The following is a 72,089-nucleotide window of genomic DNA, read 5'->3' on the forward strand; positions in this document are numbered from 1 at the left end:
TGGTTGTTAAAAGTGAGCTTGGACTGAAACATCTTCTAAGAACAGTAGCCCTTTTATATTTATTAAATAACCTATGTTATATACTTTATTTCACATATATATTGGATACAGCATTATTATCTATATATAAGGTGCTGTATCCATTTTACATATATATATATATATACATATATATATAATACACATATAAATTCTTACCATAATGGAACAAATTTATGTATCTGTCGTCTCACACAGTTTCCCATTTTCCTCTCTCCCTGTGGCATGAACAGCTGTAATCTACTGATTTGGGGGAAAGACTGAATACAATACAGTGTTATTAACTGTAGTCCTTTTTTATACATTTGAAATGATCCCATTATCTCTAGCAATTCTTCACGTCTTAAATGTCTCTTATCTTTTATAAGTATAGCTGCATAGCTATTCTGTCTTGCATTTACTTAGTGTTTTCATGATATATCTTTTCCCCATTTTTTCCTTTTATCTTTTTTGTCCTTATATTTTAGGTGAGACTGTCTGAAGCAGGACATGTTTGAATTCTCCCCAGTCAGTATTTTTTTTTAGTAGGGGTAATGAACTCATTCACATTTTATGTATTCATAATATGTTCAGATTTCTTTCTAAAATTTGAACTACCAGATTTATGTTCTTTTCTTCCTTTCTTTGAAGTCCTAAAAGGAAAAGAGATAATAAGGCAAAAAAAATTATTTCAAGGAATATTCACTAATCATATTCCAAATTTGAGTAAAAAGAGTAACCCATGATCCAGGAAACTCTGTAAATCCAAACAAGGGGGGGGGAAACAAAGAAAACACACCAAAGCATATCATACTGAAATTGGTGAAACTGAAAGCTTAAAAAATTCTTAGGAAAAAATAAACATTACAAACAGGGACAAACAAGAAAATTCACCACTTATTTAACCTTACAAAACTGGAAGCCAGAAGAAAATGTACTCTATAAAGTACTAAAAGGAAAAAAATTACTGTCACACTTGATTTCTATATCCAGTAAAATAGATTTTAAAAATTAAGGCAAAATATAGTCAATTTAGACAAATGAACCCTGAAAGAAGTTATATCCAATTGACACACTACAAAAATAGCAATGGAAGATCTTCATACTGAAGAAAGTATTATAAAACTGGAGCTGGAATATATAGCTAGGATAAAGAGCACTGAAAATAACAAATGTATATAAATTTAACTTATTTTCTTGAATTCCTCAATGTTCCCTAGTACCACCAAAAATTCCTTAGTATTACTTGTTTGTTTAAGCCAAAAATAATAATGTTCTCTGAAATTGCTAATATATTGACTTAGAATATATAACACCAATAGTACATTGTAAGGGGAGATATAACTGGAATTTCTTATATTTTGTTAATTTAGATTGTGAAAAAGCTAAGGAAGCATACTGTAATCCTTAGAGCAAGCACCAAAAGGTAATTAAAAAATAAGGATAGCTTAAAAACAGAGAAGTCACTGAAAAGGTCCTGATTAAATCAAAATAAAACAAAAATAAAGGAGCAAGAGAACAAAAGGAGGGAAAATAGAAAACAAACAGTACAGTAAACCCTAACCGCATTTCGTATTCACACAAAATGTAAATGAACTAACTAGAATAGAAGCAAGGTAGTTTATAAAAGAAATATTTTAGAAATAAATGCACTGACAGTTTAAAATGAAAAATGGCAAAAGGTATATCACTGAGCACTATGCATAAAAAAGAAGGCACAGATGTATAAATACCCGATAAAGTAGACTTAAAGGCAAGCAAGATTAGTGGAGAACAAGATATAAAAACATATGACTAACTGGGTAACTTTTGAAGAAGGAACAATAATTCTAATAATGGAAGCCAGGTGGGGTAGTGCAGGTCCACAGTCTCTCACCTAGGAGGCTGAGGCTGGATGATCATGAGTTTGATGCCATCCTGAGCCACATAGTAAGAATCTTTCCAAAAAATTCTAATGATTGACTTTTAAAATACAATACTTGAAAACTATTTTAGACTAAAGAAAGAGGAATAAACACACAAATCACAGTTTAAGACTTTTAACACACCTCTCTGAACAACTAATCAAATAAGCAAAAACAAAAGTTGCAGAATATTTCACATTATTGCCTAACTTGCTCTAATTAAGCAGTTTACTCTAATTTATGATGATGGAATATACATCTAATGGTTTCAGATTGCACAATTTTATACATATATGAAGTGATTGCCAAATAGACCAAATCTAGACCATAAGACAAATCTTAGTACACTTCAATGAATTAAATAATGTAGAGAATTCTTTCTAACTAAAACAAAATTAAAATATAAATCAGAAACAATGTGATATCTAGCAGAGACAAAAATGTTTGGAAATGGAGCCAAACAATTCTTTTTTTTTTTTTAACTTGCATTTTTTTTCTTTTTTTTACCCTTTTTTTTAATTTTTCATATGTGCATACACGGCTTGGGTCATTTCTCCCCCCTGCCCCCATCCCCTCCCTTACCACCCACTCCACCCCCTCCCTCTCCCCCCACCCCTTCAATACCCAGCAGAAACTATTTTGCCCTTATTTCTAATTTTGTTGTAGAGAGAGTATAAGCTATAATAGGAAGGAACAAGGGTTTTTGCTGGTTGAGATAAGGATAGCTATACAGGGCATTGACCCACATTGATTTTCTGTGCGTGGGTGTTACCTTCTAGGTTAATTCTTTTTGATCTCACCTTTTCTCTAGTACCTGTTCCCCTTTTCCTATTGGCCTCAGTTGCTTTAAGGTATCTGCTTTAGTTTCTCTGTGTTAAGGTCAACAAATGCTAGCTAGTTTTTTAGGTGTCTTACCTATCCTCACCCCTTCCTTGTGTGCTCTCGCTTTTATCATGTGCTCATAGTCCAATCCCCTTGTTGTGTTTCCCCTTGATCTAATGTCCAATATGAGGGAGAACATACGATTTTTGGTCTTTTGGGCCAGGCTAACCTCACTCAGAATGATGTTCTCCAATTCCATCCATTTACCAGCGAATGATAACATTTCGTTCTTCTTCATGGCTGCATAAAATTCCAATGTGTATAGATACCACATTTTCTTAATACACTCGTCAGTGGTGGGGCATCTTAGCTGTTTCCATAAATTGGCTATTGTGAATAGTGCTGCAATAAACATGGGTGTGCAGGTGCCTCTGGAGTAACCTGTGTCACAGTCTTTTGGGTATATCCCCAAGAGTAGTATTGCTGGATCAAATGGTAGATCGATGTCTAGCTTTTTAAGTAGCCTCCAAATTTTTTTCCAGAGTGGTTTTACTAGTTTACATTCCCACCAACAGTATTAAGAGGGTTCCTTTTTCCCCGCATCCTCGCCAACACCTGTTGTTGGTGGTGTTGCTGATGATGGCTATTCTAACAGGGGTGAGGTGGAATCTTAGTGTGGTTTTAATTTGCATTTCCTTTATTGCTAGAGATGGTGAGCATTTGTTCATGTGTTTTTTTGGCCATTTAAATTTCTTCTTTTGAGAAAGTTCTGTTCAGTTCACTTGCCCATTTCTTTATTGGTTCATTAGTTTTGGGAGAATTTAGTTTTTTAAGTTCCCTGTATATTCTGGTTATCAGTCCTTTGTCTGATGTATAGTTGGCAAATATTTTCTCCCACTCTGTGGGTGTTCTCTTCAGTTTAGAGACCATTTCTTTTGATGAACAGAAGATTTTTAGCTTTATGAGGTCCCATTTATCTATGCTATCTCTTAGTTGCTGTGCTGCTGGGGTTTCGTTGAGAAAGTTCTTACCTATACCTACTAACTCCAGAGTATTTCCTACTCTTTCCTGTATCAACTTTAGAGTTTGGGGTCTGATATTAAGATCCTTGATCCATTTTGAGTTAATCTTGGTATAGGGTGATATACATGGATCTAGTTTCAGTTTTTTGCAGACTGCTAACCAGTTTTCCCAGCAGTTTTTGTTGAAGAGGCTGCTATTTCTCCATTGTATATTTTTAGCTCCTTTGTCAAAGACAAGTTGGTTATAGTTTTGTGGCTTCATATCTGGGTCCTCTATTCTGTTCCACTGGTCTTCATGTCTGTTTTTGTGCCAGTACCATGCTGTTTTTATTGTAATTGCTTTGTAATATAGTTTGAATTCGAGTATTGTGATACCTCCTGCATTGTTCTTTTGACTGAGTATTGCCTTGGCTATTCGTGGCTTCCTGTGTTTCCATATAAATTTCATGGTAGATTTTTTGATCTCTTTAATGAATGTCATTGGAATTTTGATGGGAATTACATTAAACATGTAGATTACTTTTGGGAGTATCGACATTTTTACTATGTTGATTCTACCAATCCATGAGCATGGGAGATCTCTCCACTTTCTATAGTCTTCCTCAATCTCTTTCTTCAGAAGTGTATAGTTTTCCTTGTAGAGGTCTTTCACATCTTTTGTTAGGTTTACACCTAGGTATTTGATTATTTTTGAGGCTATTGTAAATGGAATTATTTTCATACATTGATTTCAGTTTGCTCTTGTTAGTGTATAGAAATGCTAATGATTTTTCTATGTTGATTTTATATCCTGCTACCTTGCTGTAGCTATTGATGATGTCTAGAAGCTTCTGAGTAGAGTTTTTTGGGTCTGTAAGGTACAGGATCATGTCATCTACAAATAGGGATATTTTGATAGTTTCTTTACCTATTTGTATTCCTTTTATTCCTTCTTCTTGCCTAATTGCTCTGGCTAGGAATTCCAGGACTATGTTAAATAGGAGTGGAGATAGTGGGAATCCTTGTCTGGTTCCTGATTTTAGAGGGAATGGTTTCAGTTTTTCTCCATTAAGTATAATGCTGGCTGTAGGTTTGTCATATATAGCTTTTATAATGTTGAGGTACTTTCCTTCTATTCCTAGTTTTCTTAGAGCTTTTATCATGAAATGGTGTTGGATCTTATCAAAGGCTTTTTCTGCATCTATTGAGACGATCAAGTGGTTTTTGTCTTTGCTTCTGTTAATGTGGTTTATTACGTTTATTGATTTTCATATGTTGAACCACCCCTGCATCCCTTGGATGAAGCCTACTTGGTCGTGGTGAATGATCTGTTTGATGTGTTGTTGAATTCGGTTTGCCATTATTTTGTTGAGGATTTTTGCGTCAATGTTCATTAAGGATATTGGCCTATAGTTCTCCTTTTTGGAGGTGTCTTTGCCTGGTTTTGGGATAAGTGTAATACTGGCTTCATAAAATGTGTTTGGCAGTTTTCCTTCCCTTTCTATTTTGTGGAACAGTTTAAGGAGGGTTGTGTCAGTTCTCCTTTAAAGGTCTGATAGAATTCAGCAGAGACTCCATCAGGTCCTGGACTTTTCTTTTTGGGGAGACTCTTGATTGCTGCTTTAATTTCATTTTGTGTTATAGATCTATTCAGGTGATTGATTTCCTCTTGGTTCAGTTTTGGATGGTCATATGTATCTAGAAATCTGTCCATTTAAGATTTTCAAATTTATTTGAATATAGGTTCTCAAAGTAGTCTCTGATGATTTCCTGGACTTCCATGGTGTTTGGTGTTATCGTTCCTTTTGCATTCCTGATTCTACTAATTTGGGTTTTTTCTCTCCTCATTTTAGTCAGGTTTGCCAGGGGTCTAACAATCTTCTTTATTTTTTCAAAGAACCAACTTTTTGTTTCATTATTTCTTTGTATGGTTTTTTGGTTTCTATTTCATTGATTTCAGCTCTTATTTTTATTATTTCTCTCCTCTATTTGTTTTGGGATTTGCTTCTTGTTTTTCTAGGAGTTTGAGATGTATCATTAGGTCATTGATTTGGGATCTTTTAGTCTTTTTAATATATGCACTCATGGCTATAAACTTTCCTCTCAGGACTGCCTTTGCTGTGTCCCATAGGTTCTGGTAGGTTGTGTTTTCATTTTCATTGACTTCCAGGAACTTTTTAATTTCCTCTTTTATTTCATCGATAATCCATTCTTCATTAAGCAATGAGTTATTTAGTTTCCAGCTGTTTGCATATTTTTTGTCTTTACTTTTGTTGTTGAGTTCTACTTTTACTGCATTGTGATCAGATAGTATGCACAGTATAATTTCTATTTTCTTCTATTTGCTGAGACTTGCTTTGTGCCCTAGTATATGATCTATTTTGGAGAAGGTTCCATGGGCTGCTGAGAAGAATGTATATTGTGTAGAAGTTGGATGAAATGTTCTGCAGACATCAAGTAGGTCCATTTGATCTAGTGCATATTTTAGATCTTGGATTTCTTTGTTGATTTTTTGTTTGGATGACCTATCTATTGATGATAATGGGGTGTTAAGGTCTCCCACAACCACTGTGTTGGTGTTTATATATGCTTTTAGGTCTTTCAGGGTATGTTTGATGAAATTGGGTGCATTGACATTGGGTGCATACAGGTTGATAATTATTATTTACTTTTGGTCTATTTCCCCTTTTATTAGTATGGAATGTCCTTCTTTATCTCGTTTGATCAATGTAGGTTTGAAGTCTACTTTGTCAGAGATAAGTATTGTTACTCCTGCCTGTTTTCAAGGGCCATTGGCTTGGTAATCTTCTTCCAGCCTTTCATCCTTAGCCTGTGCTTATTTCTGTTGGTGAGATGGGTCTCCTGTAAGCAACAAATTGTTGGATCTTCCTTTTTAATCCATTTCGTCAAGTGGTGCCTTTAGATGGGGGAATTAAGTCCATTAACATTAAGCGTTAGTACTGATAGGTATGTGGTGATTCCTGTCATTTAGTTGTGTTAGTTGTTTGAAGGTTTGATTGTGTGTACCTAAGTTGAGGTTACTCTCTACTGTCTTGCTTTTTCTTTTCCTGTGGTTTGGTGCTGCCTGTTTTTTCATGGTTAAGTTGGGTTTCACTTTCTGTGTGCAGAATCCCTTGAAGAATCTTTTGTAGTGGTGGCTTTGTGGTCACATATTGTTTTAGTTTCTGCTTATCATGGAAGACTTTTATTGCTCCATCTATTTTGAATGATAGTTTTGCTGAGTAGAGTATCCTGGGGTTGAAGTTATTTTCATTCAGTGTCTGGAAGATCTCACCCCATGCTCTTCTTGCTTTTAATGTTTCTGTTGAGAAGTCTGCTGTGATTTTGATGGGTTTACCTTTGTATGTTACTTGTTTTTTCTCTCTTATAGCCTTCAATATTTTTTCCTTAGTTTCTGAACTTGTTGTTTTATTGGTGATATGTCGTGGGGTAGTTCTATTTTGATCTGGTCTGTTTGGTGTCCTGGAGGCCTCTTGCATATGTATGGGAATATCTTTCTCTAGATTTGGGAAATTTTCTGTTATTATTTTGTTAAATATATTACGCATTCCCTTCGCTTGCACCTCTTCTTCTTCGATGCCCATGATTCTCAAGTTTGGTCTTTTGATGGAGTTGGTGAGTTCTTGCATTTTCTTTTCACAGGTCTTGAGTTGTTTAATTAATAGTTCTTCAGTTTTTCCTTTAATTACCATTTCATCTTCAAGTTCTGAGATTCTGTCTTCTGTTTGTTCTATTCTGCTGGATTGGCCTTCCATTTTGTTTTGCAGTTCTGTTTCGTTCTTTTTTCTGAGGTTTTCCATATCCTGGCTGTTTTCCTCTTTAATGTTGTCTATTTTTGTCCTGAGTTCATTTATCTGTTTATTCATCATGTTCTCTCTTTCACTTTGTTGTTTATACAGTGCTTCTATAGTTTCCTTTATTTCTTCTTTTGTTTTTTCAAATTCTCTATTTTTGTTGTCTTGGAATTTCTTGAATGTCTCCTGTACATTTTTGTTGACCCTATCCAGTATCATCTCTATAAAATTCTCATTGAGTACCTGTAGTATGTCTTCTTTTAAATTATTCTTGTGGGCTTCATTGGGTCCTTTGGCATAGTTTATCTTCATTTTGTTGTAGTCTGTATCTGAGTATCTGTTTTCTTCATTCCCCTCTGGTTCCTGTACTAATTTTTTGCTGTGGGGAAACTGGTTTCCCTGTTTTTTCTGTCTTCCCGTCATTGTCTTTGGTGTTGTTACTGTCCCTGTACTGTGTGCAATTAAGTATTTTCTAGCTTGTAATAATAACAATGGTAATATTTAGAATGGAAGGGTGAGCTGAGATGGAAAGCAAGAAGTTAAAGAATTGGGAAAAACAAATACACAGACTGGAGGGAGAAAACAGAACAAGGTATCAGACAAGAAGATTTCAAAGGTATAAACAGGGAGCTTTAGTGTACTAATCGACAGTAAGCTGAACAGCCATTAGAGAGAGAGAGAGGATTGAAAATCAAAAATAAAAAAAATACAGGTAAGAATAAAAATAAAAAATAAGTAAATGAAAGAAAAATCTGTTTATAAAAATGTATTAAAATAAAATGAAAAAATAGAAAATTTAAAAAACAAAAAAACAAAAAAACCTCCAAGTTCAAATGCAGTGAAGTCTCAGTCTCCAGTCCTGGAGATGGTGCCTCAGATGTTGTTCTGTAGTTGTCTCATCAAAGGGGAAGCATAAAGTAGAACAAAACTACACACACACGCACAAAAAAAACCCCACCAAGTGTCCCAAGTTCAAATGCAATACAGTTTCAGTAAGTTTTCAGCTTGCAGGTGTAATTTGGTTGTTCTCTCATCAAAGGTAGGGAGACAAAGAAAAAAAAAAGAGTCTGGAGACAGTTCTGAGAATGGTATCTGCAACTGTTGCTTGCCTGCCTGCTGCTGTCAGCCTGCTGTTGCTGGAGGCATTATTTATGCAGATCTCTGGTGTGAGGTTAGCACTCACCTGGCCCTGCAGGTTTTGTTTGCTCAGATTTCTCCTGTGCGTGAGCCTCTGCTACAGGCTTTCCCCTTTCCAAGCACTGGGAAAGGTGACACTGCACCTGCATTGTCAGGCCTGCGTGTTTATTTACAGTTCATGTGGGAGGTGGGTCTTCCCCCCTCTCCTGTGCAGTTCTCCTCCCAACTCCGCTTTCACAAGCTTTCCTGCTCCTGATTACTGGGCAGTGCTGCTGCTCCTGCCAGCTGCATGTTTGTTTACAGGGCACATGGGAAGTGGGTCTTCCCTCCTCTCCTGTGGAGTTTTCCTCCCTCTGCCACTCTCACAAGCTTTCCTGCTCCTGGTTGCTGGGTGCGCACCCCCACTCCAGCCAGAGGCTCTCCGGCCCACCCGGCTTGTTTATTTACAGTCCCAGGAAGGATTCCCTTCCCCCAATCTTTGGTGCTCAGTGTGCCCCACCCTCTTTCCTGCATGTCTTATTTGTTCTTATTGCTTATTACTCAGTTCCTCTCTTTTTCCCCGGGTGGAGGTCAGTCTGTCCAGGGGGCTATGCTGCTCTGGCCCAGGCTTGTCTGTGGGAGTACTGCGGTACCACAAAGCTCACCTGGTCTGCATCTTCCCAAGCCGTCTGGGTGCTGGTGACTGGCGGCCCAGGGGCCCTCCTGGTTTCTCCATTTAACGTGAAGTGGAGATTCTCTGTGCCAGCTGGAGGTGTGGAGGGGGTCAAAGTTATGCCTTTTCTCAGTGATTATGCCTGCAAAGTGTGTCTCTGGCATCTCTCCAAGATTTCACTATAGGAGGCTCGCTTTCTGCTTCCTCCCTCTAGCCGCCATCTTGGAATACCCCCCAAACAATTCTTGAGAAAAGAAAAAAATCATGAAGGAAATTAGAAAGTATTTTAACCAAATAACAATACACACAAATTAAAATTTGTTGGACACAGGTAAAGGGGAAAATATACAGTACTAAAAGAAAAAGGGATTCAGCACAATGATTTAAGCTTCCAGTAAAAAAAATTAAAAGTAATTGTAAAGATAGGAACAGACATCAATAAAATAGAAAAGATAATAAAAATAGCAAAGCCAAAAGTTACTTTCTGAAAAAGATTAATAAGATTGATTTTTAAAAAACCATGGGCAGACTAAAAAACAAAAAAAGAAAACAGAAATTACCAGTAGCAGAAATAACATATTTCAGACATAATATGGATATTGAAGAAATATAGTAATCAACTTTATGCCAATATCTACCTAGAAATAGCTAACTTCCTTAAAAACACACTTTATAAAAATTAACAGAAAAAACAAAAAAGGTGAATAGGTTTGTTATGCATTTAATTAATTAAATATAATAAACCTACTCTCTACTATTCTCTGTTTCATCATAATAAATAAAACTTTATACCATCAGAGCTTCACTGGTGAGCTATAAAAATATTTCAGACCAAAGAAATTTTAATATTATACATTGCTGAAAGAAAACAGAGGATGAGGAACGCCATTATAATTTGGTTTGTGGGGTTAGTTAAGTGATAATAAACCTCACAAAGACATTACAAGAAAAATTTACAGACCACTTTTAGACAACCATTATGAGCACAGAGATATATTTAACTGTTAGGTAATCTATTCACACAATATATAAACATAATAACAAATGATGATCCATAGTGGTTTGTTATAGGAACACAAGATTGGGTTATCATTTTAATTATTATAATAATGCCATTATTTTATAAGAAAAGGAAATTATATAACTATGTTATTTATCTGGATAAAATATAAATAAACTCAGAAACTAGAAATAAAAAGAAGGCTCATGGTGGAAATCTTAAGCATTTTTTTCTGAGATGGAGAATAAGGAAATTGTATCTGATTTCATGGGTTTCATTTCACATTCTATTCAGGGTTCAACTCAATTCAGTATGGCAAGAAAAAGAAAGTGTATAACATAGGAAAAGGAAATGAAAAGCTGCCATGATTTTAAAATAATATAATTATTTACATAGACCATCCAGTTGAAAAAATTTAAAATATGCTAGAAATAATATATGACCTGAGCAAATGGGTCAAAGAAGAAATGGAAAAGAAAATCTGAAAATACTTTAATATTAATTAACACCAAAATATATAATTTTAAAACTTATGAATTAAAAATATAATTGTGTGTAGAGGGAAACTTACAGCTGTTAATGACTATTTAAGAAAAAAGAAACACCTCAAATCAATAACTTAAAGTTCCAACTTAAGTCATTAGGAAAAGAAAGCAAAATAAACCTAATTCAAATAGAAAGAAGGCAACACTATAGACCATAGGGGAAATAATGAAACAGAGACTAGAAAAACAGTAGAGAAAATCAATGAGGTCAAAGCTGGTTCTTTAAAAAGATGACCAAATCTTTGGCTCTCTTGAATAAGAAAAAAGAGGAAATTCAAATTGCTAAAATTATAGATGAAAGAGGATACACTATGAAATTAACAATATAAAGAGAATCATAAAAGAATAACAAGGAATAGTAAATTAATAAGTTAAATGACTAGATAAAATGGGAAAATGTCTTAAAACACACAAGCTGCCAAAACTACTCTCCAAAGAATTAATGTAGACAAACCTGTAACAAGAGGATAGATTGCATTAACAGTAAACTACCCATAAAGCCCAGACTCAAATGTCTTCACCACTAAATTCTACCAGACTTTCAAAGAAAAGTTAACAAAAATTCTTCAGTATTTTATCTTCTAATAATTGAAGATAGGGAATACTTTTTACCTCTTTTTATGAGGCCAATATTTGATATCATCATGATATCAAAACCAGATTAGACATCAAAAGAAAACTATATACCAGACCTCTCATGATTGTGGATGGGATGTAAAAATCCACACATAAAAAATCTAACAAACAGAATTTATTAACATATAAAAGAAATTATATATACCTTGATCAAGTGGTATTTACTCTGGTGCTATAAGGTAGATTTAACATCTGAAAATAAATTAACACATTTCATCAATTGGATAAGAAACAAAGTTCCATTGGGAGGAACCAGCAGAAGGGTGGAAGAAGAAAGGAGAGGATGAAGGGGAGTCAGTATGATTATATGAGTGTATAAAATGTATAATCAATCCCATTAAAATTATAAAAGGGGAAGTGGAAAGGATAGGAAAGAGCGTTAGATGGAGTGATTACAATCAAAATAAAGTATCTGCATGGAACTATCACAATGAACCCCCTTCGTACAAGTAATGTGTAATAATAAGAAAGAATTGATTTTTTAGAAGGAAATATAGGTCAACTGTGACTAACATAGAAAAATTATCTATTAAAATAAAGGCACAGAAATTGGCCTTTAAGTTTGGCACACAGCAGAGAATTTTACTGGAGTGATGAAAAGAACTGAGGTCATAATGAACTTTGTAGAGGAAGAGATGAAAAGCAAAGTAAATGATATTCATGAAAAAAGTTCTTTGAATGGAATGGATGAGAAGGGTAACGTTATGAAGCATATATTGGATTAGAGTAGTTTCTCATTAAAAAGGAATTAGTGGAACTTTGATGGCTCATGGCATTCAGTCAAGAGAATTAAAGGAATTTCATCAGCTTCATAAGAAAAACATTCTTCAAAAATTTGCTGTCACGTATTTCCCACGTTGTTACATTATACTTTTTTAAAAAGTATCTTAATTAGATTCACCACCCCCTCCATCATTCTCCCTTATTTCCCCACCCTCTTCTTAAAACAATTTCTTTTTTTGTGTGGTATTGGGGTTTGGATTCAGGGCCTACACCTTGAGCCACTCCATCAACCCTTTTTAGTGATTTTTTTTTTCAAGTTAGGGTCTCTTGAACTACTTGCCCAGTCTGGCTTCAAACCATGATCCTCCTGATCTCTGCCTCCTGCGTATTTATAATTACAGGCATCAGTTACTGGTACCTGGCTTTTTAGAACAATTTCAACAGGTTTCATTGTTCTATTTTCATACATGTATCCAAAGTATGTTGAACATATTTGCCATCCTTTACCCTTTCCATTCCATTCCCCTCTCTCCTCCCACTGGTACCCACCCCCAGACAGGACTTATTTTAACTTCCTGTCCTTCATTTTAAATATATATTGATTGTTCAAAGGGGTTTCACCTTAGTGTTTCACATATGTATATATCATGCTTTAATCAAATTGACCCCCTCTATTACTTATCTTTGTCATCACCCTGTTCATCTATTATTCAAAAGCTTTCAGTGCATGTTGTTTTACTGTTTTATGTCATACACAGTTAAAATGTATTTTGATATTATTCACTATCATTCTCTTTTCCTCTCCTGCTTCTCCATAGCCCTCTCAGACAGACCCACTATTGCAAATCATATTCTCTCTTTCCACTCTCTCTATATAGCTATACCTAAAAATATATATCTATATATGCTTCCATATATGAAGCAAACAATGTGACCTTTGTCCTCTTGGGCCTGGCTTACTTAACATGATAATCTCCAGTTCCCATCCATTTACTTGCAAATAATATAATTTCATTCCTATTTATGGCCAAATAATTCTCCATTTTGTATGGATACTCATTTTCTTAATCCATTTATCAGTTGTAGGGCATTTGGGCTGTTTCCAAAGCTTGGCTACTGTATATAGTGCTGCAATAAGAATGACTGTGCAAGTAGCTCTATTGTATCCTGCCTTACATTTCTTTGGAGTATATGCCAGGAGTGGTATCACTGGGTCATATGGTAGTTCTATTAGAACAGCCAGGTACTGTTTTCCATAGTGATTGCATTAATTAACACTCCCACTAACAGTGTATGAGGGGTCCTTTTTCCCTAGCATTCTCACTAACATTTGTTGTGTTATCGATGATAGCCATTCTGACCAGAGTGAAGTAAAATCTCAGTGTTTTGATTTCCATTTCCAAGGATGGTGAGCATTTCTTCATGTATTTGCCATTTGTACTTCTTCTTTTGAAAATTGTCTAGTTCATTTACCCATTTATTCAGTGGGTTATTGATTGTTTGAGAGGTTTTATATTCTGGTTAGTAATCCCTTGCCATATGCATAGTTGGGAAAAATTTTCTCCCATTCTGCAAGCCATCTCTTTAGTCTAGTGACTGTTTCCTTTGATGTGCAGAAGGGTTTTAGTTTGATGCAGTCCTTTTTGTTAAGCTTTTCTCCTAATTGCTGGGCTATCAGAGTTCTATTCAGGAAATTATTACCTATTCCTATATGTCCCAGTGTTTTCCCTGTTCTTTCCTGTGGTAGCTTCACAATTTTAGATAGTACATGAATATCTTTTATTCATTTTGAATTGATACTTGCACAGGATGAAAGACTGGGATCTAGTTCCAATCTTCTATGGTGGACATCCAATTTTCCCAGCACTGTTTGTTGAAGAAGCTATCTTTTCTCCAATGCATGTTTTAGCCTCCTTTGTCAAAAATCAAATGGCTGTAGCTATATGGGTTTGTGTCTAGGATTTCAGTTCCATTGGTTCTCTTGACTATTTTTGTGCTAGTACCATGCTGTTTTTATCATATGGCTCTGTAGTATAGTTTGAAGTCAGGTGTTATGATATCTAGAGCATTGCTCTTCTTGCTCAGAATTGCTTTAGCTATTTGATGTCTTTCTGCTTCCATATATACTTCAGGATTGATTTTTCTGCCTCTGTGAAGAATGTCATTGAAATTTTGATGGGAACTTCACAGAACATATAGATTGCTTTCAGGAGTATAGCCATTTTCCCAATATTGATTCTGCCAATCCATGAGCTTAAGATATTCTTCTATTGTGCTATTATATTCTTAACAGTATCTCAATGTTATCTAGCATGATAGAATATTGATTGGAAGCATAAAATTATAAAACTTATGCATATACATGTATATTACCATATACATGAAAATCCATTTATTGAGCATTTATTCAAAAATAATCACCAGGATGGAAGTATTAGAGTTTGCTTAGTATGTGTGAAACCCTGAGTTTATTCTCTAACAATGCAAAAACATTTCTAATTTCCTGTTTCTTATTCTAGTAATAGTAAAGTGGAATCTTATTAAGTGATATAATGACATCCTTGCAGTACTTAAAAATGATCTTCTCTGGTGAGTATTCATACATGTTACCAAATTTCAGAAGTTTAAAAGAAGGCTACACAGTGGCAATTTTATTAGATTTGTAATTATTTTGTAGCCAATTCATGTTCTATTATATTTTTTAATTTATATATTCTTTTATTTTTATTTAGATTTACTTATTTTTTAGATTAAATATAGAAAGTTAATTTTTGTGAAAATATTCAAGAAAACCATCCTGGGACCCTATTCTGAGTGGAAACAAGGAACTTTCCAGTTTAATCCCACTAAAACCAACATTCTAATTAAAGCCATAGTCAACTAAGGTCACTATGCTCCTAGGTGAGCTGTTTACTTAGGGTAGGAGAGAGGGATGAGAGAATATAAGAAATCCAGCCTTTCAAGAAAAGGAGAATAAAGTGAGAAACAGATGGTCTCAGATTTCAAAATCAGAAACATTTTTTTCTTTTTTGGAGTTGGTTTTTTCCTGGTTGTAATATGAACTGAAAACAGGAGACACATACAGCTGACTTCAAGTAACACCTCACAGAGCAGTGGCTGGATGTCATGTCAGAAACTCCTCCTGGCTTGGAGCAGGGGGCAGGAACCTGGGCCCTTGGCTACATCCCATATGGCCCCAGGTCTGGTGCCTTCCAGTTGAGAGCTTGGTTCAGCCTTGGTTTGGGTTTTGTGTGTGGCTTTCAAGCCCGGTCCTCTCCGAGGTGTGTTGAGCGTAGAGGCCCACAGACTCCCAAATGCGGAGGGATGGATGCTATTGTTCAGAAGGCAAAAGTTCAGAAAACCCAATTTCAAGCTTCATATTTTCAGTTTGTTGCCATGCCATTTTTTACCTTTTAAGATGAAGATGACTCAGCCATTGTATTTCCAGGGACACACCCAAGAATGATTCTTCACACACATGCAGCTGGAGGTATGTGAAAATGTTCACAACAGCATAGCCATAGAGGCAAAAGATGTTATTCCACAACTCTGGAGGTGGAGGCAGGACGATCACAGCCAGACTGAGGAGAAGGCAGACCCTCTCTCAAAAAAACCCCACACACAAGGAAAGGAAGGAAGGAATACCTATGTCTCTTTTGGGAAGGGGTAGAGATTTTTCAAGAAATTCAGGCATCACTCCCCATCCCCCTTCTTTTATTCTTCTTTCTCACCCTATTAAATTTTTATATTGGAGTTACAATTTCATACACAACTTATACTACTTGAAGAAGTAAGTTGTGTAAGTAAAATTACATGAATACTACTTAAATGTAAAATTTTATTAATTTTTATTAGAAATCATAAACTTTTGGCAAAGTAGCAGGATACAAAATTAATAAACAGAAATCAGTAGCCTTCCTAAATATCAACAATGAACAGAATGAGAAAGAAATCAGGGAAACACTCCCATTTACAATATCCCCAAAATAGAATAAGGTAATTTGGAATAAATTTACCAAAGGTAAGCAAAGACCTTTCCAGTGAAAACTATAAACCACTGAAGAGAGAAATTGAGGAAGACAGCAGAAGATGGAAAGATTTTCCATGCCCATGGAGTGGTAGAATCAGCTTAGTGAAAATGGCCATACTACCAAAAGCAATCCACATGTTCATTGCAATCTCTATCAAAATCCTAATGACATTCTTCACAAAAATAGAAAAACCAATCCTAAAATACATATGGAAACGCAAAACACCTCAAATAGCCAAAGCAATTCTGAGCAAAAAGGCCAATGCTGGAGGTATCATAATACTCAACTTCCAACTATACTACAGAGCTGTAACAATAAAAATAGCATGGCAATGGTACAAAACAGACTTAAAGACCAACGAATTAGAATAGAACACCCAGACATAATCCCATGAAGCTACAGCCACCTGATCTTTGACAAAGGAGCCCAAAACACACTATGGAGAAATAGTTTCTTCAACAAATTTTTCTGGGAAAACTAGATAGCCACATGTAGAAGACTGAAATTCAATCCTTGTGTCTCACTCTGCACCAAAATCAACTCAAAATGGACCAAAGAACCTTAATATAGGCCTGAAATCTTGAAACAATTACAGGAAATAGAAGGAGATACACTGGAACATATAGGCATAGGGAAGGATTTCCTGAGTAGAACTCAAAAGGTTCAGCATCTAAGAGAAAGAATGAACAAATGGGACTGTACCAAACTAAAAAGTTTCTGCCTGGCAAAAGAAACAGCCACTAGACTCAAGAGATAGCCCACAGGATGAGAGAAAATCTTTGCCAGCTATTCATCTGATAAGGTTCTAATGCACAGAGTCTTAACCCCCAAAGAAATTCAGGCATCACTCCCCATCCCCCTCCTTTTATTCTTCTTTCCCACTCCTATTAAATTTCTATATTGGAGTTACAATTTCATACACAACTTATATTACTTGAAGAAGTAAGTTGTGTAGTAAAAAATCTCAACCCCCAAAGAATTAACATCCAAATGAAGAAAAAGGTACATGTTTAATTAAACAGGGAATTCTTAAAGGAAGAGCTGGTACAGATGGCCAGTAAATACATGAAGAAGTATTTGACTTCCCTGTCTATAAAAATGCAAATCGAAACTACGCTAAGATTTCATCTCTCCTCAGCTATAATGACCATATTCAAGGGCAATAACAACAAATGCTGGCAAGGATACTTCAAAACAGGAACCCTTATAAACTGTTGTGGGGAATGCAAATTAGTACAACCATTATGGAAAACAGTATGAAGAATCCTCAAAAAGCTAAAGATAGAACTGCCATATGATCTAGTGATACTGCTGCTGGGCATCTACCCAAAGGAATGTAAGTCAGGATATAATAGAGACATCTGTACCATTGGTGTTCATTGCAGCACTATTCACAATAGCTAAGCTATAGAAACAACCCAGATGTTGTTTCTGGATTGATGAACCAGTTGTAGATGCCCTACAACTGATGAATGGACCAAAAAATGTACGTGTGTGCACGCATGTGTGTGTGTGTGTGTGTGTGTGTGTGTGTGTGTATGGAACAATGGCAGCATGTAGTTTGAAAGTTAATAGATGCAATTGGAGGACACCATGTAACATCACGTAAGCCAGGCTCAGAAAGACAAAGGCCACATGATTTCTCTCATACTTGGAAGATATACCCAAAAGATAAACATACACAAAAACAAACATAATCATATACAAACTCATATGTAGAACTTCTTTGTAGTAATGGAACTTTTCTTTGGAACTTGGCAATGGAGGGAAAGGAAAAGAGAATGATAGACCATCAACAATAGCGTAAAACATAACATCTGTGACGTTACAAGATATAAGGTTGAAAGCTGTTGAAAAATAGGGGTGGGAGATAAAGAGGTAAGGTGGAGTAATGGAGGGGGTTGAATGGACCAAAGTAAAGTATGCTCAAAGTAGGGATATATTGAGAAACCCTTTAGAACGTTGAATTAAATGTTAATAATGAAAGACAGGACTGTAAGATAGGCACAGTGTAGGGGAAGAGGGTGAATGAAGGAGAGTAAGGTGAGTGTATTAGTTGATGGACTTTGTAAACGTACATGAAATAGAACAAAGAAACTTTTTGAGATTGCTTTAGGTGGTGTAGGGAGGAGGTTGAGGGGGATAGATGGTGTGAGTGATCCAACCAATGTACAATATAAACATATCTGGAGTTATCACAATGAATCTACCCTGTACAATGAATATATCCAAATAAAATTTTTTAACTTATTAGTTTTGATATTTGAACTCACCTATGTAACCACTACTCAAATGAAGATATCTTACATTTCCATCACACGAGAGAGTTTTAACTCCTGTCTTTCTTTACCTGTATGAGAAATCATAAATTAGTTTTCATCCATTCTAGAACTTCATATGAATGGAAGAATTCACATAAGTGAAATAATTTTATTGATTCTGGCTTTTTGTTTTATTCTGTATAATGTTATTGAAATTCACCTACATTTCTGTAATGTCAATAGTTAACACTTTGTATTGCTGAGTAACATTCAAGTGATTGAACATAACCAACTCTGTTCATTTTTTAGTCAGTGGGAAGTTGGATTGTTTGACATCTTGTCTGCATAAATGAAAGCTGATATGAACTTACTTTGTGTAGTAGGGATGTGAACTCATGACCTCATGCTTGGTAGGCAGGTGCTCTATCATTTGAGCCATGTGCTTAGTACTTCATGCTTTGTTTATTTTTGAGATAGGGTCTTCTGTTTTTGCCTGTGCCAGCCTGAACCATGATCCTCTTATTTATGTTTCTCATGTAGCTGGGATGAAAGGTATGTGTCACCACACTAGCTTTTCATTGCATGAGATGATCTCTAATGAATGTTTTGCCCAGGCTGGCCTTGAACTGAGATCTTCCTTATCTCTGCCTCCTGAGTGGTTTCCCAGTCCTATGACATGCAGCTATGCACAAGTTCTTCCAGTAGCTATTGCATGACTTGTGGGATCCAAACTGGGAAAAAAGAATCCTGTCCTCCAAATATCAATAATTTTTGGACTGATTGCTGCTTCTGCTTGCAAAGATACAGAAAAAAATGTGAAAAGCTGTTGCTTCTTTACCTTTCCCTATTTTATAGGTTCCTTCCTCTCTTGCTGCAGTGATTTCCAGGGAATTTAAAAGCCAGTGACCATTTTTCTGCTTTCATTCTTCTCTTTTACTGCTTTGGGTAAAAGAGACTTGGTGATTCTCATGCAGGCGCATTTACAGTGAAATTATAACATCACTGAGCATGACAAGAGGAAACTGCAGGCTCAGAAAAGAACAAAGAAGGAGGTAAGTGTTATCGTTTGGATCTAGAATGTCCCTAAATGCCCATGTTTAACATAGGTAATTTGTTTGAGATCTCTATTTTTATGTAAGTTAGCATTGCTATATATAGCACTTAATAATTCTTTTGTCATATCCATAGGTTTTTGGTATGTTGTGTCTCCATTTTTATTTAATTCAAGGAATTTTAAAATTTCCCTTCTCAGTTCTTTGATAATTTACTGTTACTCAACAGTGTGTTGTTTAGTCTTCTTGTTTTTGTGTGATTTCTGAAATTTGTTTTGCTGCTGATGTCTAGTTTCATTCCATTTTGATTAGAGAAAATACAGTATAATTTTTTAGTGTGTTTAAACTCTTTTTATTTTAGAAAATGTTCTAAACATTGTTGAAGTGTAGTCTGCAACTTTGGATGGAAATTCTGTAAATATCTGCTAAATCATTTGATTTATAATTTTATTTAACTCCAATACGTCTTTGTTGATATTTTTATCTGGATGATATATGTACTGGTGAGAGTAGGATACTGAAGAGACCCAATAGTGTTATATTGGGGCCTATTTCTCCTTTTATGTCTAGTAATGTCTATTTTATAAAATTAGCATATAAATTTATAGATTTTGGTATATATACATTTATGTCTTCTTGATAAATTGATTCCCTTCTTTGCTATTCTTACTCATTTTGTCTTAAAGTCTACTTTGCTTGCTTTTGGATTCCATTTGCTTGGAATACCATTCCCATTCCTTTCACTTTCATTCCATGTATGTATTTGCAAGTAAGGCGAGTTTCTTGTAGGCAGCATACTACTGGGTTTTGCTTTCTGATCCATTCATCCAGTCTGTGTTTCTTAATAAGAAAATTAAGACCATTTACATTCAGTTGTAATTGGAAGATATATACTTGTTCTTATCCATGTTTATTTTCTTCTGGATATTTAGAATATTTTTGTTCTTTTATTTCTTTCTTGTTTGTGGTTTTATGGTTTATTGTATTGATAGAGTTTGATTCTTTTTCTCTTTTGTTTATCTGCTCTTCTAATTGGAGATAGATTTATACCTAATTTCATGATAGCAGTTACGTTTCTTAAGCATCTTGTAGAGGATGGTCCGGTGGTCATGAATTTCCTCAATTTTTTCCACTCTTGGAAGATCTTAATTTCTCCTTTATTTATGAAGTACAGCCTTGTTGAATATGATGTTCTTGGTTCCCACTTATCTTCTTTCTGGACTTGAAATACAACATTCTATCTCCTCCTGGCCTTTAAAGTTTCTACTGAGAAATCTGCTATTAGTGTAATGGGCTTGCTGTTATTTGTGACTTCACATTTCTGTCTTGCAGATTTTAACATTCTTTTTCTCTTCTGTACTTTTGACAATTTAGCTATAATTCATCATGGAGAACTCTATTTGGAGTTCTAAATGCTTCCTGAACCTGGATGTTTCTGCCTTTCCCAAAATTTGGGAAATGCACTCTCATTATTTTAATTTGATCTCATTTGGGTTTTGCCAACATGGTTGTAAAAACTGAGTTACATACTCTTTCTTTCACAATGTCTTACCTTAACACACACTTGTGTCTGAGATTGGTCAAGACAACATGGCTGCTGAGGCAGCAATGCCCAGGAAGGTGCCAGAGAAGGCAGGCATGCCTTCCTGTGAACAACCCCCAATTTTTTTTAAATTCTGAGATCTTAAAGTCAACACACAGTTTTGTAAGATCTAGAAATTACCTGTTCACAAAAATAAAGCAGCTTTGCACAGTGAAAATGTGAGTTCTTTGACAAAAATTATATTCTGTAGTCTGCAATCGATCACCGGCCATCAGGATTTTATCTAAAGATCAGTTTTTCTTCATAAAGACACCTACACGCATCTCATTGGCTGTCCAGGTATGGTTTACATCCTAAATGTACAACACTGTCAAACAAGAGCTCCATGGCTGTTTCACATTCCTGAACATGCTGCCCTAGTCCTAGTGTTTTCTGCACATCCCGGCAGATCTTGCAGAGGCAATACTGGAACTCTTTGTCACAGTCATTCTTGTTTTTGCCACAAGTCTCATTGCACCTGTCGTGTCTGTTGCAGCACTTTGTCAGGGAAGGGATGCCAATGTTAAGATGAACACCAAACAATGGAGAGCCATATCCATTTGGTGGGGAGGGTTTATATCCATAGCATGGAAAAGGCTTTGATCCATCATTGCATTTGTACTGGCAGAGCCCATCCTCACTCCCCTACCCCCCAGCAGTTCCAAGGCAGAGTTCAGGTACGTGTCTATCCTATGGATGCCATTGCAATGGTCTTCAGTATGGCCCTCCAGTTGGTGGCCTGCGCTTGCTCCTGCTCTTGGCACCTGAGGGTGGCAGCCAGGAGGAGGAGGATGAGTGTGGGCTGTGGGGACATCTTCACAGCCTGACTGGGTCCCCTAGGTGCCCTAGGAGGCAGCTCTGGCCCCAGGAGTGACCGATGCCTGCTCCATGCCCAGCCTTCTTCCCAGTGATGTGCCTCATTTGCAAATCTTGACCTAAAATAATGATGCTGATGACAACAATGGGACATGTATGGTGGAAAAAAGACTGTCTGGGTTGGGCTTGGGGGAGGAGTCAGTGGTAAGTGAAAGGAGGAAAGGAGAAGGTACTGCTGGTGAAAAGGATCAAAGTATGTTATATATGAAGATAGCAGAATGAAACCCATCAAATACTGTCTGAAAGGAGGTTATAGGAATATAACAGAGAGGGTAAACTTGTTCTAAGTACACTACACATGTATGGAATTATCACAATGAAACCCCTTGTACTTCTAATGCATGCAAATTTTAAAAAGAAAAAAGTGACATCCATATTGATTGTTGAAAAAATAGAAGAAGTCCTGAAATTTAAAAATAAAAAAATCCCTCTTTGCTGAGGTGGTCAGGTGATGGGGTGAGCATGGATGTTTGCAACTTATGTCCATCAAAGCTTCCCTCTGAGATTTAAGCTGTGTGTCCCATGGACAAAATAATAGTTAGAGCTTTTTTATATCCTAATTCTTTCAGTTGACATGCCCATGGATCTTAGCATAGAAGGTGTTGTACACCTGACAAAGATTCTCTCCACTGCTTTTTAGGCTGTGTGCTTCAGGGGTGGAACAAATAGGAATGCTTCACATCCCTAGTTGCCTCTGAGGGTAGTGAGAGCCATGGAGCTACAAAGGTCTGTGTTAAGAGGACACCCAGTAGGATTCATGTTGTCTGCCATGCTCATATTGATCCCCTCAGACTCTGATTCCATGTGATTCCACACAGTTGTCTGCTCCCTCAGACTCAGAAGGCAGATTCCTTGAATGACTTATTTTAAAGGAAAGTGACTTCCACTTTCCTCATCATTACAGTCTCAAGAAGTGGCTCCCTTCTGAAGCTCTACCATGAATTGCTGTGCAGACAGAGCAGTACAAGCTCAGTTAGAATGACCCTTGTCAAGATGGCTCCTGAGTACAGCACCCTGCAAATTTGCTGGGAGACACAGAGATCTCCTTCTCTAAGGTTAGTTTGCAGTTAGGGATCTCATATCTCTGCATCTATTTAGACTTTGTATTTGCAATATGCCATCTTCACCCATACAGGGTACCCAGCTATTTGCCATGGAAGAGGTACTGGGTGTTTTGTTTCTCTTACTGTTTTATTATCTATAATCTCTGGATTTTGTAAAATGTTGCTGTTTCTCTGTCATTGATTTCCAGCTCTGTTCCACAGGCTCCTACATATACAGCTACATGCTTGTGGTTTTGGTTTTATCTCATGTAGCAGCAGATGAGTTCAGGATGCTTCTATTCTGTCATCTTCCCATCCTCCCTTATTAATATTTATTTATTCATCTCTTGTGATTTTGAGTTCCTTATATATTCTGGGTCCTAACCTCTTGTGAAATGTACACATGGCAAGTGTTTCCTCCTACCCTGTAGATTTTCTGGGAACTGCTGAGTGCTTTCTTTGCTGAACAGAAGCTTTTTAGTTTTATGTAATTCTATTTGTCTATTTTTACTTTCAGTTCCTGTGCTCATTCCAATGTCATGATGCACTTCCCCTATGTTGTTTTCAAGTAGTTTCCGGTCTTACATTTAAGTGTTGAATTTACTTTCAGTTCATTTTTGAATGTGGTGAGAGATAGTGATCTAGGTTCAGTCTTATGTATGTGAATACCCAACTTCCCTAACATCATTTGTTGAAAAGATTGTCCTTTCTCCAATGTGTTCTTAGCGTTTTTGTCAAAAATCATTTGGCTATACATGCATGGGTTTTCTTCTAGGCTCACTAGTCTGTTACATTGGTCTATGTGTCTATTTTTTTTTTGCCAATAACATCCTGTTTTGATTATATATGTTCAAAGTCAGGTAACATAATGTTTCTTGCTTTGTAATTTTTTCTGAAAATGGATTTGACTATCCAGGGATTTTTGTGGTTCATATAAATTTCAGAGTTATTTTTCCTAGTTCTAAAAGAATGCCATTGCTATTTGATAGATTTTGCATTAAATTTGTAAATCGCTTCAGATAATATAGACATTTTAACAATATTAATTCTTCCAAGCTATAAACATAGGAAGTCTTCCCAGTATTTTTTTTCTTTCTTGATCTGTACTGGGGTTTGAACTCAGGGCTTTACACTTGCTAGACAGGCTCTCAACCACTTGAGCCACACTTAACAGACTTTTTGCTCTGGTTATTTTATAGATAGGGTCCATCTCTCTTTTGGACCATGATCCTCCTAATTTATGCTTCCCACCATCACTGGAATGACAGGCATGTGCCACCATGTCAACCTTTGTTTCCCATTGAGATGGGATCTCACAAACTTCAGATCTCAATCTTCAGATCTTCAATCCTTCAGATCTCAGCCTCCTGCATACCTTGGGATGACAGACATGTGGCACTGTCCCAGCTATTGGTTGAGATGGGGTCTTGTAAACCACAATCTTCCCAATCTCAGCCTCCCAAGCAGTTAGGATTATAGGTGTGAGCCACCAAGGCCCAGCTTCTTTCCAGTTTTTGTGTCTTCTTCAATTTCTTTTATCTACCAGGGTTTTATAATTTTCATTGTAGATATTTTTGGTTAAATTTATTACTATATATTTTATTTTTGTAGCTATTGTAAGTGGGATTGTTTCATTGATTTCTATTTCAGATAATTTGCTATTGGCATATAGCAATACTACTGTTTTTTGTTTGATTGTTTCATTTTGTTTTTGTGATAATGGGGATTGAATATGGGGCCTTTTGCTTGCTAGGCAATTGCTATACCACTTGAGCCAATGTGCCCACAGTCCATTTTTTTAGTTTTTTTTCCAGATAGGGTCTTATGATTTTGCTTGACCATGATCCTCCTACTTTTACTTCTCAGGTAGCTGAAACCATCACACCCAGCCCCAACACTACTGATGTGGGTTTCATATGCTGAAATTTTGCTGGACTAATATATTAGTTCTAAAATTTTTTTGTTGGTGTCTTTGGAGTTTTCTATTTATAAGATCATGTAATTTGCAAACTGTGGCAATTAAACCTCTTTTCCAGTTGGCATGCTATTTATTTCTTTCTCTTGGCTAATTGCTTTGACCTTGGACTTTCAGTACTATGTCGAATAAAGTGCTGAAAGTGGTTGTCCTTGTTCCAAATCTCAGAGAGAAAACTTTCAGCTTTTACCCCCTCCAATGTAATGTTAACTGTTGGCTTATAATAAGAGGCACTTTATTATGTTTTCGTACATTCCCTGTATGCTTCATTGTTCAGCATTTTATTTTGAAGGGATTTTGAATTTTATCAAGTGCTTTTTGTGCATCAGTTGAGACAATCATACATTTTTGCTGTTCATTTTGTTGACATGGTGCATAGTGTTTATTGATTTGTACATATCGAGCCATCCTTACATTCCAGGGTTGAATCCCATTTGATCTTGGTGAAAAATCTTTCTAATGTGTAGAGCATTTGGTTCACTAGCATTTTGTTTAATAAGATTCTTTGTTCATCAAGGATATTGGCTTGAGGTTTCCTTTTTTCCTTTCTTCTTTCCTTCCTTTCTTTTCTGTTGCTGCTGCTGTTATTCTCTCCTTATCTGGTTTTGATGTCAAGATAATGCTGGCCTCATAAAATGTGTTTGGAATAATTTCTTTGTATTTTAATAACTTAAGTAGAATGGGTATTAATTCTTTCTTAAATGTTTGGTATAATTCAGAAATGATGCCATTTGGTCCTGGGCTTTTCTTTGATAAGAAACTTCCACTATTGATCCAACTTGATCTGTTCAGGAATTCTGCTTCTTCATGATTCAGTCATTTGTCTAGGAATTTGTCCATTTCTTCTAGATTATCAAATTTATTAGCATATAATAATATTGGTTCACTAATATCTCTAATAATCTTCCTGTTGTAATCTTTTAAAATGTAAGTTAATTTCCATGCGTTTGTATAGTTTTTGTTCTCGATTTCTATAGCTTTATTGTGATATGATCAAAAATGATACTTCACATCATTTCAATTTTTAAATATTTATTGGGACTTGCTTTGTGGCGTATAATATGATCTACCATAGAGAATGGTCCATGTGCTGATTTTAAAAGCTGTTAGGTGGAATGTTATAGATGTCTATAAGGTCCATCTGATCTTGGGTGAAATTTCACTCTTCTTTGTTTATTTTCTATCTGGATGATCTCTTCATTTCTGAAAGTAGTACTCAAATATCATTGCATTGGAATCTATCTCTCCTTTTAGGGCTAATAATACTTGCTTTATATATTTTTGGGTACATAAGTACCCAAGCACATTAAGTACATAAACATTTAGAATTTTACTTTCCTTTTGAATTGACCTGTTTTCATTAAATGATGTCTTTTCTTTTTTATTATCATATTATTGTTATACTGGGATACACTTGACATTTACAAAAATTCTTACACTATATCATTGTTGAATTCATCCTCCCTCCACCATTTTCCTTTATTCCCCCCCCATTACTGGAATACATTCAACAGGTCTCATTTTTCCATTTTTATACACAAGTATATATTTCCACCACATTCACCCTCCTACACCCTTTCCTTATATCCTCCCCTCTCCCAGTGGTACCAACTCCCAGACAGGAGGTCTGTTTTTGAAAAAAAGCATTTTTGGTTATTTAAAATAGCTGTATAGGGAGTTTTGTTGTGATATTTCCGTGTATATATGTATTATAACCCATACTGGTTCATCTCCTCTATTTTTCTCCTTTCTACCTTAGTCTCCTTCTTATGGTGATTTCAACAGGTTTAAAAATTCTGTATTCATTCTTGTATAGAAAATATATCAACTGTATTTATCTGATCTTTCTTACCTCTTTGTGGGTTTTATTTTTTGAATACTGGGGTTTGAAGCAAGGGCTTTGTGCTTGCAAAGTAGTTGCTCTACCACTTGAGTCATGCCTTGAGCCCTTTGTGCTCTGGCTATATTTTGGAGATAGGGTCTTGGTTTTTTGGCCTGGACTGTGATACTCCTGTTTTTTTACTTCCCACTATATCTGGGAGGACAAGCATGAACCACCATGCCTAACTCTTTTTCCATTGAGATGGGGTCTCACAACTTTTTTTGCCTGGGCTGTCCTGGAACCACAATGTTAGTGTCTCCCATAGCTTGGGATGACAGATGTGTGTCACTGTGCCCAGCTGTTGATTGAAATAGGATCTTATGAATTTTGTGCTGGCCTTGAACCATAATTCTATCAGTCTCAGTCTCTTAGGATTACAGGCATGAGCCACTATCTCTTTTTGTTGTTGCTTATTTAAAGTTTATTTTACCTGATATTAGTACGGTAACGTCTTATGTGTATACAATATCTTGTTCCATTCCTTTCCTTTCAGTGTTTGTATGTCCTTAGAAGTGAAGTTAGTTTCTTTTAAGTAATATATAGTTGGGTTTTGAATTTCTATCTATTCAATGTTTTTAATTGGAGAATTTACTCCATTTACATTCAAGATAATTATTAATTGGTAAGCTCTTTAAAGTTAAGTGAATTATTCTAGTAGTGTGTTTTGTCTGTTTCTTTTGTTGATTTGCCTTGGTTTTTGGTTTTTTGAGCCAAGGTCTCAGTGTGTTGCCCAGGCAGGCATCACCTCCCATGCATGGGGATTACATGCATCTGCCACCATGGCCAGTCTTCTTGTAGTGTGTTTTAACTCTTTGCTTATTTTTTTTTTGTTTTCTACTACAAGTTTTGTTATTACCATGAGGCTTACTAAAAAACATCTTTTGATTTTAACAAGCTACTTTGAAATGATAGAAACATAAAATGATTATATAGATAGTAGCTGAAACAAATGAGTAGACAAAAGGACAAGAGAAAATATCCAAGTCCTGATCTGTATGAAGATCCAAGGCCAAGTTTCCACTCTCTAGATCCCATGCATGGTTCAAGTCTAGATCTAGGTCCAGGGTCTCTCCCCAGTATCCAAGAGGGAATCCAAGTTTAGATTGTGATCAGAGAGGTCCCCCCCCCACATCTCCAGAAGATGAAGGAACTGTGTCTTATTAAGAAGACAACAGTTTCAGGTGTGGCCAAAGTAGGATAGTGCTTGCCTAGCATTTTCAAGGCCCTGGTTCAATCTCTAGAACTGCAAAAAGTTTAAAAGAATAAAAATAAAGAATTTTTTAAAGGAAAATGATGGATCAGCAACCTAACAAAGGATTTGGGGAGTGGGGACCACATACTCAGTCCACCAGTCCATGGGAGAGTAATTGGAAGAAGCAACTGACTACTTAGAAGGTTATTTTATAACATTTGTTTAACTTTTGCCTTGTTTTAATCTTTGCCTCAGGTGCAAACTTCACTTTATGTGTTGGTTTGCTACTGTTATTCAGATCTCTTCAAATATCTTGTGAACAGATTTCATTATTGGATTATATACTTGAGGGTAATTTCCATTTTATGTAGTGCTGACTTTTTTGTTTGAAATTAAACAGAGTGATAACCTAATCTGTGGCCTCCTGATTTATAAGAAAAAAATGTGGATCCATTATATGCAGCCCAAGTTGTCAACATTGTCTTCATTCTTTAAAATTAAAAGCATATGAAAGTCAGTATGTTTGTTTATATATGTTATTTACCTTCAGATCTAAATGGCAATCTGAACCAAAATTTGTACAAAAACTTTTCAGCTGAAAATACTTGATTTTGGGGGGAAGAATTATTGACCAAACACAATTCCAGTCTCTTCTCTTATGCATTCTGTGCATTAGGCACAGTTATGTAGCAGTTAAGTAACGTTGTTAGCTGTTAAAGTGGTGTGTTACAGTACAGACTGCTTGCCTATTCCCTGTTTTCTCCTGATTGTTCTTGTGAAAAGATACCTTTCTGCCTAGCAAGCATGAGGTCCTGAGTTCAAACCCCAGTACTGCAAAAAAAAAGATGCCTTTCTGTGTAGAAACAAATTGTCCAGTTTATTGAAATCCTTGACAACTACACTTCCAGTCACCCAGAACTTTTAGGTGAACAGTGAAGCACACAGTGAGGACATCTAGCTGATGATAAATACATTTCTCTAGCCTCCCCCAAATGGTAAATCTGATGATACTTGTGTATAAACTTAAAATATGGAAAATGTTAAGGAAGCAAATGATTTGTAATTTTTCAAACACTTAAAACATTGTGAATGCTTTTGCTTATGATTGATCTGTTCTATAACCATTATTTCTGGAAGCTAATTAAAATGTTCTCTTGGTTTTAGCTTTTCTCAAAAAAAAAACACTTGTAAGAAAACTCTCCACTTGTGTTCTATTTCTCTCCACATTTTGAATATTTTATATCCCATTTTATATATTCTTACGTTGCTTATTGCTTAACAAGGCAGTTATTATTGTTATTTTTATTGGCTTTTTAGTGTTCATACTAAAGATTTTAATAGTGTATGCACCACATTTCCAATACTAGAACATTCTGAATTTTTTGTGTAATTTCTTTTATCTGTAAGTTTTATACCTTCCTATGTTTTCTTTTCACTCTCTACCTTTAACTTTCTTTGGCATTTTTTATAGAACAAGTCTGGTACAGATATATTCTCTCAGCTTTTGTTTTTCTGGGAAAATATTTACCCATTCTTCATTTTTAAAGGATAGTTTTGCTGGGTACCTTATTCTTGGTTGAGATTATTTTCCCCTTTGGTACTGTTAAAATCTTATGCCTCTTTCTCTTTTTGTTTGATTTTTAAAATTGCTTCCGTTTTTTTTTGAGACAGGGTCTCATTATGTAGCCCAGGCTGGCTTTGAACTTGTGACACTCTGGTTAGCTTCCAGAGTTCTGGGGTTATAAATATATGCCACCTTGCCAGGAAATTGCTTCCATTTCTTTGTGAAGTTTTTTTGTTAGAGTACTGAAATGTTTCTATGTGTTTTCTTCAAGTTTGTTGAGTTTCTTTAAACTAGCTGCTTTAAATTATCTGTGATTTCTCCCACATTGATTTCTTTCTGGTCACTTTCAGGCACTTTATTTTGAGTACTATGTGAGGCCATGATTTCTTGAAAACTTTTGATATTTGATATATGACATCATCAGGGCATTTAAGAATTGGGTATTTCTTCCAGCCACCCTAATCTGATGTTGTTTGTCCCTATCTTTCCAGAAAGTCTAGGTAGGTTACTTATTTTCCCTGAGTCTGAAGTCACCTCCCCTATGTCAACACTAGATGGTGCCTAGTTCTAGAAATTGCAGGAGACTGCTGTAGGTGTGTGAACACTGTGTCAGTATTAGAGGGCAATCCAAGCCCAGTTTCTTCCCAAATACTATACTATTGCATTGTTCCTAAAAAACCAGAAAGGTATCTAGAGAAAGTAGTCTGTATCCACAAGCTTCTCCCTGGGACCAGGGTAGTCCCAGGTGTCTTGTTTACTGTTACTGACATATAGTCAGACACTGCAGGATTCTCCCAGCTTCAAGTAGAGTCACCATGGGATGTGAGGAATACTTAGGGTCAGATATCATACTGATGGCTACTAAAGCTACCAAGCCATTTCACATCTGAGACCACAGTTTATAAGACCAGCACAACACTGGATCAAGACCAAGGTCTACACATCTTTGGGCTGCCTATTGCCAAATTAGATTTGGGATCCAAGATTTCTGCAATCAGCCCCAGATGATGCTGCCTGTAATATAAGTTTGATAGATGGGGGCCATGTGTATTCTAGCATTAGAGCTATTCCAGAGGTTCTGTCCACAGGGAGGCCTGGAAATGGAGGACAACAGGACATACCCAGTGTTGGTTTCACCAGCCTAAGTTCCAGGACAAATTCAAATGCTTATGAACCTTCCCCTCTCCCAGTAAGTGGGGTTTTCACTACACTGTGCTGTCTAAGTTTAGGATAGTGTTCATGAAGGCAGACCCATGGCCACATGGGTTTATGCTAAGCTTTTTTTGTGTATGAGTCTCATAGCTACAAGGCCCTGCATTGTCTTAGTGGTACACCAAGGCCCACACCATATCTTTCAGTGATGCATGTATAAACATAAGAATGTCCCTCTGGGGCTCAGTAGTCTGCTTGGTGCCAGGGGTGTCTTAGAGCCCCATTTGTAAGCACTGATGATAGTTCTGCTGCTATGGTCTGGGGGATGGATTGAGATGACAGTCCTTTGACCATCAAAACTTGCCCTAAGCTGGGTCACAACTGAGTCTTATAGCTGCAATGACCTGGACAGTCTTAGGAGGAGGGAAGGTGTTGGAACTGATGTCGTCAAAACTCTGTTCTGTCCTGTAGTGTACAAGTCTCCATCTGATGTTGGAGCCACTTTGGAGGCTCCATCTGTGGGCTCAGTCTTATATGGGCCTCACAGTGTCTACTGAATTATTGGTCCCACCATGGCAGGCCTTGCTTGTACTGGGCTCTGAGACAATGTTCATAGCTAGTTTTTATGCCCTGCTCTACCCCCAGGGGATAGAGTCCTGTTATGTCACCAAATGTTGGGGAAGGGATCTGTTTGCTGCCTGACCTAACACAATTCCATAGGCTTAGTGTGCAGGTATTGGGTTGGTGGTAGGAGTCATGGGGCTTTACTCAATGCTGGGTTTCACCTTGGTGAGCTTTGTACTGGGTTATAAATCTAAGACCAGGACCTAATTCTCTCTCCACCTCCCATATAGGATGTGCCCCTCTCTCACCAGGCTAGAGTTGAGGGAGAAACTCCTTCCCCCTGTCGTCTTCAATGTGTCATTTTATTTTTTAGCAATAAAATCAGGCGCTGTGGTTTCTCACCTGATTTTCTTAGCTCTTGTGCTTGTTGTTTGTTGCATGAATAGCTATTCAACTTGGTGTTTCTGTGAGAACTTGCCAGATCTTACTCAGCTGCCATCTTGCTCCCTCCCATCTTGTGGGAGGTCTTTAGGTTACTGGGGGCATGAACTTAAAGGGGATCATGGGACCACAGCTCACACTTTAATCTCTTTTATTTCCTGGCTATGAGATGAGTAATTTGTCTCTGTCACATGTTTTGATGTGCTGCCTTTCCACAGTCCAAAATGCAATCAATCATGAACTGAATCCTTCAAAACTATGAGCCAAAATGAGTCTTTTCTCTTTATAAGTTGCTTATCTCAGATATTTTGTTATGGTAGTTGAAAGGAGACTAACAAATATAGCTTCTCCAAAAGAGTGGCAAAAGAAAATTCAAATAGCCAAAAGATGGAAAGAACACAGATATTCATCATTAGTAGGATTAATAAATTGTCTTAGATAATGGTAAAGTACACACTAAGGAAAAAATAAATTTCTGCTACCTATAACATGAATAAATCCCACATATATAATGTTGAGTAAGGAAGTCATTACATATGCACTATAAAATTTTAATTTATGTAAGTCAATAACAGGGAGAAACTAACACATGGAGATATAGGTGTTAACAATGCTTACCCTTAGTGGTTGAGTATTGAGTGGAAAGATAGAACAGGAAGCCTTCTGAGGTACAGAAAAGGGTCTACCTGGATGCCTGCATACATTGAAATTTCAGATGCAAAATATTCTCTTGATCAAACTTCTAAGTTATCTTTTTCTTTGCAGTTCTGAGTTTTGAGCTTAGGGCCTAGTGTTTGCTAGGCAGAAACTTCACCATTTGAATCACCTTCAGCCCTTGTTGCTCTGGTTAGTTTGGTGATAGGGTTTCGCTTTTTGCCTAGACGGTGTGGAGTGTGAACTTCCTCAAAAGTGAATATGGTATCACTCAAAGTTTCACTAGTTCACAAGTTAGCCTGGTTCACAGTAGTAGTGATAGAAATAAAAAACAGAGTTATAAGACATTTAGAAGCTAACACCCACATGACTTTCTGATAGATTATATATTTCAAAGAAAAAGGAGATGCCAAGAATACCACGTAGGCATTTGGCTCTTATCCACTGTCCATCTCACACCTTAAGGTATACTTACGCTTTGCTAATAAATCTCCCTTTACTATTTTTTAAAAAGCATTTTTTGAGAGTGTCTTGCTATGTAGCTCAGGCAGGCCACAAATTCATTGTGCAGCCAAGGATAGCTTCAAACTCATGAGTGCTAGGATTAGAAGCATATGCCAGTATGCCCAGTTTTGGACTTCAACATCTTTAATAAGAGGGTGTATGTTTTTCTTTCTTGACATAGCACTGAAAAAGCAAACTGTGGTGGAGAGTAAAGTCATGTTTGGTTTTGAACATATTTCATTTGAAGGTATTTTTTTAAATATCCAAAAGGAGATCTCAACAGTGCCCTTGGACATCCAGCTACAGATCTTGGAGAAGGAATAAGAATTGAGGATATAAATCTATGTCAAATGGTAGCTTAACATAGCAGTAAAGTATGTTAGCTTAAAGAGATCCTTCTTACCCAAGCCATGAACCCTTCTCTGGCACAGCCTGTATCTACTCCTAACACCTTCCTGGGGAAAACTTGGAAGGTTATCCCAGTTTTAGACCTCTAAAACTCCGGCCTATGTTGAGATGGTCCTCACAGCCTAACTTCTCACTTTGCTTCTCTCCTTACAATGATACTAATCTCTAATAAACTTCTTGCATATCAAAGTCCATCCCAGGGAATATAACCTATGACACTGAGTCTTATTTATATTCAGTGGTGATGAATATGAGAAGCCAGACTGCAAAGGGTAAGAAATGAATGGCTAAGTGACAAAACATAGTAAGCAGCAACTCTTTCAAGTAAGTCTGTGTTCACAGACAAGAAGATGACAAAACCAAGACAACATTAAGGGCGCACCACTTAATATCCTCTTTAGTATGGGAAATATTTGACTGAAAGATAAAAGCTAATTATAGATACAAAATTCCATATAATTAAAGTGAGCCTTTGACAGAGTGAACAGAAGTTAGAAATTATCTTTTTGTTAACATATCAGGACGTAAAGTTCTTCGATCAGTATTAATTCACTAAGGAGTTAGTAATTACATTTGGGTTTTTTGTGGATATGGGATTGGAACTCAGGGCTTCCTGCTTGCTAGGCAGGTGCTCCACTACTTAAGCCACACCTCCAGCCCCTGCGTTTTCACAAGACAAAAACGAACTTTCAAGTTGGCTACTTTGTATTAGTCTCCTAAATTTTAACAGTGTAATGTCTCCACAGATATCACCTATACCAAACAAAATTGGATTTCGAAACAACTCAGCCCACACATTTCCAACCCCAGCCGAACATGAATTTCCACCCCTAACCAGGGAGTGAAGCCAATTTTTAGAGAATAACTGCAGGATTCTGGCGCCTTCTAACAAGTCGGTCTCTGGAGAGTCAAATAATAGTGTTAAAATTAAGTTTACACAGGGAACAAAACTTTTTGAAATGCACTGGGCGTATGACAATAAGGGAGAGTTTTAACTGAAGCATGAGCTTGGATACGTTGGAAGGGGTTAAGTGTAGAGGCACAGTTTCAGGGAAGAGAAAATTAGCGAGTTACTTCCGAAGAATCAGCACTACAGTGTTAGCAACAGACAGGCAGCTAAAGCTTTCTGGCGCCACAAGTGTATGTCATCTACAAAAATCCCGCTAACGTCTACTGTGACACAGGCGGGAGAGAACATTTTACACCACCGGCGCGCAGAAATAAGCAGAAAATTTGCGATTGACCCCGGAAACATTTTATTTTGCGTAGACGTCCGGAGAATTTTCTTTTAGGATTTGTTCCTTGATCCGGAAGAAGAGACTGCAAACTTCACTTTCGATTGGCTCTCATCCTAAGGGCGGGGCTCTAACAAACCAATCACCTTGATAACCGGACGTGACGACACCGGAAGCCGCCGGACTGAGCTATGCTCGGGCTAGGCGCTTGGGCGGGGCGGGGTGAGCAGCATCAGTCTGAATGTTTATCCTTGCTGCTGACGTGACCCTGCAGGGGGCGGTGCCATTAAAGCCCCGCCTCCCGCGCTCGCTCGGGCTGGCGCTGGAACGACCACGTAGCTCTGAGGGGCGGAGATCCGGTCGGATTCTGTCCCTGCGTGGGACAGGGAGGGCGCCGTCCTCCCCAGGAGTCTTCCGGTTTCTGTGAGGCTGAGCCACCTCCCCTCAGATTCCTGGGGATACGCCCTCTTCCCAGCCCCCGTCACCCTGCGTTCATCACCGAGCCCCTTGGAGTCGCTGTGGGGTAACAGCCACCCAACGTCCTTTCGTTTTAGTTCTCGCTCCGTTGGGAACCTCGGTCCCCATTTGAGCTGTCCCTTCCCAACCTTCTAAAATGTCCAATAATCTCCAGAAGGTCTTCCTGAATCCCGCAGAGGAAAATTCAGGCACCACCTCGCACTGGTAAGTACGAGTTTCGGATCCTCCAAGCGCCCGAATCCTAGCCGTTTTCCCGACGCTCCGTGATTTCAAAGGAGGCGGACCCCGCACCGACGCGGGAGCGCGCGCCACTGCGGCCCGAGCCCGGGAGCGCGCCCCTCCCCTCCTCTCCCGTCCCGTCCCGACCCGTCCCGACCCGTCCCGTCCCGTCCGGACGTGCTTGGCCGCCCTAGCGCCCGCCCGACCCGGCCTGGCCCCGCAGGACGCCAGCGTCTCAAGTTTCCTAGGCCGACAGAGTAGATCTCCACGGGCGAGGAAAAGCAACATGGCCGACGCGCCGGGCGATGAAAGCTTCTGGAAGATTCGCGGGCGCAGGCAGCAAAAACACGCCACGCGGACCGTAGCAAGTGCATTCCCGGGGGTGCCGGACCTTCCGTGAAAAGAGTCACTTTTCCATAGTCAGTAGGAAGGATGTAAGGTGGAAGAAAACGCTTAAAGTTTTTAAATAGTAGCTGTGTAGGAAGAGAGGGAAAAGTAAAGAGAGAAAATCACCTGTCGGCATTTTTTGAAGCAGTTGCAATGAGTGCCATCTCATTGGATGTCTAGATAGAGAAACGAGGTTTCACGTGAAAATGCAATTTTTAAATTTTTTTCCAAGACGGCTTCCTCTGTAGCCCAGGTTGGCCTCGAACTCGGGATTCTTCTGCTTCTGTCTTTCCCCGCCCTCCCCACCCAGTGCCGGGATTGCAGGCATGCACCACTGCACCTGGCTGCAGTATTTTTCAGAAAGATGTTCTTCCTTATCAATTCAGAAAATAGATTTTTAATAACTCAGGTGATTTTTAAAACTTTCATTAAGATGAAACAGGAACCATGAAGTTTTAACTTCTTTCCGCTGTTAGTGTATTACATGTCCTGAGAAAAAGTTTAGTTAATAGGTTTGCAGAAGTACGAAGAGCAGAGCACGGAAACTAAGATACAAAATTCATGAAAGGGGGTTTGTCTTTGAAGAATATCAGGCTACCTGGTGTTAATCACAGCTTTGCTGGTTAGTCCAGAACAAACAAGGTGGTTTATTTTCATTACAATTAAATGACCTGATTGTAATGAAAAAGTGTTGGTGATTTTTTTTGTTTTTACATGAGGGTCTTGCTGTGTTACCCAGGCTGGCCTGGAACTTATGGGCACAAGTGATCCTCCTGCCTCGGCTTCCCCAGTAACTGGGACTGTCGGCACTTGCCAGTATGATTGTGATGATAGTCCTTTAAAGCACACACAGAAAGGCTGTAAAAAGCAATATAAAAGCACTGCCCAGGGAAAAAGCATTGTATCGCAAATCAGAAGAAGAGCCAGCTCTTGTGTACATATGTGTTTTTTTCTTTTTTTTTAACTTTGTAGAAGTTTGGGGAAAGAGGCAATGGTGCCTTGAATATGGATTCAAAAATAGAAATTACTACAAAAAGCAGGGCTGGCGTAGTGACTCAAGTGGTAGAGTGCCTGCCCCGTAAGGGTGAGGCCCTGAGTTCAAACCCCAGTACTGCCAAAAGAAAAAAAACAAGGTGGATGAAAAATAGAAATTACTTTTGAATGATTGTTTAATTCCTCTATATTATTTTAGAACCTTGATATTTGATGACTTTTTCACTTACCGTAACTTAAAGGCAGTTCATTTTAGGATTGCGTTATTTTTCGATGTCAGAAATAAGAGATATTTTAAAAGGTACTTATTACATACTTGACCTCCATCCATTTTACCTTTTTTCGATTTTGTACTTTTAAAAAAAATATTAAAAATTGAATTATGTTTTGATTACATTCACATTATTTTAAGTTCAGTAGCTCATTGGTTTATGCATTATTGCTTTCGTTGTATCTTTTTAAATCACTTAAGTTTTACATAACTTACTGGAGCATATGCCAGGTGTCTTTCTGAGACTGTTTGAACCTTTATGTGTCGAGTTACTTGTTTCTATTCTTGTTTCTTAAATAATAACATGCATGATGCCTAAATATAATTATGTGAGTAATATAATTAGTATCACTTATTTTGGTTGATTGGAAGTTTAATTTTCTTATTTTTCTGATATGTTTTTGATGGTACAAATCACTTATTTTCTTCATAAAGTGACTGATTTAATCCTCTGTAGATGTTTGAGTTTTTCTTGAGTTTCTTTTTTAACAAATTTCAGTAATGTGATATACCATATTTATTGTTTGAAGCATCTAATTCATTTAGGCATAAAATGGAAAATTCCAGCTTAACCTTATAAATCCAGAGGAAAGATATGGAAGCTATTATAGTACCATATAATTTATTCCGTTTGCACTGAGTGCCTACCATGGATGTGATAGATTGTGCTAAATGCAGAGACTAAAGAATAGTATTTTGCCCATTCCCATGAAAACTTTATAGTTTGGTGTTGGAGTTGAGAGGGAGCTGATGTGATAAATTCCATGTTCGCGTTATGCACAAGATGCTGCGAGAGCATAGAGGAAGGGAGTTGCAGGAAAGGTTTCAAGAGCAACTTGAGTTAGGAAGCACAATTATCCATTACCTGTTAAAGATGAATGCCAGATATGCCCAGTCGGGGAACTGGTAAAAAAGGAGTAGTATGGTTTATTACTAACAGTTGGAGTTTGCTTGATTCTGTACTATAGGCAGGATAAGTTAATAACTTAATAAAGTTGGTTTGTCCTGCTAGTAGACTTCATTTATTGGAGATTGTTCAAAAGGTTTTAAGAAAAGGACTGACATGGTTAGGTGCATATTTTGGATAACTGATGGCAGTGTGGAGGGGGTTGCGGGGTTGGCAGCATCTACATGTAAGAATTCTATTTCAGATGTCTTTTCATTTAGAGATGTAAGGTAGGAGTTAGATTCAAAGAAATAGAATGGAAAATAGGTGAATATTGTTAGCAAATTGCTGTGAAGAAAGGGGGGTAATCCAGTTTTCAGAGTTGATACTGGTAAATGAACTGAGATAAGGAACACACTAAGAAAACAATCAGAAGGATATTTGAATCTGAAATTCAGTATCAGAGCTGAAAATAGAAACCTAGGAGCCATCAGTTTGAGATATTATAACAAAAGCCTGTGATTATACATACCATAATAATAGGAATCAGGGTACCATGTGACAGGCATTGGATTTCTTTATTCTAAAATGTTCAGCTGAAACTAAAATGTTCGACTAAACTGGGTGCCTGTGGCTCACGCCTGTGATCCTAGGTACGCAGGAGACAAAGATCAGGAAGATCATGGTTCAAGACCAGTCCCGAACAAATAGTCCATGAGCCCCCCCCCCACCCCCCGCCAAATCTCGAAACAGGACTGGCAGAGTGACTTTAAGTGGTAGAGTGCCTGCCTTGCAGGCTTCAGCCTGGGTTCAAACTCTAGTACCACCAAAAAAAAAGTTCACCTAAAATAATGTCCTTAGCAGGTGGCTTGGTTTGACTAAAAGGTAATGTTTCATTGTCATTCAGTGTAATTTACTTACTTCGTTTACTTAGCAATACTAGAGATTGTCTCAAAAGGGCCTAAGCAATCTACCGCTTGAGACACATGCCAAGCCCACAGTGTACACTTTGTTGTGCAAGGTTTCTTATCTTACGATTTCTGTGAGGGTGATAAAGAGTGGGAGCGACAGATGAACATTATATATGCTAACTGAAATCTGTTATTAATCTGTCAGTTCATGCATTTGAAATTTTGGACCCAGTTTTGATGTATTTATACTAAAGTAAATGCAGAAAATGGATAGAATTGCTTAAGAAAAGCATGTAATTCTGCATAAGTTACTTGATATTTCTAACCTCCCGTTTTCTCAACTATAAAATGTTCATGGCAGTACTCATCGCACCACTAGGGTTAGAGTTAATGACAATTATTATAATGTCTGTCATGTACAGAATATATGGAATATACTGCTGTGTATATTATAACATCAGGTATTTACATGTATTATGTACATAAGATGAAAAAGAGTCTCCTATCAGTTGAAATAAAATTTGCAAAACTATATGTAAAATGTTCATAAGCCTCTAAAGTTTTTTATCATTCCATTTCCTAATATGTAAATGTTTCATATCAATATTAGAATAGAAAAAAAGTCATAAGTTATATAATTTTGTCAGTATGTTTAGTGGGTTTTTGTTTGTTTGTTTGAGACATGGGGTTTCTCTGTGTTGACCAGGCTGGTTGTGGACCACCTGGGCTCAATTGACCCTCCTACCTTAGTCTCCCCAAGTATCTCGGACTATAGGTGCACAACAGTGCACCTAGCTTAATAGTCCTTTTTGTTAAAGTTCTCATCACATTTTAAAATAGTGTACCTGATTCAGTTCCTTGCTCTTGGAGGTAATCATTGTGCTCCTAGGCAGTTCATTCTTTTCATAACTAGCCTTACTTTGTCCATTTAACAAACAAACAGATTAAAAGAGATTAAGTAGATTTTCCACTATCAGTCAACTAGAAAGTACAAGAGTCAGAATCAGAAGTCAGTCATCTTTCTAATATATTTCTCTTTTAAAATCTTAAAGTGATTATTTTTCCAATGTAGCGTCTCAATTCAGTTACCTGTTGCTTTAAAGTAGTTGGCATGTTGATGATGATTCTTTTTAAGGACCAAATCAGAGCATGGGATACAAAATCTGATTCTAATTTTAGTTCTGACATTAGCCAGTAGAATGTGATCTTTAGGAAAAAAGAATCTTTGCTGGGCACAAGTGGTTCACATTTATAATCCTAGCAACTCAGAAGGCAGAGATCAGGAAATTGCGTTTAGAAGCCAGCATGGGCAAATAGTTCACGAGACCCATCTCAAAAAACCCAACACAAAAGAGGGCTGGTGGGGTGGCTCAAGTGGTAGAGCACCTGCCTAGGAAGTGTGAGGCCCTGAGTTCAGACCCCAGTACCACAAAAGAAAAAAAAAAAAAAAGCAAAAAGAATCTTTGTAGAATTTTAGTTTATTTTTTAAATTGAAGGTTCCTTTTAAATCTGAAAAAAATACACATTGATTTGTATTTCATTCTGATTTATCACTTCTCTCCTTAGCATTCTGCTTTTCAGTTTAATTCATAGAATTCATTCTGTTTTGTTGCCAGGAAATCATGGTTGTTTGGTTGGTTTTGTTTTTATAGCTTATATAATTCAATTCAGCTAACGTTGTTTGCAGTGTTCATTTGCTCTGTAGAGGATACAGATTATGGATGGGATAATGTACCCTTAAGGAATTACGGTCTCTGGTACATGATAAGAATCTCTGCTGATAAACGGACTTGGAAAAAGATGCATTTTTCTTCCCTTTTTTTGGAGGGGAAAGGAAGGAAGAAAAAGGAAAAAAATTCTAATCAGATTTGAAAGTGCACATGCAATAGTCATAATGTTTTGTGAAGCAGAAGTATAGAGGCCATTAATGTAGTATACAAAATATCAGACATCTGTGTAATTTGTTTAAGTACCATGTCAGTTAAAACATTCTTGCTCTTACACAAATAATTATGAAGGCATGTGTTCTGTTCTGTTGAAGCTTCTAACTTATTAGGCAGAATTTACTGACATATGAAGGACATAGTTATATCAGGGCAGTTATACCAGAGGACTAAGCAATGAGAAGCATTGAGATAGTTTACTTGAAACAGTGAGTGGAAAGAACTGCATCATTTTTATATAATATTTTTGAGGGTATGCTATGCTTGGTACTTGAAGAACAATTGTAAAATCATTGATATAGTCTCAGTTTCAGTGCTATTGGGGAAAATGATTTTTAATTCATTTCTTAAAAAATACCTGGTAGATAAAAGGCAGCACAGAGGCATTACATAACTCTCAGCATTAGTGGCACTATTAGGAGTGCTTAATAGTAACCTAGAGTTGAAAAAAATTAGTATGAGTTTGTGTGATTGGTTTATATTTAATGGAGAAGTTAGAACTTGACTTTGTTTTATGTTGTTGAAAAAATTAAAACTTGGAGTAAATGTACATGGCATAAAAGGGAGTCTGTCTAGTAAGAACAGATGTTTGATGGGGAGAACTTGTAGGTAGTACTATTGTAAAGATTAAGGCAAACTTATGAGTGATTTTCATGTCAAATTGAAATGGCAGTGATGAATATTAAAATTTTGAATAAGAAGTCAACAGTATGAAGACAGAGTTAATCTGCCAAAGGTACATACCAGTCAATAGTAGTTGCAACCAGAAAAACTAGTTTAAACATCAGAGCAAAGTATAGGGATAAGATGAAGAGTGCTAGACACAAAGTGACGAGGGCTGATCTGGATGGTGTATGTTACAGTGGTGAAAAAGAAAAGATGGGTAAGATTGCTTAAAAAGAAGAAAACTTTATAGACTCAGGTAGTTTATATTTCCTAACTGATTACTTTTTGTAAGCATGTATGTAGAGAGCTAAGGGTAAATCAGAAGTGAATAAGAAAGATGGTGATGATAAGTCAGAGATGACTAGGTAACTTTATGAACTGGAAAGTAGTACTGCCACACAGTTGGAGGGTAGAATATAGTGCTAGGTTTTAATACAGATTATTTTGTTTGTTAGATTTTAGATAATGGTATTAAAATTAAAATGTGTGGTAAGACTTCACAAATACAGAACTGAGGTCAGTATTGGGGATAAGAATAAAAGGATGTAACTAGGAGTCATTATTGCAAAGGAGATAGTTGAAGCAATGAAAATTGATGCAGTCTTAAAGAATGTCTTGGAGAAAAAAAAGTCAAGAGCTACACTTAGGAGAATAATCATGGATGAATACTTAAAATGCAGAAAAATGATTAAGAATGGAGACATTATGACATGGCAAGAGAAACAAATTGTACACAGTGGAAACCACGTACCTGTCTTCCTGTGCCCTCAATACTACCTGGCAACTCTAATACTTTCTCTGTTTAGCTTCTTCTTTCACAAAGTATTTCAATTTTTTGATTTTTCTCAGATCTCTCCTTATGCTTGCTCTTACTCTTAGCAGATAGCATTATGTCCTTTTTCATTAAAAGGTATTAGATTAGAATTACAACTTTCTGACTAAGTTAGAAGCTGATCTACAAATGCAGCTAACTTTTCCTCCAGTTCTAATGGAAGGGGTAGTTCTTCAGCTTTGTTTCAATCCTTCCATCTATCTTCTTACCTCCTCTTCATTGATAATAATCCCTCTTTCTCTTTAGTTACCCATTTCTTCCAATGGAAGAGCAAAATTTAAGGAACTGAAAAGAGTTCTTGTAAATGCTCACAGGAACATTTACATATGCATGATTCATCTAATCTTGAGAAAAAGAAACTTAAGATCCCATCCTTGACCCTATTCCTCCTGCAGCCACTTGTCAGTCTTTCTGTCTTTGCAATCAACGTTCTTAAGAATTATAGCTTTGTATGTTCTCCTCAGCAACTTCTTTCCCCACCAGACTACTCTTATTAAAGCCACTAATGACTCTGTACCATTACTTCCAGTGTATGTTTGGGTTTTTCGGAGTTTTTTGTCTTGTTCGTTTTTGCAGTACTGGGGTTGGAACTCAGAGTTTTACACTTGGAAGGCAGGCACTTTGCTGCTGGAGCCATACATCCAAACCCATTTTACTTTGGTTAATTTGGAGATAGGGTCTTGTTTTTTGTCCAGGCCAGCCTGGACTGTGATCCTCCTATTTAATGCTTCCTGTCTTACCTGGGATGACAGGCACATGGCATTATGCCCAGCTTTTTTTTCTATGGAGATGGGGTCTCACAATATTTTTTACCTGCACTGACCTGGAACTGCAATCCTCCAGATCTCAGCTTCCCACATAACTGAGATGACAGGCTCACGCCCTGTGCTCAGCTGTTAGTTGGGTTGGGGTCTTGCTAACTTTTTTCCCCAGGCTGTCCTGGAATTGCAGTCTTCCTGATCTTAGCCTCCCAAGTAGCTGGGATTACAATGTGAGCCACTGATGCCCAGCTCAGTGTATGTTTCTAATCCTCATCCTACCTTGGCCTCTCTGAAGCTTTTAATATTAATTGCCCATATTTTCTTCAAACTGTCTCTTCCTTTGGCTTCCAGTCAAAAGCAATGGTTTTCTTTTACTATTCTAAGAATAATGGGAAGCCACTGAAACGTTTTAAGCGGGAAGCACCAGTTTTAGTGTGCTGAATGAACTGAAAAGGAGAGAAAATCTATGATTGGAGGGAAAAAGATAAAGTATGAAGATACCATAGTCTCAAAGATGATATTTGTGTGGACTAGAGTGGTGACAGGTGGTTTGGAAAAAATTGAATAGATAAGGGGATGATAATACCAACCAATTTTTTGATGGATTGGATATAGGGAATGAGAAAGCAGGATTTTATACTCTGGCATAGGCACCCAAGATAAGATGCCAAGGAATTTGGAGGTTTGGGTAGGCAGAGATATTCCAACCATGTTGAATTTTAGGAGGCTTTAAGATTCTGAGAGAAAACATCAAGGGAGAGCTTAGAAATACAAGCTTGCATCTGAAAGGAGATAGATATCATATTGGATTATTTCTATGTAATTGATAACTTAATTGAAATAATTTATATAAAAGAAATCATCTAGTAAAGAGTTCAGAATAGGGAGAGTTCCATTCTTCAGTTAGAATGAGTTAGCAAAGAAGACTGAACATCATGGAAAGAGAATATTTGAAGAAAAGAAGCAGGCATTTTTGTACTCCTTCAAAAATATCACATATCTTGTTTAATGATAATTGCTAGTACATGTCCACATACCCAACGATTATGGGCTGTTCCTGGGGAGCCAGGAAACATTTTCTGTAAAGGACCAGATAGTAATATTTTAGGCTCTGAGAATCATGATTTCTCTGCTACTACTCTATTGTTATAGCATGAAAGCAGCTATATAAAAACTACAAAAGAGTGTGATTGTGTAATAAGATTTTATTTGTAGGTACTGAAATTTGTATCATATTCATGTGAAAAAATTCATAATTTTGATTTTTTTACTTATTTTAAATGTAAAAACCATTCTTAACTTGTGGGTTGCACAAAAATAAAGTGGGTCAGATTTAGCCCACAGACTGTAGTTTATTGACTCTTAATATTTGGTTTTTGGGAGGTTTTTTTTCTTTTTCTTTTTTTCAGCAGTACTGGAATTTGAGCTCAGGGCTTCATGCTTGCTGGGCAGTACTCTATTGCTAGCACATCTCAAGTCCTTTTTGTTCCACGTTATTTTTAAGTCTGTTTTTCTGTTTTGTTTCTTTTTGTTTTGCCCAGGTTGGCCTGTAGCCATGCTCCTCCCTATCTCCGCTGGGATGACAGGCATGTGCTGCTGGTGCCTGACTTTTTTCTTTTGAGACAGGGTCTCATTATAGAGCCCAGTCTGTCCTCAAACCCACAATCTCCCTGCGTCAGCCCCCTGAGCACTGGGGTTACAGGCATGTGCCACCACACCTGGCTCACAGTACATTTTCATTTAATGAAGTTTTCACCCATTTCAGATGTGCTTTGAGGAAAAGAGGTGGGCAGGGAGATATTGAAGGTGGGTTTTCTTCTTCAAACCCAGAAAAGTAAGAATTCAAACTTTTCTTTGAGTTTATGCTTCTCTTTAGAGATTAACCTTTAATATACTAAAAGTCAGTATAACATTTTGATACATTAGCAAGTGTCCAGAAGACTTTTTAATTTTTTTCTGAGATTATAAGTAGGTTTTGGGGGTTGTAGAAGGTTAAAACTGAATTCCAGCACTTCCTAGAGTTCATAGAATTTTTACCATTTATTTTTATTAATACTTTAGAGTCATAAAAACACCTACAGATGGTAGAACACACCTTTACATTTTTAAGGATCAGTGTTATTTGTCTCTGAGGTTTTGGGGTTTAAACTCAGGGCCTTGCACTTGCTAGGAAAGCATGCTACCATTTTGGCCACACATCTAGCCCCTCCATCCCTTTTTTTAGTTTATTTTTCAGGTAGGGTCTCATACTTTTGCCCAGGGCTGGCCTCCGACCTTAATCCTCCTATCTCTGACTCTTTCCTAGGTGGGATTACAGTAATGCACTACCATACCCACCTTTTTTGAAATAGAGTCTCCCTAACTTTTACCCAGGCTGACCTCAAACCGTGATCTTCCCTTCTCTGCTTCCTGAGTAGCTGGGATTACAGAAATGAGCCACCATACCCAGCACCTGTCTTTATTTTTGTCTTCATTTATTTCTTAGTCATCTAAAACTGTACTGGGTCTATGGAACGTGGGCTCTGTGGTTTTGTTGTTTGAGTTTAACATGAGAGACAGTCTATAGTCATGCAAAGGAAAATTGATATATAATGACAACCTGTGATATATATCATGAGGAACATTAACTGGTATAATATTACGGATTAATTATGAAGGAAGGACAAGGATAGTTAATTTAGCCAGAGGATGTGATGGTTTTCTTGGGAAATACCTGGAGCTCTGTGAAGAGCATATTGGGGAGGGAAGAGTACCTAGGTAGAGGGGTGCCATGTGCCACAGCCCTGAGTTCCACGAGAGATCCATGTTTTACAGGAACTGACAGATGGTTTAAGGTATAAATAATTTGAGATGTCTGCATTCAAGTAATCCTTGAATAGTTGATTATACACAGATTTTTATATAAATATAAAAATATATATATATTGGCTTGTCTTAAAATCTGACAGTTTGTATTAAGAAATAGTTGATAAGCATGAGGATCAAAATTGGCTAATTTAAAAAACTGATTTACCCTCTGTTATACCTTCATTGAAAAATTTCCAGCTAAAATTGCCATAGTATTGTATGTGTAAATTGACAGTAAACTAATAAAAATAATTGCTTTACCAAGGACTATTTAACAAATAATCCTTATCAAATTTGCTGAAACAATAATCAAAGAAGAAAATGGTTCATGCATGAGTAACACAGTTAAGTCTATAGTTCAAAAATGTGGCACACAGAGGTATCATTGCATGAAATGTTTTGAGCAAAAGAATAAGTTGACAATAGAACGTGTAAGTCATTGTCAGTAGGAAGAATACAGTTGGGGGAGAGTGAGGAAAATAGAAACAGCATAAGTAGAGGTGGAATGAAATTCCTGCTCAGTAAAAGAGGACAAGAGGAAAGAATGTAAAGAAAAGAAGGGAAGTACTAGTAGTTTAAGAGGAATTTCTTCTAGTAGCTATATAGAGTAAAACCTTAGAAATGACTACTTTTAGGAATAAATGTTAATATCTCATACCCATTCCTAATCATGTAAGAAGCTACAAACCAAAACTGTATCATTGATTATCTCTTTCAAAATATATTTTACAATATTTCACTTTGAAAACTCAAAATGGCAAATAGCATACTATAATTTTATTAAAAACTTTTAAAATGTTTGAAAATACTTATTTTAAAATAAAATGTATATACCATGTAGTATGTTGTATTTATTTACTCAAAATGTTCTTTTAAGTATTTCAGGCTGCATGTACCAAGTAGTTCAGACGATTGGCTCGGATGGAAAAAATCTTCTGCAATTACTTCCAATTCCTAATTCTTCTGGAAATCTTACCCCGGTAGTTCAATCTTCAGTCATGTCTGATGCTTTGAAAGGGAATACAGGAAAACCAGTTCAAGTTACTTTTCAGACCCAGATTTCCAGCTCTTCCACAAGTGCATCAGTTCAATTGCCCATTTTTCAGCCAGCCAGTTCTTCAAACTATTTTCTTACAAGAACAGTAGATACAGCAGAAAAAGGTAGAGTTACTTCTGTGGGAATTGAAAATTTTACTTCATCAGTCTCTAAAGTTAAGAGTCATGGTGTGAAAATTGATGGACTCACCATGCAAACATTTGCTGTTCCTCCCTCAACACAAAATGATTCATCTTTTATTCTAGTCAGTAACCCGAATCTTCCACTGACTATGAAGTCTCCAGTTTTGCCTTCTGGGCATCATTTGCAGATTCCAGCGCACGCTGAAGTAAAATCTGTACCTGCATCATCTTTGCCTCCTTCAGTTCAGCAAAAGATACTTGCATCTGCAACCACAAGTACCTCAGGAGCAGTTGAGGCCTCCCAAATACCAACAGTTATTTATGTATCTCCTGTAAATACAGTGAAAAGTGTAGTTACCAAGAACTTTCAAAATATTTACCCAAAACCTGTTAAAGAAATAGCAAAGCCATTGATACTAAATACCACACAAATTCCAACGAATGTTGCTACAGAGACACAGTTAAAAAGTGGTCAGCATTCTCAAGCTGCTCCAGTGAAATGGATTTTTCAAGAAAATCTACAGCCTTGTACTCCATCTCTTGTTCCTGTTAAGTCTTCAAATAATGTGGCTTCAAAGATTTTAAAAAGTTTTGTAGATAAAGAAAGTTTCGTAGATAATACTATAAGTATGCCACAATTGAGTAACATCAGTCCTAGTGGGACACAATCCATAAGTGTGCCTATTAAAGATAATGCTTTGGTAATGTTTAATGGGAAAGTCTATCTATTGGCTAAAAAGGGGACAGATGTTCTACAATCACAAATTGACCAACAGAATTGTGTTTCTCCTGGTATTCCACTAAGAAAAGACACATCACAGGTAGTAAGTTCAACTCCAGTCACAGAAATATCCAGAGAGGTTGTAAATATTGTTTTGGCTAAAAGTAAATCTTTCCAGATGGAGACAAAATCACTTTCAAATACCCAGCTTGCTTCCATGGCCAGTCTAAAGGCAGAGAAGAATAAAAAAGTGGAGAAATCATCTCTTTCTACCACAAACTCACATAATACGAACCAATCCAGTAACAACCTAAAACAGAGTAAGACTTTATTTACAAAACCAGTCTTTCCAGATGGATTTAGTACAGGACAGAATGCCCCCAGAAAAGGAAATACCATCCAGAGCATAAATGCAACAACTGTTACTTCACAACATTGTGTTTTCAGAGACCAAGAACCAAAGGTAATTTTCCCATGTCAGGTTTTTTTTTTTATCTTGTAGAAATATTTCTTTCATAATTCTCAAAGTTATTTCTAATACCTCTTTCTCCCCCTGCCCTTACCCCATCACACACAGTTAATTAAGTCAAGACTTTCATCTGAGTATTTGAGAAGGAGTACAATTGGGAAAGTTCAAGCAATATTTTGAATCATTTGGCATGCCAAATCTTTGAAACAAACAAAAAAATAGCAGCAAAGTTTAGAAGATCTTCAAAAACTAGTAAAATTGTGTGTATACATGCATGTATGTACACACACAAACAAATACATTTAATAGCCTGCTCTTAGTGGGTGAAGAGATCAGTATCATATAGGAGAGCTGGGGGGATTTGGAGTTGTTTTGGTTTTAGGGGTTGTTTTTTTGTTGGTGGTGGTGGGGAGATAGCCAGAAATTTTTTTTAGGTATAGAGGAAAAGTAGGACAGGGCTAGTTGGTACTTTTCAGTTATTTGTGGAAATAGAATTTTGTCAACATCTTTTGAGTGGTGGGTTTTTTTTGGTGGTGGTTGTTTGGGTTTCCTTTATCTTTTTTTTTTCTAGACAAGTTTCTTTTTTCCTTTTTTTAGCTCTTATTTCTTTCTCACTTCTCATCCAGTTACCCAGCATATCTACCGGGTAGATATCTTAAGAGTTGTCCTTCTCTTAAGATAAGTGAGATTACTAAATATTTGTACCCATCTTTTTCTTGCTAACTTTGATGTCTGCTTAATACTATCAGTATTTCTTCCCTTTAGTACAGAATTCACTGAACTCCAGAGATGTAAGGAGGTAAATTTTGTTAAGTACAAGACCAATTAAAGACCTAAGACTTTTCCAGAAGAGTATAATTTCTAAATAATGTTGCATAAATAATTATTATTACTGTTTTGTTTTGTTTTGTTTTGTTTTGGAGACAAGGTCTCACTTTGTAGCCCAGACTGGCTTCCAACTCAGTCCTCCTGCCTCTGCCTCCTGAGTGCTGGGATTACAGACATTACCACACACCTGGCCTACATTATTTTTTAGGTTGTTATTTCTCTATTCTCATTACAATTGCTTGAAAATGAAGTACTTGTTACTTTCTGGTGCAACAAATTAAAGAGAATTTTTAGAGAAATGTCTTAAGTTTGTATTCAGATTCTGTTTTTCAAGTGTGGGTGGTGGTAAGGGAAAGGTATTGCTGACTTTGAAAGCACGGTGTGTTCTTTTATGGAAGGTTAGTTAATCACTTTATTGCTAGTCTGATACAAATAACCTGAGTAATTAGCAGTATGTTTGTGTTTTCTTAATTCCAGATCCAGAGAGAAATGGCATCTGCATTAGAAAAGGGCACTCAAGAAAGAAGTGACAAGAAGGAGCCTCAAAGAAGCCATAGTGAGGCATCAGATCTGAAGAGTGATGCTGAATTTAGGAAGACATTTGGTCTCACAAAAGATTTGAGAGTGTGCCTTATCCGAATTCCTGACCATTTGGGCTCTGGAAAAGGTTTTGATGCCTTTAGCAGTTTGGCAAAGAGTAGTACTTATAAAAAGACAGAGTTTGTGGTGGCAGAACAAGAAAGAAAACAGGTAATTTTTTTTTCAGGTAATTTTAAAGTAGCCTACAAAGATGTATGGTTGTATTAATTTTTATTTGGCATTAGCTTTTTTTTTTGCATTAATCTGACTGAAGATTAATACTAAATTGTAAATATTATATTTACAATTTATACCAAACCACTGTTAAAAAGAATCATGTACACACAGATAAAAATGCATCCCCAATTAATTTAAGTTGTTGTTTTAACATATAAGTGCAATTCTAAACCCAGCTTAACTGATTGGCCTCCAACTCCCATCCCTGCCTCTGTCTCCTGAGTACTGAGATTACAGGCATGCACCACACACCTGGCCTACATTATATTCAGATTCTTATTTTCTCTATTCTCATTACAGTTGCTTGAGAATGAACTACTTCTTACTCTCTGGTGCAACAAATTAAAGAGAATTTTTAGGGAAATGTCTTAGGACTGAACATGTGGCACATGCTTCCATTCTCTGAAAACAATGTTGGTAGTGATGTGCCCTTCACCTAGTATTGAATAGTTTCTGCTTTTCAAACACTTTATTTGTATTGCTTATTATGGTATACTGCTTATTATGGTAGACTTAGTTGAAGAAACAAAGTATTTTTAAGTGTTTTTTATTCACCTATTATTTTCCATTGTTATAGAAGAAGGTGCCCATAGCATTTCAAGTAGTTATCTTACTTTGAGGACTTACCCAAAGGAAATAATCTAAGTGTAATAGGAAATGCAAACGTGTAGATGCTCATTGCAATGTTAACTCATACATTTTAAGCAACCTTTGTGATAAATAATGTCACTGTAACTTTACCAACTATCATTCTTACTTATGAATATGCCATTATCATCTATTATTCTGAACTTAACCTCTCCCAATGAAAAGTTTCCATGTGTTCCTACTATGCAAAGGAAAAGAAAAAAATCAGTTGCATTTCTCAAGTGCTTCATAGATGCCATTTATGTTGGTAGTAGGTCAATATGGCTTTTAATACTTGATGTAAACATGAAATCGTGAATCAATCAGTGGATTCTCCAGGACTATGTTTAGGACATTGCACTTGTGGAATGGCTCAAGTGGTAGAGCATTTGCCTAGCAAGTGTAAAGCCCTGAGTTCAAACCCCAGTATCACCAAAGAAAAAGGACATTGCTATTCATTTTTGTACCACACAATGGCATCCATTTCTTTGTTGCTATAGTTGTCTCCAATAAATTTCATTGAGTTAAGTTTAATTACTAAATATTTGTATCTGCAGACTTTGTTAAGTTTGAGACCACATTATATATAAGGCAATAACATTCTTTTTTTATCTTATTCAACATTGCAGCAGAGTTTTGATAGGAAAAGGAAAGCAAAACCGGTTAAGAAGATGGATCACACAAAGAAGAGAAAAACTGAACGTGCTTTTAGCACAGTCATAAATGGGGGAACTGATGTCACTAGTCCCAAACAACTTAGCAGTATTTTGCCAACTTCAGACATACCACAGCATAACACTCTCACAAGTGACAACAAAACCACAGAAGAAAAAAGAACAGAGATAGAACACTGTTCCTATGAGAAGCAGGAGAAAGGCACATTGAGTTCAAGTGCACCTTTTGAACAAAGTCATTCCTTTAATAAAAATTATTCTGAAGATATTTTCCCGGTAACACCACCAGAATTAGAAGAAACCATCCGAGATGAAAAAATAAGAAGACTTAAGCAGGTCTTAAGAGAGAAAGAAGCAGCTCTTGAAGAAATGCGTAAGAAGATGCACCAAAAATAATAAAATGTCCTATACTTAAAGCCTTCAATGAAATAACTTTTTAAAACAGACTTGTATTAATACAGTAGTTCCTCTTTATCCACCAGTGATACATTCTGAGATGTCCAGATCCATAGTGGATGTCTGAAACTGGAGATAGTACTGAATCCTATATACAAGTGCCATAATACTATGACAGTCACTCCAATCACCCAGACAGCTAAGTGAATAATAGGCAGGTGGTGTATACAGTGTGGATACATTGTGTAAAGGAATGATTTATTTCCTGAGCAGGACAGCGTGAGATTTCATCACAATACTCAGAATGAGGTACATTTTAAAATTTAGGAATTCTTTTCAGAGTGTTTTTATTCAGTATTTTTAGTGCATAACTGAAGCCACAGAAAGCAAAAGTGCAGATAAAAAGGGGCTACTGTAAGTTAATTACAGATGCATTCTGAAAATGTCTTTGAGTATGAATCTTGTTTTTTCATCAGTTGACTATAAAATTTAAGGAATGCAGAAAAGGCTAATTCACAAAGGACTTGTGAATAATCTACATGGGTTAATTGTACCACTGTATTAGGTACCATTTTTGGAAGGAAAAGTATTTTTCTATTGTTTTAACTGAAATTCCCCGAAGTTTGATTATTTGTACAGTGTTTTTGTTGTTATTGTAACTTTAACCAAATCACTCAGATGTTGCTCCCCCAAATAGCTGATTATTGTAAACTACTGGAATTCTAAAATTCAAGAAAGTAAGTCAACTGTAAACTCAACTTTACCATTGAGTTTGTGTATGTACTCATAGTATCCTTACCCATAAAATGATAATACCTTCTACTAACCATTATTGACTTTATGTCATGAAAGAAAACATATTGCAACAACATTATTTAAATATTTAAACATTCCTCAAGAGTGAAGGACACTTGTTTTATAATTCTACAAAGTTAGTTTATATAATCCCAAGTAGCATTTAGAATTTAGGCTATTTGGTGATGTGTTGTTATTTAATACTTCTCAAACTAAAGTATAATTTAGTTTTTCTTAACACAGGTATACATTTTCTATCTGCTTGAGCTTTGATTTGGAAGAGTTTGAATATAGTGTAGCAATAGGGATTATGAAGGGAGAATAGGATAAGTTTATTTAAAATCATTTAACAAATCTGGAAGTAAGAAGTTAAAAAATTCCACTGTCAACTAAAGAGAAAACAGTAAATCAGAAAGTACTGACTGAACAGTGAAATAAATACATCAACTATACTTCCTTTTTTAAGTAGCAGCTTTATTGAGATACAATTCATATACCACAAAATTCACCCTTTAAATTCGTTTTTATTATATTCAGAAGTGTGCAACAATCAATATCTTAACTTTAGAGCATTTTCAGTATACCAATGTGAAATACTGTACACATTAGCAGTCAATTCATTCTCTATCTTCCTGACCTAAGTAAAACTGTTTCTGTAGAATTGTCTATTGTGAACATTGCATATACATGGAATTATACAATATATTTTCTCTTGTAATTTTTTTTCTCTTAGCCTAATGTTTTCAAGGTTTATCCATGTTGTAACATGCATTAGTACTTTGTTATTTATTGTTGAATAATATTCCATAGTATGGGTATACAGTAGTAATCCCTCAGCTTCTGTGAAGGATTGTTTCCAGAAGGCTGCCGGGGTACCAAACTCTGTGGATGTTCAAGTCTGATATAAAATGGTGTGGCGTTTGCACATACCTTATTCAGCCTCTTGTATACTGTATTTTCTAAATTGCTTACAATACCTCATACAGTGTAAACTCTATGTGCATAATTATACTGTTCTTAGGAAACGATAAGGAAAATGTCTATGTTGAATATAGACAGTTTTTTTTCCCAAAACTTTAATGTATGGTTTGTTGTGGAACCCCCAGACAGAGTGGGCCACTTGTATCACTTTACTTACTCATCTGTTACAGACATTTGGGTTGTTTTCCTTATGGACTACTACAAATGTTGCTATGAATGTTTGTGTACAAGTTTTTCTCTAAACATGCTTTCAACATGTGTATGTTGGGTGTATACCTAGGTGTGTGATGGCTGGGACACATAGAACTGTGTTTAACATTTCAAGGAATTGCCATCTATGTCAGGTTTTGCTACCCCTACTCCACCAAAATACTTTAAGGTCACCAGCGATTTTCATGTTGCTCAATCCTAAGAGGTCTGTACTCAGTCTTCTAAATTTATCCATCAGAAGAACATAATTTCATGAATCATTGCCTCCTTTAATAAATGTTTAAAACATTTTATTACAGAAGTATGTGTGTTGCAAGAAATTAGAAAACAGCAAGCTAAAATATTAAAAATTAAAACTTCACACTTCCATTATTGAGAATTTACAGACCTTAATTTGTATCTGATCTTTCTCATATATGTTTTTATCAGAGTACAGTCTTCATTTGTACCATTTTTATATACTGCTTGTAAAGTTAACAGTTTTCAGCTTTTAGTAACATTAATCTCTTCTAGGATTTATGCCATGTTCACTACTTTGACCCAGGACTATCATTTACAGCTATTTTTTCCAAAGCAATCTCAAATCTAGGAATTTTCCTATTATTCAGCTGTTCAGCTGTTATATCCCGTAGAGTTATTTCAGCTAAGTAAGCTTTTTTAAATGACATTTTTTGTTACAAAGACCAGACAGCTGTCCTGACTGCTTTTCCTTTGATATGCTGGCTATATTTTTCATTCTGGAAGGTCATACTTCTGCCTTATTATGTGACTCATTCTCGGTCTACTTGCTTATTCTTTTTCTTCTCACTCTTAATATTTCAAGTACCCTTGGTCTCAGTCCTTTGGTTTCCTTCTCTTTCTGCTTTCTTGATAACTATATCTAGTCATGGCTTTCAATGCTTTATGTTGACAACTTTCAGATTTTTGTCTTTATTCCCAAAGACCTTGGATTCCAGACTTTAATGGTGTTCTTCTTGTTTTGGGTGGTGGTACTGGAGTTTGAACTCAGGGTCTCATGCTTGGTAGGCATCTTCCACTTGAGCCAAGTCCCCAACCCATAATGACTGCCTGTTTAAATCTCTGTTGGAATTCTAAATGACCATCTCAAACTTAAGTTCAGTATAAATCATGTTCATCCACATTTTGGCTGATGATGTCATTCTGCCAGTTGCTTTGGAATAACACAGATAAGTCCTACTTGACTTGCTTCTGTCACCCTATCCCATTACAAATTGAGTTTGTTCTGTTTTCAAAATAGTCCCAATATGACTCCTTTTCATCTCCAGTGCTATCATTAGTCCTGAATTGCATTATTAGAAGCTTCACAGAAGGTCTCTCTTCCACCTTCCTGCCCATACAATCTAGTCTCAGTACAACAGCCAGTGATCCTTTTTAAACAAAAAGTAAGGCATCTCGGATTATGTTGCAGCAACTCCTTCAGTTTACTTAGAATAAAAGCCACTATGCTAATGGTTAGAGATCCAGGGAAAGCAAATTGAACTAAGTCTCTTACATTTTTTTTTGTATGTGTACATGGTCTACATAGGTCATTTTTTTTCCTCAAAAAATGGCAAATGAACAGGTCTAAAGAAAAATAGGAATTAAATAAAAGAGTCAGAGATGGGGTGGAAGAACTTTCCCAGTAGGGAAATATCAAATCAAAATGTTCTAAGGCAAGAAACAATGGCATGTGTGAAAACCAAAAGAATAGCAATGCACCTGAAGAGTGAGCATGATTGTGAAGGCTGAAAATGTAAGTTTAACTGCTAGAGTTGGCTGAGGCAATTTGGTCTTTATTTCTTTGAAGGCAACTTGATTTTACTACATGGATGCTCATGGTGTTTCCTGTTTATACTTAAAATGCTTTTGTAGATTATTATATTCTCATATTTATAGAACACTTGTCTTCACACAGTTCAAAACTTTTATTGGATTTCTTCTTTAGCAGCATGTGTTCTTTCACCTGCCTACACAGGCATTTCATCAGTTCAGAAGTTTCCTTCTGTTACGTATATTATTGCTTCAGATCTATTTATTATAGACTCTCCTTCAGGAAAATTAATTATCCACTTGTTCTTACCTCAGTTCTCTTAACTCTTCATTGTTGGAGTGTGGTTCACATTGTTTATTCTGTTTTCAGTAGCATTCCATTCTGTATTTAATTTTACTTCCTCTATTGTTTGCTCTCTATCCTTTGGTGGGTACATTTTGTGCCACTCTACCCTCAATGGCCTTTCAGTTTGGGTAGGATCGACCCTACTCTCAGCTCCAAGGGTAGGTTCCAGGCTTCCCTAATCAGAGGCTCTGAGAGTTTCTCATTTCAGGACACTCCTGTATATCAGACATTCATGGGACTGCTAGGTAAAAAGGAATCCTAATAGTTAAGTAGTTAGGTGCAAACAATGAAATAAGTGTAACCTGTATTTGTTTTCTAGCATAACCCATTAACAACTTAGTAGCTTAAGATAAAACCCATTATTTCCCATTATTTTATTTATAGGTCAGAAGCCCACGTGGCTTTGGTTGAGTACTCTGTTTAAGGTCTCAAAACTGGAAGCAAAGTATCAACTAGGCTGGCCTGTTAACTGGAGGGTCTGGGAAAAAAGACTGCTTTCAAGCTCATTCACATTGTTGGCAGAATCCCGTCCCTTATAATTGTAGAAGTTTTCTTTCAGATGGTGTCAGGGGAACATTCTTAACTCCAGCCTTTGTGGGTTCTTGCACATTTAAAGCCATCAGTAATGGATCAAATTCTTCACATACTTCAAATCTCTCTGATTACTGCTACCAGCCATAGAAAAGGCTTTTAAAGGTTGCATGTGATTAGGTCCACCCAAGTAATCTCTCTTTTGGTATATAATTTAATAAACACAAGAGTGATGCCATATTCTAAGTCTCACCCACATCCACAGGGAAAGAGTAAGAGTCATGGATGAGAATTAGTCTTAGAATTCTGCCTTCTTCATGTCCAAACATTTTAGTAGCCATTTGAAGGGAAAAAATGTAGAAATTGAGGAAAATACTTCTATTTCATCTTTATTAAATCACTTTCATTTCTTCATTATTAGAATGATGTGGCTGTGCAACATCTCATGTTTTGTAATTAAATTAGGCACTACACCCTGAATTCTTGTTCCACATGCATTGGATTGCAGTAGCCAGGTACACTCTTGTAATCCCACCATTCAGGAGGCTGAGACAGAATGATTGGGTTCAAAGTCATCCTGGACTAGGTAGCAAGACCCTGTCTCAAAAAATGAAATGCAGTGCTTGCTTTTTATGACAGTATTTTCAAAAATAAAATTTTCATGAATATGTGGAACATAACGATATAATGTTGACGCTTGAAAATATTTAAACTAGTTCATGCAGAGTCAAACATCTTGTATCACCATTAAAAAACTAAGATACCTGATTGCATGTTTAAGTTAGCATTCTGTCACTATAATTTACCCCCACCCCCCCATACACACATGCGAGAAAATCAAAGCATAGAGAGAAAAGATTTGTTTTGGCTCACGATTTTAGAGGTTTCAGTCCATGTTTGGGCCAGTTGCTTTTGGGTCTGTGGTAAGGCAGCACATCATGGTGGAGAGTACTTAGCAGAACAAAGCTGTTCACCTCATGGCTAAGAAGCAGAAGAGGAAAAGATAAAGATCCCACAATCCTTTTCAAGGCTATGCCTCCAATAACACGAAGACCTCCCAATAGGCTCTACCTTGTAAAGTTTCCATCACTTACCAGTAGTGCCATGCTGGGGATAAAGCCTTTACTACATAGACCTTTGGGGGACACTTGTGATCCAAACTATAGCACTGCATCTCTGTAAGTTGGCTTTGGTGATTTGGGTTCCTGAGTGCAGTTTGAGAACTCTGCAGCTCTATACCATTTAATATAGTTCCTTTGAAGAACTGTTGTAGCTCATGACATTTTCCTTGCCACAGGAGATGGTTCAGAGATACTTGTATCAATAGTATTTTAGACATGTTCTCCTAGGTTGTTGAGCTGCTATAGCTATTTTGCTAATATTAGGGAAGTCAGCATGAAGTTAAAGCTGATACTGAGCCTGAGCCAGTGGCTCACTCCTGCAATCCTAGCTACTCGAGGCAGAGATCAGAAAGATCACAGTTTGAAGCCAACCTGGGCAAATACTTCTCAAAACCCTATCTTGAAAAAAAAAGCCATCACAAAACAGAGCTGGTGGGGTGGCTAATGTGATATGAGGTCCTGAGTTCAAGCCCCAGTACAGTCAAAAGAAACAAACAGCTGATACGTGGAAGAAGGCAAAGTCAACAGAATCACAAAAAGAACATAGACCTGAAATCATAACTGGATTGTGACTGAAGTGACACCTCCCACATATATTTCTGGAGTTTTAAGTACCCCAGATTTAAGCCAATTTGAATTGGCTGTTTCTATTCAGGAATAGAAGATCATTGTGATCAAGGGGAGATGTGATGAGATAAATTTTGAAAGGGAGAAGGGAGAGGATGTATTTAAGAAATTATAGATCATAGTGAGATATTTGGACTTTATTGTAAAGATAATTCATTTGAAAATTTTAAGCAGGAAAATGGTAAGGTTTGATTTCTGTGTTTAAAAAATGATAAAACAATAACTATGGTATTTAGTCATTCACTTTTTTTCTAGGCATTCTCTTTGGTTCTTTCCATGTACTAACTCATTAATTTTACAGAGAAGAAGGTGGAAGCAACTTGCCCACAGTCACTGCCAACTGGGAGGCAAATGCATGGGTAGGCTAAAAATGTGTGAGGCCGCATCAGGATATAGGTTCAGAAAAGATGACTTTTCTTGAACCCAAATGATGGCATTGAGGGTGGTGAAAAGACTGAAATTATATTTTGAATTTTGGCTACTAGATTTGTAGCTGTACTGGATTTTGGGTAAAGAGATAAAAAAAATTAAACATGACTATTAAGGAATTGAGGAATTGAATGAGTACTAGCAGTACTATTAGGATTGGAGACTGCAGAAGGATCGAGTTTTCAGACAATCTTGAACTCAAGTTTGGACAATCTGTTTGAAATATTTATTGAGCACCTAAATAGGGATGTCAAATAGTTAATTGTAACTAGTGATCTGAAGCTCTGATGAAATGTTGGGACAAGGAGCTACACAACATGTATCAGCAAATAGGTATTATTTGAGTCATACATCTGGATAATATCACCTAGGGAGATAGTATAAAAAGAGAAGAAAAAAAGTTGGGGCACTTTCTTTGAGTACATTTGAAGGTTGGGAAAGGGACAATCTTAAATGCATTTTGAAGCCTGGAAGAAGTGATTAAATAAGTTGTATTTATAAATCTTTAAAATAGCTTCTGACATGGTAAACATTCTATCAGTGTGTGTTAAATATAATTGATTCACCTAAATTATGATAGATGTATGACATTCATACTTCATTTTCTTACTTCTTTATTTCAGCCTATTCTATTTTTCTGCTCCTTCCTTATTAAGGATTTACTACTTATGAGAATCATCAAGCACTTATATTTCTTCTGATATTGTATTCCATGACACTGAAATGTGGCTTGAATTCTTTTTAAGGGTCTCCATAGGTTTTCCTTGCTTCAGGTCTCAAACTCCCACTCTCATTCTGAACTTCACTCAAATTAGGGTTTTATCTTTACCACAAGGGGACTCTGAAGTTGCTCTTGTCAAGCTGTTCAACAACCATCGTAGTGCTAAATCTACTGGTCAGTCTTCCATCTTTATCTTTACCTGACCTGAGAGCAACACTGCACACTGTGTTTTGGTTTGACCTTGAGCTCCTTGCTCAGTATACAGGCACTCAACCCCTCCACGACTTGAACCATGCATCCATCCATCCTTTCATGCTCTGGTTACTTTTGAGTTAGGGTCTCACTTTTTTTTTTTTTTGGCCTGGGCTGGCCTGAAACCATGATCCTCTCTATCTTAGCCTCTTACTTAGTAGGAATGACAGGCCTTGCACCACTGTAATATCTGTTAGTTGAGATGGGATCTCATGAACTTTTTGCCCAGGCTGTTCTCAAGCTGCAGTCCTCCTGATTTCCACCTCCTGTGTAGCTATAATTACATGTGTGACCCACCAGCACCCAACATCATTAGGCAATTTTGATCATTCTGTCCTTGTTAAAACATTTACTTTTAGGACACGTTATTCTCATTGTTTTCCTAGTACCTTATTGACTGCTCCTTCTCAATCTCTTTTGCAAATTCCTCCCCTGCTCCAAGGTCTCTTAACATTGGAGTTATTTAGATCTCAGCCTCTTTTGAGTCTTTTATTTTACATCAATATTCATGTGATAGTGACATCTAGTTCTTGAGAATCAAAATATCTGTGTCTCTAAAATCTAGAATTGCATATTCAATTGTCTTCCTGCCACTTTCACTTGGAATGCTAATGCACATTTCAAAATTATCACAGGCCAAACCAGCTTTTCATTATCATTCACACCCAAAGTTTTCCTCAACCAAGGTCCTCTCTATGTCTATCAATGATAAATTCAGTCTTCCATTATTCAAGTGGAAATAGTTGAGTCCACCTTGATTTCTCTCTGTCATACACTCTACAGCCCATCTTTTAGGAAATTCTCTTGGTTTATATTCATATCATACCTAGAAACTGCCCATTGCTCAGCACCTTTATTGTGATTATCTTACCTTATCTCTCATTTGGATTATTTAAACAACCACCTGCCTTTCTATTTTCACTAGCATCCTCTTGCAACTTGCCTCACTCCAATAACCAAGTGACTTTATTAAAGTAAATGAAAGAAAGGACCAAAAGTTCAGCAGAAAATAGAGAAAATACATGAGCATGAAATTCACCAGAAAGGGTATAAAATGACATACAAACATGAAAAATAATCAGACTCACTCCAAATTAGAAATATTCAAATTAAAGCCATTCAGATACCATTTCTCATTGATGAGGATTGAAAAAAAAATTGACTATAGCAATACATTCAGCAGGGCTATGGGAAAATAAATAAATTCATGCATTGCTGATGGGAATGCAAAGTTTGTTAGTTGTGACATTGCCTGTAATTGAGAGCATTGGAAACAACCTAAATATCCATTCATGAGACAAAAGTTGAATAAACTATGGTATGTCACAATGAAATACTAAATGTAGTTATGAGAAGTAATCAGGAAGCATTCTATGAACTGATTTGGAATGATTTTTAAGATATGAGGCAACATAAAAGCAAAGCATGAGATTACTGCAAGCTACCCTTCATGTAGGAGAGAATAGATATAATAATCTATTTAATATCTATATAATAGGTATTTTCAAAGGAAATAGAAGAACAATAAACTAATTAAATTGATTGCCTAAAGGGAAAGGGTAATCAAGGATGAAATGTAGTAACATTTATGTGGTTATCTTTTTTCAGTAGTTCTAAATCTTAGACTCAACATAGTGTCTCACATACTGCTGTACTTTGAATCTTCAGTGTTCCCCCACAAGGGCAAATGTGTTAAAAAGCTTCTTCCTCAGCTTCCTATTGGAAGGTGGTAGAAACTTTAAGAAGTGGAACCTTACAGGAAGTCTTTTGGTCAATGATGGCATGCCCTTGAATGGGATAATAGGACCCCATCTCCTCCTACTCCTCTGTAGTTCATTTTCTGAGCATGAGGTGAACCACTTTGTACCAGCAAACACACTGCCATGATGTGCTCCATCGCACAGGCCCAAAGCAGTAGGACTAATCGACCATGCTCTAAAAGCAAAATCAAGATATACCTTTTCTGTTTTAAGTTGATTTACCTCAATTATTTGTTGCAATAACAGAAAGTTGATTAATGCACATACTTGTTAACATACCCTAAAATAAATTAGTGAATTAAGCCAACCAAGAAATGGGAGGAAATCCAAAATGGAATACAAACACTAACAAGTGAAAGTAATAGGCTAAGAATGAATAACAACTACTTTGAGACAGTGAGGAAGAAAATACCTAACCTTAGGTAATGGTAGAAAGAAGCATCTTGACTAGGCTAGCAACAAAAAAGACAGTACATAACTCCTGTAATTTAGTTAATAAAAGAGTTTCTCTCAAACACATGAGTTATTAATCCTGAAATAACATTTATGTGTACCCTATAACTGAACAAATAAATACATGCACTATAGATAATGAGAGCCAAGTGTTTCTCAAATTATAATGAAAGGAATAAGGCTAAAATATACCCTGCGTTATTGAATTAGAATAGAGATGTCAGTATAAACTTAGATATATTAAGAAATATATATGTGGATATCAGTGTGCATTAGTATATGTGTTATTCACACTTCTCATTGTCATCACAAGTACCTGAGGAAAAACAACTTAAAGTTGTTTGCTTATTTTGGCTTATGGTTTCAGATCAGGTCGGGGTCAATTGGTTTGGCTTAAGGTAAAGCAGAATATCACAGCAGTGGAGAATGTGGCAGAAGTTGCTACCTCACGATGGCCAGGAAGCTGAGAGAGAAAACAGGGTGGGGCCAGAGCAAGATACGCATCGAAGGCACACCCCAGATGACCTAATTCTTCTAACCATGACTTTGTCTTCCACAGTACCATCGCGTACCAATAGTATATTCAAAATTTGAATCTATCAGTGGATTAATTCATTGATGAAGGCACAGCCTTCGTCATCCAATCATTTCCTGAAAGCTCCGCCTTTGAACGTTGTTTGCACTGGGAACCAAACCTTCAGTACATGAGACTTTGGGGAGGATAATTCATATCCAAACCATAACATTCCATCTCATAATGCAAAATGCTTTCAATTCATCTACAAGAGTGCCCACTGTTTTAATAGTTCTAGCGATGTTTCAAACTTCAAAACCAAATTTTCTTCTTTTTTTTTCTTGAGTGTCTCTTTAAATATTTATCAGCTATTTACAGTTTTTTTCATGGTTGCCTATACATACGTTTCAATTTTTTAAAAAATAAAATGGTATCTTTTTTCTTTTTAAACCTGTTGTAGGAGCCTTGGGAACATTCTGGAGGTCAGTCTCGTTTTTGTCATGTAGGATGCAATTAATTTCTCCTATAATGTTGTTGATCGTGCACTGACCTCGCAACTTTCTCTACAGTGCATTTGGTGAGACAGATGTTTAGGTTTATTACAATGTCCAGTCAATATTTCTTCATACTGTGTGAAAGTGTTATTCTGTATTGCTTTCTAATCACTTCAAATTTCTAACTTATCTGCAGTTTGTTTGTGCAATGAGAAGGGTAAATCTTGTATTTAGAAATTTCCAAATATGTATTCAGCTCTGTCAACCCTAGGGGGTTCTTTGTTTTTTGACAGTACTGGGATTTGAACCATGCCTCTAGCCCTTTCTTGCTTTATTTATTTATTTATTTATTATTTATTTATTTTTATTCATATGTGCATACAAGGCTTGGGTTATTTCTCCCCGCTGCCCCTACCCCCTCCCTTACCACCCACCAAATTTTCTTCTAAGACCAAAGGCAGACTCTTAGCTGCGAGTCCCTATAAAAAAATTTTTAAAAGCCAAGTGACATACATATGATACACAATGACACAGATTGTACATTTCCATTCCAAAAGGGAAGAATAGGTCATAGAAAGGAGACCCAAAATAAGACTGAAACACAGCAGGGCAGTCAGTAAATCCGTAACTTTATGTATGGCATCCAGGTCACAGGTGGCATGATGTAGCACCTCTAACTTCCTGGGGGTCCCCAGTGCATCTTTGGCTTAACCCATGCAGCTTCATGCATTGCCCTCTCAGGGCCAACCTACAGGGATCCTGACTCTGCAGCACATTGTCGGGCCTCCCAAGCATTCCTTTGAAATCTTAGTGGAAGCCTCCACGATCCTGCAACTCTTGCATTATGTATGCCTGAAAAACCAGCACCATGTGGATGATGCCAAGATATGTCACCACCTCAGTCAGTAACTAGGCACCCTGGAACAATTACTGCAGTGGCCTCTGTACCTGGATGGCTGAACAATTCTGTAGGAGCACTATGTAAGCAGGGAACCCAGGTGTTCTCTCCACAAAGCAAAGTCCTTCAAATGAATTTACTCCTTTATACCCTGACCATGAAATAGGTGTGCTCTGGCCAAGTTCTAAGATGCACTTGGGCATCTAATATCCTGGTGCAAAGTACTTGGCTTCTTTGTAATGGTTATAATGTCTTTAACAACCCCCCTTTCTTGGCCCCAACTTTAAACATGCTTTTTTTCTTGGTAAATTTCAAACCCATCAGCTTTCCTTTTAGCTCTCAATTCTTACTATAAGTCTGGATAAAAGCAGCTAGCAACAACTATACCATAACATGAATGCTGGGCTGCCTCAAAATTTCCTCCACCAGATTAATTAGTCCGTCACTTTTGAACTCACACAAACTTTCAAGGCATGCACTAAATGTAGACAAATTCTTTGTCAGAATGTAACATGAATGACCTTTAGTCCAATTTCCAATAGAGTCTTCACTTCCATCTAAAAAAACCTCATGAGTCTAGTCTTCACTCTTCTCATCCCTGTTCTTCTGAGAACCCACCAAAATTGCTCATTAAGCTTTACTACAGTATTCGAGGACTTCTCTAGTCTGTATCTCTAAACTTTTCCAAACTTCTCTGGCAAACCAGTTCCAAAGGTTTCTGAACCACATTGTCAGATACTCACAGCAACCACTCCACTTCTTTGGTACCATAGACATTTCAATGCTGTGACAAATACATGAGAAAAACAACTGAAAGAGAAAAAATTTTTAATTTAGATCACGGTTTGAGAGGACTCAGTCCAAAGTCAGCTGGATCCATTGCTTTGGGCCTGAACTGAGGCAGAAAATCATGGCAGTAGGAGTGTTTGGCAGAAGCTGCTACCTTAGTACAGATTAATGCATTTATATTTCCTAAATCTTAGTGGACCTAGAATCATTGACACTCAAGGAAAATGAGACTTCCAGCACCAGATCTTAGTTTTAAGACCCATTTTCCAAGAAAGAGAATGAATAGGAACCTGGACTCCTTGGGGAAGTTGTTGATTTTAGAACTGGTCAAGGAGTTGAACTTGAATATCTTGTGATGTCCTAAGATAAGAAATTACTCCTTAAAACAGAGGAGTCAATAGGAAGGGGATTCTCATGAACAAAGTTGGAACAATTTGAGCAAAATAATTTTATAGTACTTGACTTTAGTCCCTGGAATAAAATATATCTGTGAATCGATAATCAATACCAATATAAAAACAAAATGTGTAAATGGTGGGGGTAAAAAGACAGCTGTTCATTACAATTGAATTGCAATTTCTGAATGTATATGGAAAGGGAAATAGAGAACCATCATTGCCAACGCCCCAGTCATAGTAATAATTGCAAACAAGGTTGCCAATGGATGTTAAAATTAGTAGGTAGAAATTTGAGGGGAAGTATATAGCTGAACACAGTGGGACACATCTGCCATCCCAATTATGTGGGAGGCTCAGGTCAGGAATATTCCAGTTCTAGGCCAGCCCAGGGCAAAAAAAATTTATGAAATCCCATCTCAAGAGAAAAGGCTGGGTGTGTTCATGTGCCTATCATTCCAGACATCGTGGGAAGCCTGAATAGGAAAATCACTGTCCAGGCTGACTGGGCAGAAATGAGACCCTATCTCAAAAATAACTAGAGCAAAAAGGTGTGGAGGTGTGGCTCAAGTAGAGCCAACTTCCTAAGAGCAAAGTAGAGCACCTTCCTAGCAAGGGGAAGATCTTAAGTTTAAGCCCCAGTACTAAGGAAAAGAAGAGGAAGAAATTTGAAGGGAAATAGGATTTACATAGTCTCAAAATACTTTTATAAAGACATTTACTAATTATGAAGGTAAAGACAGTAACTTTAGAGAAACATGGCAGATACCAATCTGATTTAGTGATCAAAGAAAACATCTCCAGTAATAAGACATACCAATATAATGAATCATCTGATATGATGTACAAAGACGTACTTTTTTGCCTGTGAAGTGTTGCCAAAAATGCAAAACCTTCCTGTTCTGGAATGAACATTTGTGCCCCTCACCAGATTCAGATGTGAAAGCTTTAATCTTTGTATGGCTTAAATGCTACAGCATCTGCCCTAGCAAGCACAGGCCCTGAGATCAAGCACCAGTGCTACCAATAAATAAATAAATTAATAAATACTCATCCATTAATTTGCTTTCATTACTGTGAGGTATATCATTGTATGAATATACCACAATTTATCCATTGATAGGCATCAGAGCTTTCCTCAGTGTTTTATTGTTATTGGCAAATGCTTTCACTTAAAAAAATTTTTGTACTCAAGTATGCATTTCTGTGGAATACCTAAGAGTGGATTAATTGCACCATTGATCATGACACACTCTTGTGCAAAGATACTATATTATACACTTAGCAGTGGTATATAAAAATTTCCAGACTTTCACATTCTATTCAACACAGAAGCTAATCAGTTATTTTATCTATTTACTTATATAGCCGAATGATATTTATACAGTGATATGTTATTTCCCTGATTCTTGATACATTTTAGTAATTTATCATGTTGACTGATCATTGGAATTTCATCTTGAGGAGATAATAGTCTTTTGCCTATTTTCTATAGATTGACCATATATTTGTTTTTCATCATTAGGAATTATTTATATTGTCCAAATATGAGATTTTTGCTAACAATATGTAATACAAAGATTTTCTCGTCAGTGGCTTGGTGAAATTTTTGTTAGATAGGATGTAATAAAAAGTCAACAATTCCACAATAAAGGTCTTGAATAGGAGGGAAGTGAATGGAATTTCAAACAATGAATCAAAAGAAGAATGATAAGAAAGATAAATGAAATTAAAGAGAATTGAATGAATTCAAAGAAGATACAAATAAGCAGCTGGAGTGAACTCAAGGGAATAAGGAAGACATGCCAGATATGAAAGAAGAATTCAATAAAAGTATAGAAATCTTTTTAAAAAATCAAATTGAAGTCATGGAGATGAAAACTGAAGTAAAAACTCAATCAAAAGCCTTGCTAATAGAATTAGAGAATCAAGGATTAAAAATAAAGTGGAGAAATTAGATCAATCAGGCAAAGACAAAGTTACTAAGAAAATATGAGCAGAACATGCAAGGCCTCTGGGACACCATAAAACCAAACATATGAATCACAGATATAAAGAAGAAATACAAACTAAAGGCATAGATAATATGTTCAATAAAATAATAGCAGAAAATTTCCCCAATCTTGAGAGTCATTCAACTGTAGGAGGCTTTCAGAACACCGTACAGGCAAGTTCAGAAAAGAAATACCCCTAGACATATTATAGTTAAAACACTAAATATAATAAACAAAGAAAGAATATTGAAAGATGCAAGAGAGAAACACCAAGTCACATACAAAGACAACAACTATTGGAATAAGGGAAGATTTTTTTAACAGAAACCTTAAAAAGCAAGGAGGATGTGGAATGATCTATTCCAATCCCTGAAAGAAAATAAGTGTCAACCTATGTTAATGTATCCAACAAAACTATCCTTTATAACTGATAGACGCATAAAAAAGTTTCCATAATAAGCAAAAGTTAAAGGAATTCATGACTAAAATAACACTGAAGAAAATACTTGAAGGAATTCTACACACAGAAGAGGGAAATAAATGCAACCAGAAAAATGTAGTCAAGAATAAATCCCACTAGATAAGTGGGTCAGCAAATGAGGATTAGGAAAGAAGCAAACATCACAAAAAAAATACAAAATAACATGAAATTCTACATACCTTTCTATATTAACTCTGAAATGGTATTTAATGGTATATTAACTCTTAATGATATCCACTCTGAATGTCATATTGGATTAAAAAGAAAGAGCTCTCCATTTGTTGCCTATAAAAATTGCATCTCAGTGACAAAGACAAACATTGGCTTAGTGTGAAGGATAGAGAAAGATTTTCCAAGAAAATGGACTCAACTGGGTGCAGGTGACTCATGCCTATAATCCATAGGCATGATCAGGAGGCAGAGATCAGTAGGATTATGGTCCAAAACCAGCCTCTGGCAAATAGTTCTCAAGACCCTATTTCAAAAATGCTCAACACAAAACAGGGCTGGTGGAATGGCTCAAGTAGTAGAGTACCTGCCAAGTAAGCATGTGATCCTGAGTTCAAACCCCACTACCATAAAAAAAAAGGAAATGGACCCATGAGCAGACATGAGTAGCTATACTCACATCTGATAAAACAGACTTCAAACTAAAGTTAATCAGAAGAGACAAAAAACGTCATTTCATATTAATAAAGAGGAATTCATTGAGAGGAGATAACAATTGCCAGCATATATGCACCAATGTTGGTGCACACAAACACTAATGGACTTATAAGTGCAAGTAAAATTCAATACATTAATAGGGGAGGGCTTCAATGTCCTACTTCCACTAATAGGACAACCAGACCAAAAAAAGTCAAAAAAAGAAGCTTCCGAATTTAGTGACACTATAAGAACAAATGGATTTGACAGACATGTAGATGGTATTTCTGTGACTTTGTACTGCTGCACAATACACATTATTCTCAGCAGCCCTTGAAACTCTCTAAAATAGATCATATTTTAGGACATGAAGCAAGTCTTAACAAATACAAGAAAATTGAAATAACTTCCTGTATTCTATCAGACCACAATGGAATAAAACTGAAAATCAACAGCAAAAGAAACTAGTGAAAATATCCAAACACATTGAGACTGAACAATACATTGTTGAATGACCAGTGAGTGCATTATCAAAGAAATAAGTGGGGGGAAATTTTTTTTAATTACTTGAATCTAAAGAAAATGAAAGCACAACCTACCATACATTTGGGATAAAGCAAAGGCAGTGTTAAAAAGAAAGTTAATAGCTATGCATTTCTACATTAAACAAAAGGAAAAAAGAAAGATCTACAATAAATCACCTTATCATGCACCCAAAACTCTTTGAAGAACAAGCCAAACTCCAAATTAGTAGTTGGAAAGAAATAATAAAGTTTAGGGCAGAAATTTATTAAATTGAGACTACAAAAAGACACAGAGAATCAGTAAAAGAAAAATCTGGCTCTTTGAGAAAATAAGATGGATAAACACTTAGCGAAACTAACCAAAAAGAGGGAGAACACTCAAATTAACAAAATGAGAGATGAAAAAGGGAATATCGCAATGAATACCTATGAAATCCAAAAAAGCATTAAGGAATTCATGAAAGTTATATTCAAATAAACTGGAAAATCAAGAATAAATTTCTAGATGTGTCTAACCTACCAAAATTAAACCAAGAGAATATAAACCACTTAAATAGATCTATAACAAGCAATGAGCAGCAATAGTCTCCCAACATGAGGCTCAAGCTGGATGTATTCACTGCAAAATTTTATCACATCTTTAAAGAAGACCAATCCTCTTGAAGCTATTCCATAACATAGAAAAAAAGGGGAATGCTTCCAAACTCATTCTATGAAGCCAGTTTTACCCTAATGCCAAAACCTGGTAAAGACACAATAAAAAAATTATAGACCAATTTCCTTGATGAACATAAACAAATATTCTTAATAAAATTCTTATGAACTGAATTCAATAACACACTAGGCAGATGCTCTACCACTTGATCCACCCCACCATTCCTCAATAACACACTGAAAAGATCATACATCATAATCAAGTTGTTTTCATTCCAAGGATTCAGGTATGCATCTAGATATGCAAATCCATAAATGTAATATGGCAATAAATAGAATAAATCACAAAAACCATATGATCATCTCAATAGAAGCAGAAAAATCCTTTGATAAAATTCAACATCCTTTCAAAAAATCTGACGAAACTAGGAATAAAGGAATGTACTGAAACTTAATAAAGGTTACATGTGACAAGCATATAGCTAAATGGGGAAAAATTGAAATCGTTTCATCCAATGTCAAGAATGAGAAAAGGATGTCCACTCTCTCAACTCTTATCTAATGTAGTGCTAGACATCCTAGCCAGAGCAATAACCAAGAGAAAGAAATAAAAGGGATTCAAATAAGCGAGGAAGATGTTAAATTATCCCTATTTGCAGATGATATTATCCTATACTAAAAAAGACCCTAAAGACTCCACTCCTAGATCTGATAAACACTTTCAGTAATGCAGGAGGATATGAAATTAACATACAAAAACAATTAGCTTTCTATATACTAACAAAAAGCAGCCTGAGAAAGAAATCAGAAAAACAATTTCATTCATAATAACCTCAAATATATCTAGGAATAAACTTAACTAAGGAGCTGAAAGACCTCTAAAATGAGTACTATGAAACCTTGAAGAAAGAAATTGAAGACATCAGGCAACAGAAAGATCTACATGCTCATGAATTTGCAGAATCAATATTGTGAAAATGGCTATGCTACTGAAAGCAATCTACAAATTCAACATAATACCTATTGAATTCCCAATTTCATTCTTCACAGAAATAGAAAAATCCTAAAATTCATGTAGAAACATAGAAGATGTGAAATAGCAAAGGTAATTCTGAGAAAAAAGAACTATGCTGCACAATACATGACTTCAAATTATACTACAGAGCCATGATAGCAAAAACAACATGGCACTAGCACAAAAGTAGACACAAAGAACAATGAAACAGAACAGAAGACTCAGAAATAAACCCATACAGCTACTGTCAGTTGATTTTTTACAAAGAAACAAAAAACATACATTGGAGAAAAGACAGTCTCTTCAACAAATGATGCAGGAAAAACTAGTGGTGGCTACATATGGATGACTGAAACTAGACCCCTATCTCTCACTCTATATAAAAATCAATTCAAAATGTATCAAAGATCTTAAGGTATGGCCTAAAGTTTTGAAACTACTACAGGAAATCATAGGAAATACTTGAAGATATAGGCATAGGCAATTATTTTCTGAATCAGACTCTGACTTCCCAGGAAATAGAACAACAATTGACAAATAGTATTGTATCAAATTAAAGTTTCTGTACAATGAAGATAATAGTTACCAAAATAAAGATACAACTCATAGAACAGGAGAAAATCTTTGCCAGCTATTCATCAGATAAAGGATATTGAGAATATTCAAATATCCAGAATAGTCATAGAGATCAAAAAATTAAACACCAAAAGAACAAACACCCCAATCAATAAATTGCAAGTGAACAGACAGTTCTCAGGAGAAATTAAATGGCTAACAAATACATGAAAAATCAACATCCTCAGCCATAAAGGAAATGCAAATCAAAGCTACACTGAGATTCCATCTCACCCCCGTCAGAATGTCTATCACCCTGTACTAGTATCAACTCAAAATAGATCAAGGACCTTAATATCAGACCCAAAACTCAGAAATTACTACAGGTAGGAGCAGGAAACACTCTGGAATTAATAGGTATAGGCAAGGACTTCCTCAATAGAACCCCAGCAGCCCAGCAACTAAGACAAAGAATGGACAAATGGGACTTCATAAAATTAAAAAGCTTCTGCACAACAAAAGAAATGGTCTCTAAACTGAAGAGACCACCCACAGAGTGGGAGAAAATACTTGCTAACTATATATCAGACAAAGGACTGATAACTAGAATATACAGGGAACTTAAGAAACTAAACTCTCCCAAAATCAATGAATCAATTAAGAAATAGGCAACTGAACTAAATAGAACTTTCTCAAAAGAAGAAATTCAAATGGCCAAAAAACACATGAAAAATTGCTCACCATCTCTAGCCATAAAAGAAATGCACATCAAAACCTCACTAAGATTCCACCTCACCCCTGTTAGAACAGCTATCATCAAAAACACCACCAACAACAGGTGTGGGCAAAAAAGGAACCCTCGTACACTGCTGGTGGGAATGCAGGCTGGTGCAACCACTCTGGAAAATATTTGGAGGTTTCTTAAAAATCTAAACATAGATCTGCCATATGATCCAGCAATCCCACTCCTGGGGATATGCCAGAAGGAATGCAACACAGGTTACTTCAAAGGCACCTGCACACCCATGTTTATTGCAGTACTATTCACAATAGCCAAGTTATGGAAACAACCAAGATGCCCCACTACTGACGAATGGATTAAGAAAATGTGGTATTTATACACAATGGAATTTTACTCAGCAACAAAGAAAAATGAAATCTTATCATTTGCAAGTAAATAGACGGAACTGGAGAACATCATTCTGAGCGAGATTAGCCAGACTCAGAAGACAAAAAATAATATGTTCTCCTTCATATGTGGTCTTCAGATCTAGGGCAAATACAGCAATGTTGTAGGACTTGGGTTACATGACAGGGGAGAACATATACAGGAGGTATGGGGTTAGATAGAAAACCCAAAACAAGAAAGCATTTGATGTCCCCACTCCAGAGGAATTAATACAGAAACCTTAAAGCAACAGAGGTCAACATGAGAAGGGGATCAGGAACCAGTGTAAAGATCAGTTAGAGATTAATCAAGCTGGGTTGTAATACATTTGTACATGAAAGAAATGCTAAGAATCTCTCTGTGTAACTATCTTTATCTCAATTAGCAAAAAGGCT

At 36.5% G+C, this 72,089-nt stretch overlaps 1 protein-coding gene and 1 pseudogene across 3 annotated transcripts; one reads left to right on the plus strand and one right to left on the minus strand.

Annotated features, from left to right (window-relative positions):
- Positions 1-21,419: 21,419 nt before the first annotated feature.
- Positions 21,420-22,284, minus strand: LOC109696575 (group XIIA secretory phospholipase A2 pseudogene; annotated as a pseudogene).
- A 12,593-nt stretch (positions 22,285-34,877) lies between these two features.
- Positions 34,878-53,851, plus strand: Lrif1 (ligand dependent nuclear receptor interacting factor 1). Of its 3 annotated transcripts, none has more exons than XM_074050786.1 (4): positions 34,878-35,350; positions 46,748-48,225; positions 49,537-49,809; positions 51,132-53,851. In XM_074050786.1, exons 2-4 carry the CDS (start codon positions 46,753-46,755, stop codon positions 51,570-51,572), a joined length of 2,187 nt encoding a protein of 728 aa, XP_073906887.1. In that variant the 5' UTR covers positions 34,878-35,350; positions 46,748-46,752; the 3' UTR covers positions 51,573-53,851. The 3 variants fall into 3 exon arrangements, with proteins under 3 accessions (XP_073906887.1, XP_020035255.1, XP_020035254.1); XM_020179666.2 differs by having other exon boundaries at positions 34,879-35,350; positions 46,740-48,225; XM_020179665.2 differs by lacking the exon at positions 46,748-48,225 and having other exon boundaries at positions 34,906-35,350.
- Positions 53,852-72,089: the final 18,238 nt, after the last annotated feature.

The sequence above is a fragment of the Castor canadensis genome, chromosome 12 (genome assembly GCF_047511655.1).
Source record: "Castor canadensis chromosome 12, mCasCan1.hap1v2, whole genome shotgun sequence".
NCBI lineage: Eukaryota > Metazoa > Chordata > Mammalia > Rodentia > Castoridae > Castor > Castor canadensis.

Excerpts from the sequence above, each read along its gene's own strand:
- Lrif1 (XM_020179666.2), top strand. The coding sequence starts at position 35,283 with ATGTCCAATAATCTCCAGAAGGTCTTCCTGAATCCCGCAGAGGAAAAT. Across the intron at positions 35,351-46,739 it reads TCAGGCACCACCTCGCACTG|TATTTCAGGCTGCATGTACC; the intron begins GTAAGTACGAGT and ends TGTTCTTTTAAG. Across the intron at positions 48,226-49,536 it reads TCAGAGACCAAGAACCAAAG|ATCCAGAGAGAAATGGCATC; the intron begins GTAATTTTCCCA and ends TCTTAATTCCAG.